This window comes from Chanos chanos, chromosome 8 (genome assembly GCF_902362185.1).
Source record: "Chanos chanos chromosome 8, fChaCha1.1, whole genome shotgun sequence".
In the NCBI taxonomy this organism is placed as follows: domain Eukaryota; kingdom Metazoa; phylum Chordata; class Actinopteri; order Gonorynchiformes; family Chanidae; genus Chanos; species Chanos chanos.
In genome coordinates, this window is record NC_044502.1 from 26,679,568 (window position 1) to 26,737,521 (window position 57,954).

A 57,954-nucleotide genomic window follows, 5' to 3' on the forward strand; every position below is an offset into this window, starting at 1 on the left:
AGAGTGGGAGAGAGCACACGGAGCGGACATCCTCACAAGGTTGGCATTCATTATCGATGGGCAAGAGGAAGTCCTCGAGAGAAGGGGGTGGATGGGGTGAGTGGGGAGTGTCTTTCTCTCTCTCTCTCTCTCTCTCTCTCTCTCTCTCTCTCAGGCTCTTGCTCTGTCTTTTTTTCTCTCTCCCTATCTCTCGGTTATCTCTCTCACTTTATTTTATTTTAGCTCTTCTCTTTTCTTCTCGATATCTCTCTCACTTTCACCTTTATGTACCCCTCCAACCAAAACATTGCACCCCTCCTCAAACAGCTGTCTGTTCAGTGTGACTGTGTCTGGCCTTCCCCTCCACCACTTCCCAGCAAAAACAACAAAACAGCACTTAGTCACAATGTGTTTGGATAGTCAAAGTCACCTCCATTAGACAAACACAGACACACACACACATACACACACATACACGTGCGCGCACAGATACGCACATACACACACACACACACACACTGACATGTTACATTCTTGAGGTCAGATGACAGATCGTTAGCCTTTCTGAAGATTCTTTGTGTAAATAAATCTTCTAAATTAGCAGGGTTAAAGTGAGAAAAAAAAAAGTATTTTAAGCTTTTCCTTGTGAACTCTGCAGTGACTCTCACAGTTGGACTGAGGGGATATGTGAGTTTGACCAAGACTTCTCTAGGAGGAAGTTTTCCGACGTCATCCAGGCATTTCAAAGTGAGAGATGAAAAACACACACCCCTCATTCCACCCCCCACCCTGAACAAACCTGGTGAACCCCCCAAAAAAGACGAACAGAGTCTGAAATAAACTGCCAAATCACATTGTCCATTCTCATTGAAACTAAAGTGTGTGTGTGTGTATATATATATATATATATATATATATATATATATATATGTATATATGTATATATATGTGTGTGTGTGTGTGTGTGTGTGTGTGTGTGTGTGTATATATATATATATATATATATATATATATATATGTATATATATATCCCTTTTAAACAATGCTTTGAAGTGGGTGTGAAACATGATAAAATGTTTTGGTTGTTTGAGATCTTTTTATTTTGTGTGATGTTTTTATTTCTTACCAGCTGAAATTGTCCTTGAGCCCCCCCTCTGTATGCACGACTGTTCTGGAACCTCATTCATCACATTAACTGTTGTTTCAGTGTGATGTTGGAAAGGTTCACCGGGCCTTCATAAATATGATTTAACTCATGTCATAAATTAGTTTATTTAAAGGACTTCTGTGAAGAATTCTGTGAAGAATTTTTCTACAGCTTTTGTCAGTGTACTACTGGCTAGTTGAATGTACCCAAATATTTTTTTTCTGTCATTTTTTATTATTACTAACAACTATGACTCTCTTTGAAACTATTTGAAACTATCTGAAGAGATTCCATAGCTATCAACAATCACCCCAACATTTTCTTGCATCATCTCTAAAACCATATGGATTCTCACACAAAATCAGGTGATCGGTGAAACTTTTCAGAAGTCTGGTCTTCAAAAATTTTTGAGCAACTACAATAAAAAAAAGGAAAGAAAGAAAGAAAGAAAGCAGAGAAACTGGGGAGTAGTAATTGTAAGACTGGGGATCTCCTAATTTAAAGAGGGAGATGGATAACCTTAACTGCTAATAATAAATAAACTTGCCTTGACTTGCCTTGCCTAAAATCTTTACATACAATACCAAACTGAAATAATTCAACTCTGGAGGGTCAGTCCAAGTTTAACCTTCAAAAGAGAATTGTGACTGGGGAAACACCAAAGATTTTTTGTTTGTTCACAACCTGATTATTGGCTTTCCATGTGGACCTCATACTAATAGCAGATTATTTAGGTTCTTTAAATTTATTGATAAAATCTGCTTTTATAAGTGAATGACTGTATTTGTTATCCATGCCTGTAAATGGTTGTTTTCAGTGGTGCTTTGTTTGAGAGGCCTTTCTTATGTAATTGATTTATGTTTAAGAGTTGAATAAAACCTGGAGCAGACCACGGTTTTCTGGCAACTTTCTAACACTTCAGACCTTGACCTGTGGGAGTGTTTTCTGAAAGAGTTCATTAGAGTACAGTTCAGAAACCAGCGCCTTGGAAAGTCCCTGGCTCTCCTGTTTGTGCCGCCACATTTATTATTCATATTAGTGTAAACATCTGCCTCACGTGGTCATTTCCATTAGAAATACTTTTAACCTGTAGACAGCCTCTCTACTCCACACTAAACTTAATTTTTGCACACGTCTTAAACTCATCCATATCATAACATTTTACTCTTTTTTTTTTCTTTTTTTAAATTATTTCTTTATTCATGTCCAGTCTTGTGTTTCTTACTTTATAATTACTGATGATTCTTCTTTGAATGGTGTCAATTAACTCTGCATCAGAGGTGCTCAAAGTTTTCCTCCCTCACTTACACAATATTTTGTCATCGATTTATTGTTGTTTTTACGAGTAATCCATCCTGAATGTTTCTAGTGTGTGGATTTGATATTTTTAGATGCATGTAAATAAAACCTATGGTGTGGAAATATATTAATATTGGATCCTAAGAGAGATACATTCCAGTTTTTGTTGTAGCAGCTGAACTGCACAGCCAAACTGATGCTTTAATAGTGCAGAAAATAAACAAAGCACTGAGCACCACAGCTGTGACCAGCTTTAAGGTAATTTTGCCCAGCTGTAAGTTAACTGTGCCCAGCTTTAAGGTAATTTTGCCCAGCTGTAAGTTAACTGTGCCCAGCTTTAAGGTAATTTTGCCCAGCTGTAAGTTAACTGTGCCCAGCTTTAAGGTAATTTTGCCCAGCTGTAAGTTAACTGTGCCCAGCTTTAAGGTAATTTTGCCCAGCTGTAAGTTAACTGTGCCCAGCTTTAAGGTAATTGTGACCAGCTGTAATTTAACTGTGCACGGCTGTATGATAACTGTGTCCAGCCATAAGATAACTATGTCCAGCCATAAGATAACTGTGTCGAGCTGTAAGGTAACTGTTGTGTAACTTGGGGGTTGACCACACTGTGCCCTGTAGTTAATCTCTGTAAGCCAACAACTCTGGAGCATTTGCCCTGTCCAAAAATAATCTCACACACGGATGTTTGAGCAGAGTTCATCCTTTCATTCTGAGGACTCTGTTCTCTTCTCTTTAGCTGAGAAGTACACACATGCCAAGAACATGTCTGCCTTTCTGAGAAACCACAAATTTATTGCCTGTGTAGGGAGGCAGGGACGGAAAGTGCTTTTTGTTAGAGTTGAGGAGAGGAGAGGAGAGGAGTACCGGAGTAAGAACAATAGTGACCAGGGTAAAATATGGCAGAGAGGGTCTCACCTATGACCCCTCCACATGGGACGGTCAGCTTATTTACGCAAACGGACCCCTGCTTTTCACTCAAGCAGCCAATCAGGAAGAGGCGTTTCAGGAAGCAGAAGCCCGGGGGTAAGACACAGGGTCAGCCTGCTGTATTAGACCCTCTCAATCATCCGATCACAGGGCAACGATAAGCATCAAACAGGGTTTTATATAGACTCCACTATAGGACAAAGTTAACGCATTATCTGATCAAACAAAAATCCCATGGCACTGTATTGTCAAAAATCTCAAAACAGTGAGGAGGGGCCAGTCCCACTGTGGGCAAAGCCCATCCACAGTCTCACTGTAAACATCAACATGTTGCTCTGGGTCTGAATACTATTCCTTACAGTGTAGGTATGCGTATTGTACTAGCTTACTCTGTGTGCCTGCGCTCACCTGATGTGTTTACTCTAAAAAAAACAAACATCATTTTTAAACCTAAACCTTTAAACTCTCCCCTCTCTTCTCTTCTCTTCTCTTCTCTTCTCTTCTCTTCTCTTCTCTTCTCTTGTCTTCTCTTCTCTTCTCTTCTCCTCTCCTCTCCTCTCCTCTCCTCTCCTCTCCTCTCCTCTCCTCTCCTCTCTTCTCTTCTCTTCTCTTCTCCTCTCCTCTCCTCTCCTCTCCTCTCCTCTCCTCTCCTCTCCTCTTCTCTTCTCTTCTCTTCTCTTCTCTTCTCTTCTCTTCTCTTCTCTTCTCTTCTCCCCCCTCACTCTATGAATGTACTGAGATGTTTTTGCTGACCAGCTGTGGGAGTTCATTGGTGTGCAGCTCTCACAGTGACCAGGCAAGACTGTTGGAGATTATCTGAGGCAGAGACAGTGGCCAGTGTGATGCACTGTTCCCCCTTTGGAAAACAATAATCATGACTAAATAACAGACCAAAGTTATCTTCCCTCATTGTTGTTTTTGGTTCTGCTTTTTTCAAAACTTCTTTCATGGTCTGACCTAGAAATCAAGTGTGGCATTTGTTTTGTTCAGTGTTTATAACATAAAAAACCTAAATATTCTACTTTGTATTGAATTGTTTTATCATATTGTTTGTATTTATTGTGTTGTTTCTATTGTTGCGTGAAATTGTGGAAGAGAGAGAGAGAGAGAGAGAGAGAGGACCACTGTATGTGATCCACTTGTGTGCTGTGCATCGCGACTGTAGAGTTTTGTCGCCTCCTGCTGGCCTATATCTGGTATGGCAGCCTTGTATCTGTGTATCTCTGTATGTAATAGAAACTCAAACTGGCATTAATTACATAAAATGTGACTAGAGAGGAGTAAATCCCCAATATATGGATACTACACACAGTCAAAAGTTTGGCCACACTTTTTTCTTTATTTTTACTATTTTTATTTTCTACACTGTAGAATAATGCTGAAATTAAAACTATGAAATAACACATATGGAATTATGTAGCAAGCAAAAAAAAGTGCAAACAAAGCACAATGTAGAAAACAGCAAACAGAATATATATGTATGTGTGTGTGTGTGTGTGTGTGTGTGTTCATCATAAATATTCTGTGTGTAGAGAGAGGTTACTGGGTGGATTGACAGATGGAGGACTGAAGGAAGAACAGTCTTTGTAATAGTGAAGTAAAGATTATAATACTTAAATGCCTAAGGGTTGAGAGGAAAGTGTTTATAAAAAAATAAAAGCATTGGTAAGGTTTTGAGAATATCAGACTTTCCTCTGCATTTTACCAGCTTGCATAGCAGTGCCACCTGGAGGCCAAACAGTTTTCACTCCGGATGAGAGAGGCGAAAAACCTTGAATTATCCAAGAGCTTCAATTTTACACAAAAAAAGGGATGAATTTTTATTAATGGAAAATGAAATATTTGTGCAAGATTGGTCTGCAGTGCACCTATTACAGAGAGGGAAAAGAAGGAAATTAATCAAATGTTATATCACCACATTTAATGTATTTTGTGGTAAAGTCAATTTTTTTAAATGTGTGAAAATGCATACAATACATTGAATCCAGAATTTAAAACATAAAATGTAATAATTACAATTTCACAACACTGTGAGAAAAAAATCCAAAATTAACCTCTGAAAAAAATCCAAAATTAACCTTTGTGAAATCCAAAATTAACCTCTGTGAACACATCCTAAGCCTACCTATTAAACCATTTTTGTCCATATATCATGGGAACTGATCATCTGAATTTATCATCATAAATACATCTCCAGAAATATACAATAAAAAAGTACAATACATTAACAAATTGAATACAATACCATGAAACAAACAATCAAATAAAAAAAAAGACCAATAAGAGCAGTTTTGGGATGATCTAAAAAGAAAACTGGGCTGTTCTGGTTCTGCAGAAGCAGAACATCACATGGATTCTGGGTTTAAGAGCAGTAAACGGCATTCCAATTTTTGTGCCTACTCATGGTGCATTGAGAAAAGTGGTTCTGGAGAGCCTTAACGGAGATATTCATCAAAGCATTCAAGCACTAATCCATTTAGATATATATAAGCAGGAAATAGATGATTTTACAGTCAACAAACTACATCAGGTCCCAGTGAAGTACACCACATTTTTTGGTGTAGTTCACATTTTTTATACTGTAAAATAATTAAATCTATCCTGAGTGAAGAAGTAAACTTCTCAGGCAACTTGATTTTGAGTCATTTTGAATGCTTCAGCATGTCATTTAACAGTGACGGTGCACATCTTATTCATACAATATTTGTCAACCAGTATGAGATTAAAAATTCCGATCAGAGTGTGAAACAATCCCAGGATTCCATAGTGGGGGATGCTTCTGTAAAGCTAAACTGTTGAGGCTTCTACGCAGTTTTATTCAGCCAATAAACCAAAACAGTATTCATTTAGTTTTAGAGAGCTGTTAGTTCACTGACTCATTGTGACGGGCAAACAACTTATGATTCGTTAAATGGCCATCAGCATCTTTGGGTAAAACTGAAACACAAGGGACTAAGGGAAGACTAAGATTGAGATTAAGGGGAGTGGACAAACAGATGGGACAAGGAGTAACAGGAAAGGAAATGAGACTGGGAGAAATGAACAAGTGCATGAGCCCATGTGGAGTGAAACTAGGGGAACTGGGTACAGGAGGAGAGTGAGGGAGTAGAGAAAACAGGCTGCATCACCATCAAACCATTACAAATCTTAATCCCATGCCAGTCTCAGACTTGGTGGGTAGCATCATCCAACAGGAGATCTGTGTTGGCACACACTGCCCTCAAGGACCAATCCTAAACCAACACACCACATCTCTGGTTCTGTTCTCACTGAACAATGCTTAACCAGCACGCATTCTGCTTCGGTTCTCACAGACCAATCCTTAACCAGCACACAATGTTCTGCTTCTGTCCTCATAAACCAATCCAAAACCATAATACATTCTGTCTCTATCCTAACATGCCAATCCAAAACCATAACACATTCTGTCTCTATCCTAACATGCCAATCCAAAACCATAACACATTCTGTCTATCCTAACATGGCAATTCAGAACCAGCACACATCCCTGTTTCTTTACATCTATACCCTGACGCATCCATTTAGAAACTAGCTATATACATCAACACAAAACCGATACACATCAGCCAGGAGGGGTTGGACCAGAAAATGATGTGGTTACACAATTCGAACTCTGCGCCAGTCCCTTTAATGGCTCTAACTGTTCCTGGTCTCTCCTCTCCCTGATACCCCTGCTCATGCATTGTGTCTTCAGCCCAGTGCAGTTAGTAATGTTTTGCCTCATCTCTCACTCTGAAGGAAGTGTCAAATTATGACGTCTGCCAGTGACCATTAATTACCTTTGGTTGTCTAATCTGGAGTGGACCTATGAAAAACTTTATGCTGAGAGCCTGCTAAATATGGTCCTTTCAGGTTACAAAATAAGGGTGGCTTCATCATCACTTTTTTTTATCAGAACTGGATCTGATTAGGCCTCTATCCATACAGCTTCCTGGAGTGCACTTAACACATGAATCCATCCAAATAAGTGACCAACAAGGCAAAATAAATGTTACTGTTTTCCAGAGAACAGTTGACTGTGGGGTTGAAAATTGTTTATGCAGCCAACAGTCCAGTTCACTCCCCATTCCTGCTGACTCGTATGAGGAGGAGGTATTTGGAGGAGAGTATGTATTTGGACAGAATGAACAAATGTAATTCCTCTCTATTTCACTATAGAAACTGTTAGCCTAAACATAACCAAGATGAGTACAATATTAGTCTTTGCAGTCAAAGAGAGTTAAAACTCAGCCTTTGTTTCTAAACTATATGGTCTTATTGAACATTGTATATGGTGTCATTGAACTAAGCCCTTAATCCAATAAGTTTTAAACAACGTATACATACAGTGGTTTACACAGTTTTCCTTGCGCTGTGTCCTTGGCGGTCATTCTAAAATGTTAGTCTTTCTCTCTAATTTAGTTTCAGCTGGTTAACTCCTGCCTGGGTAAAAAACAACAACAACAACAACAAAACACTTTTACACTTCTTGTGCTATAAACTCTGCAGGCTTCAGTTTAAATACTATCGAAGTTGAGACATGTCAGAAATTTGTTGTAAAACCCGCAACATAAATATAAAAAGCAGAAAAAAACACAGCGTGTACAATGTCTTAAAACGAACAAATTAGACCGAAGCAACAGAGGATTACATCAACATTTCCCCTTGGGTGAGGTAAAATAAGGAGAATAAGCGCCATCAGTGAAAATGTTGTTGTACTGCTAGAGTTGGGTGGGGTGTGTATTTACCAAAGCACTCAGACTCTTTATCTGCCAGCGTTGAATTTATAAGCGGATCACGTGATTTATCACGCTACGACTAGAATTTAATTCCATTAACTGCTTATTAATGCAATTTCGTATGTCTTTTTTCCGTTGATGTTCTTAGGCTGCATAATTACTGGCCCCTGTGTTTACTAATGTCAAGTAAAGGAGACCTTTAATTTCACAATCAATTTTGGCCGAGCGCCGCTCTAAGGAAGGCAGTGCTTTTGCGGTCGGTTGATGTGTCAGTCCGTGTTCCCGGAGGAAGAAGTGGCGCATCTCACATTCGCCGCTGGAATAAGGGGGTCTAGAATGTGAACGATTTTGGCCTCGTCTGTCCGCCAGCTTCTGTTCTTTACGAGACAGACAGATGCTCGGAGGGAAATTGCACAGGGAGAACTGAAAGGGAGAGCGAGGGAGAGATAATCAGTGTTATTATGAGAAACGAGGACGGCGTTTTCGCAGCCGTATTTGTTTTGCTCGTAGAGATGAGGCAGGCAGTGGACAGTAGCCTCAGAAACATTGGGCTCTGGCCAAGAATCATTCTGTTTTAGCACATATTCCGTCTCGTTGTGTTTGCATTTAATAAACGAAAATCGATTTTACATAATAATCGTTTGGACCGCGGAAAATGCAGCAGGCTTGAGGACATCCCTGATATTTGCTGACTGCTGCTGCTGCTGCTGCTGCCGCCGCTGCTGTGATGACGGGCGCAGGATTTCTCTCTTGCACGGCTTCGCCGGCAGCTGAACGGGCAGCTTGATTTGGGACGTGGTAGCAGGTGCGGAACGGCCGATGTCGGATGTCGGATGCTATCAGCAGCGGAGCTTAATAACTGTAAATATTGTTCTCGTAATTGATCTGTAATCGATTGGAATCTCAGGGAAAAAATGTCATCTCGGTCCGCATTACCATCTGCGAATGAACGGGGCACGGATCATGTAAGTGCAACGATTTCATTTGCGTAATATACTTATATGTACATTCCAGTTACACAGTTATTATTATTAGTGAGTGCTGGGAAAGGTTTGACTGTTTATTTTGCTGATGCACCTTGCATTTTGCAGCAGTGCACTGGGCCTACATTGCCTCATATTGAAATTGAGTAGAGAGGAATGGTTGTCGGAGACTAGGCTTGAGTGTGGCAGGTTTCCTGGCAAAATGGGCCGTATCCTTGAATGTGTAAATGGCAGAAGCGCCGCTATGAGGTGCACAACCGCAGACAAACCCATCCGCATACTGTAGCAATCTGTGCATCTGCGCACAAGCCTCGCAGCTTAAACGCAGAGCCATCAGCTTCCATTCTCAACGCCGTTCATATAATGATGTCACATTTCTGATCGTATGTGCCCTGCGCTCAGGCTGATATTTCGGTTGACTGGCCTATCCTTCGTCCACGCCGTCCCGAACCGCAAAAAAATCCTTTGCATACGGTCAGTTCAGTTATGCACTATGAGAGATGAAGATAGGCAATGCGTCTGTCACGAGCCGTTCGGAAACGTTGGCGAGGTCTGCCAGCGCCATCCCCGCGCGCATTATTTGAGCACCAGTCAACACGCACTGCTTACAGCAGCTGGGCCTACTCTGCGCCTTATTCAAACAATGGGGAGGGGTTTTCATCGACAAATCGATTACAAAACTGGCAGTAGACATATTAAAAAAATAAAGAAAGAAAGAAAGGAACGGGAATAAATGAGAGCAAAAGAAAAAAAACCCTCAAATGCAACGTTGCTTAAATTTCGTTTAGCTATCCAGTTTATGTGATGTGTTTTATTAAAATATAATCAGATTAAACCAAGATCATGTGACATATTTACAAATGCAAGACAGAAAAGCCGGGACTGCTTTGTGCAGCTGAGGTGTCACTGAATCTTAACTGGGCGAATACGGTGTGTGCATATGACATGATTGCTTGACATATGAATAACGGCTTAACTAGTTCGAAGAACGGGAGGATGTATTAGTCGTTTGAGTTAAGTCAACGTTATCGTCAAGACTGTTATGCTTGTATCGGCGGAATTGGGCGAAATATATGTTTGAAACAAAAAGCCGTGTGAAGACCTTTGTAATGAAAATATATTCTCTCAGTTATTGGCACTGGAATACAGTTGTTGGAGATGCATTCATTTGTGAAAAATTGACATCACTCTACTGAAAGAGAGAGAGAGAGAGTAATGCTTAAAATTTTTTCACCCAGTTTTCATCATCAGTTGCCCTGACAAAAGTACATCTGAAGCATGGGGGCCTCAAGTTGAATTGAACTGACATGAAATTAACTGAACTGAAATTAATGGAACTGAACTGAGTTTAATTGGAATTAAATTAAATGAAATGAATGGAATGGAACTGAACTGAAAGGAATAGAATTAAGTTTAAACGAACAGAACTGAAATTAATGTAACTGAATTGAATCGGATTGAACTGAGTTTAAATAAACAGAACTGAAATGAATGGAACTGAATTGAAGTGAACTGAGAAAAAGGCTAAATTAACAGTGGGCTAGGGATGGTTTCAGTGGAGTATGGGGTCATTTGAGGGGGCTGGGGAAACTGGGATATGAGAGAAAGGGAGACTGAATTGATCTCCAGCAGGATATTCAGAGTGGTGATGAGTAGGAGTGAGGCCTCTTTGCCAACACTGTAATGTGCTAAATTCACAGACACTGAAAATAACACCATTGTTAAATTTAAACATGAAAGGCATGGATGGATCATTTTAACAAATTCACAGTATTTGGCTTTAACTCTCTCTTTCTCTTGCCCTCTCTCTCTCTCTCTCTCTCTCTCTCTTCCTCTCTCTCTCTGGTCACATGACCAATAGCAGTGTTTCTCAGATGCACAGATGGCATGTTTGTAGAGAGGGGCCTTTGTTCCCTCCATCTCCTTTCACATGGTTCTCTTTAGAGCTTGTGCAAAGTTTGGACAGACCAGAGAATCATGGGAAATGTTTACCATTCGATAATGCTGGTTCAGTTCTAGGACTTCTGAAGGAAAGTGTATTTGTAGCCAAGACAATAAATGAGACTGTAACCTCAGTGGGGGTCCAAATTAATCCTGGATTTTCTAGTAGATTAGCACACATGTCTAATACACACATACACACACACAAACACACACAAGCTGATGTGTTGCTTTAGCTGAATGAGCTTTCTGTGCTTTGCAGTTTTTTTTTAATTTATTTATTTTTCTCTGCTGTAAAACCCAGCTTCTCCTCCTATGAGTCATTATGATTGCTAATCTGATCTTCATCATTTTACTGTCTATAAAGATGAACTTTGAAGTGACACATTCTCTGTGTGTATATGACTGTGTTTACACTCACCACTACCAATCGAGCATATTTCTGTTAACTCTCGATGTGTCCCATATCACAGTATAACTCAGTATACATATGTAATACATTTTTCACACATCACAATTACACTGTTTCCTTTTCACTGCGTCTATGGAGCTATTTCATCAGTGAGCTGCAGATTAAACCACCACCGTGTGTAATATATGTACGATGTTTGTATATGATGGGTGTACACTTCAGAACTCTTGGCATATTAGGGTGTGCGAAGCCAACAGGATCATTAAAGCATTTAGCAAAACAATTGACTTAACTGGCTATGTTTTTGGAGGGCTTTTTGTTTTGTTTTGTTTTTCCTTTTTTAGTGGAAACAGCAGGGCATCCATTTTTACATAATTTTTAAATATTATTTGTTCTTTACTACTTTAACTAACTTAACTAATTTGTTCTTTACTATTTTTTACTAACACTTCTTTGTTAATTCAAGCAGTGTAACCTCCTTGTGTATCCTAACTGTCATGTGGAATTACCAGGTCATTATACCAAAGAACATATAAAATCTTGAGTAAGCCCAGTCAGATAGACTTAGCTTACACTGAACCCCATGAGTCTTAATGTATTTACTTAATCAGGAGTGTAACAGTTTGCTTAAGTGATTCTTCATCTCAAAACAGTTTGTAGTATTCTTCATTAAAGTTAAGCTTATCTTTACTTATTTTTCCTCTTTTCCTCTGTTTAATTCTACTGTCCTGTTCTCTGTTATTGCATAGTGGGCCCTTACAGTCCAGTCCAATTTCTATGTATCTGGGACTACTTTAACTATATACAAATTCTGTTTGATTCTTTTCAAACTCTTTTCAATTCAATTCAGTTCAATTCAATTCAGTCCAGTTCATATGAACTCTGTTGTAATTACTGAATATGATGTCTTAACCAGTCTCTGCACATGCATATTTTGGTGTAGCTCTAGCTCTGCACAGTAATAATCATATATTGTTACATGATATTTTGCGTAGTATAATACATCTCCATCGTTTTATACACACACACACACAGAAACACACGCACACATATACATGCATACATACACACACCAGCACACAGTAAATTAGGTAATATTTAGGGCTGGGCAATATGGCCTATATATATTCTTAGGCTATATCGCGAATCACAATATATATTTAGATATTTTGAAATCTCCTCTCCTCGATTTCTGAAATCTTGATGTTCGTGATGTTGTCATTTACTACATCACATGTAGAAGAAACTTTGGTATATTGAGTATAATCGAAGTATCACCCACCCCCAGTACCATTATATTCACAGATGCTGCAGGGACGATATGAAGAGTGCAGTAATACAGTTAGCCAACACACATGTAATTGCAACTCACACACACACACACACACACACACACACACACACACACAAGGAGCTCTGTATTTCCTCAACTTCCCAGTGGCATTAATTCTTTTTTCTTTGTTTCGTGGTTTCAGATATGTTATGAATGTGTTATATGTAACTCCTCTCTGTGATTGAGAACTCTCACTCTCTATTTTTCCCAGCATGCCTCTCTGGCGGTGAGTCGCTCAGAGAAAGGGACGAGTGTGTCAAGCCGCTCTCTGGGAGCGCGATGCCGGAATTCCGTGGCATCCTTCTCGGACGAACAGCCTCACATCGGCAACTACCGGCTCCTCAAAACCATTGGCAAGGGCAACTTTGCCAAGGTGAAGCTTGCCCGTCACATCCTGACCGGCAGAGAGGTGAGTCTTACCAAAAAAACTAGAGAGGAGGAGTTGAAGGAGAAAAAAAATGTGATTGGAAGAGTAGAGGGTGTGAAAGGGGGGAAGAGAGAGAAATTGAAAGGAGGGTATAGAAATGGAGACAGAGAAAGAGAAGGGAGGAGGAAAGAAGTGGAGAGGAGAATGAAAAACATTAAAGGAAAGGAAAGGGGAGAATAAAGAAAAATAGTATATGAGAAGAGCATTAGAAGAGAAAGTGGAGTGGGAAGGGACAGAGGCAGACTGTATGACGTTGGACAAATAAGTGAGAGTGTGGAGTGGCTGGGATTAATGGGATTAAGTCGAGGTATTACGGTGACATTTGGATTGGGATGTATTGTGGGCTATGGCACAATATAGATGGGCAACTTCAACTGTGTTTGGTACTTCTAAAGTCATTTCATTGAAACTATGTTGTGTCTAGTCTCTGTCATACTCACTACTGCCGTCCTCTCCCGTCATCGTATGGGTGCCTTTGGATTCCAAGTGAGTTCCATGAATGACCGAATGTTTCTGTCTCATGTTTCAGGTTGCAATAAAAATTATCGACAAAACTCAGTTGAACCCAACCAGCCTACAGAAGGTAATATACATTGCCTATTTTTTGTTCTTTTTCTTTTAAAGCGCTTGCGTAATATGTGCTTATTTAAAAGAAAATCATGTCCGTGACCGTATCCTTGGAGTGTTTGTTCCATGCAGCGGAGGGAAACATGTGTGGAGGGGCGAGAAAAGAGGACGAACTGTAGTGAGGTGAATGATTCATTGAGGCAGTAGTAGCGTGGTGCTAAGGGAATTGGCCCAGTAAAACAGAGGCTTCTGGAGTCAATGTGTATGCCTGATGGTTCACTGTTGGCCCGCACCTGAGCACAGCGCTTTAGCCCACACATATGTGACCTGTGACAAAGAAAGTCATAATTCTAAGTTGTTCTACAGTAGAGAAAGTCAGCTGAGTGAATAAATCTAAACAGTGATTTTTTTTTTTAAGTGCTGGCAGTTTACATCTTGTTGTCATCAGTATTTCTTTTCTGTAGTAGAGCGTATTGCTCTTCTTATGTCATTTTTGCTGTGTTAGTTAAAAACTGAGGCAATGCTCAGATGAGAGCGTTCCAGGGTGATGTCATAGCATGATGTCACCCAGTTTGCTGGAGAAGGAGCTCTTGTCTGTTACACATATTTACAGTTTGAAAGGGGTGTTTTGGTAGTGAGATATAGACAAGACACTACAAGAGAAACACTTCTCAGTTATCAATTATATTTTTTAAATACATTTTAATGTTGATTTTTTTTAAATATAGGACTAAAGACTAACTGCTGCATCAGTCAATAATTTCTGTTATGCTTTTTGTGAAATTTAGAAATGATACAAAAAAGATACAGTGTAATTCATGGAAGCCAATACACCATTGTTTCTGGAGTATTTTTCAGAACAACATTACAGTGTTTTTGTTTGTTTGTTTGTTTATTTTTGCTCTGTTATCACTGAATCTGTGCTGAATCACAGGTGAATCTCTGTGTTATTTCACCTCTGAATCTCTGTGCTGAAACATCAGGGTTTCCCTGTGTTGTTTCAATTCTGAATCTCTCTGCTGAGTTAGCGTTGAATCCACCTGCTGATTCAGTATTGAGTACCTGTGCTATGTCAATGACAGATAAGTGCTGTGTTAGTGCTGTTTCTCTGTGTTGCCCCCAGTATTGAATCTTTGTGTCATCTATGTTCCCTCTGCTGTGTGCTCAGTGAGTCATCCCACTTGTCAGGTTGGGCCATTTTTAGCCTATGCAAGATTCGTCGTCTCCTCTCCCCACACATCCAGTCCTTCTCTCTCTCTCTCTCTCTCTCTCTCTCTCTCTCTCTCTCTCTCTCTCTCTCTCTCTCTGTCTCCCTCTCTCTCTCTCTCTCTCTGTCTCCCTCTCTCTCTCTCTCTCTCTCTCTCTCTCCCTCTCTCTCTCTCTGCCTCCCTCTCTCTCTCTGTCTCTCTCTGTCTCTCTCTCTGTCTCCCTCTCTCTCTCTCTCTCTCTCTGTCTCCCTCTCTCTCTCTCTCTCTCTCTCTCTGCCTCCCTCTCTCTCTCTGTCTCTCTCTCTGTCTCCCTCTCTCTCTCTCTCTCTCTCTCTGCCTCCCTCTCTCTCTCTCTGTCTCTCTCTCTGCCTCCCTCTCTCTCTCTGTCTCTCTCTCTGCCTCCCTCTCTCTCTCTCTCTCTCTCTCTGTCTCTCTCTCTGTCTCTCTGTCTGTCTGAGATGGGAGACACGTAGACCAGCCTGCTCCTGTGGCAGGGACTCAGTGAATCTAAACGTCTTGGATGTGTGCAGATGTTTCCCTCCTTCAGTGCGTCAGCAAGGATAGCCAGGCAGTGTGTTGATCTCTCTTTGTGAGGATGGTCTACTCCAGCCCTGCGGCAGGCTTCAGCAGGCCAACAGATTCACAGAGAGATGGAGGAAAGAAGGGAGCAGAGGAGTGGAGTCAGATAAGAATTGTGGAGATTGGACTCTGTGTTCCTTTTCTTAGGTAGATCCTACCTAACGTTCCCTGTAATCTGAATGTGCATTGTAGAATGCATTTTTCTGTAATCTTTCACTACTTCAGCCTAAGGAGCCATAGAGAATAAGGTACTGTTAGGCAATACAAAGAAGGAGAATGATTTGGGACAGTTTTTTGTGATGTTTATGTGATATTACATACATTGAACATTCCTCCAATATTTCAGAGTTTACAGCCATAGGGTTAGTGGAAATCCAGACACTGCTTTTAATGTGTAATCTCTCTTGTTGCTTGGTGCATTACCATAGCTAACATGGTTATTTTTAGTGTGGTGTAGTATACCCTTTGGCATGTTTTTGCCGTGTTTAGTGTGTTGTTTTAGTGTGTAGCATGTTATTTGTGTGTAGCGTCTTTGGTGTGTATTGCTGGAGAGGGGAACTAGACAGCTGCAGTCCTCCACAGGCCCAGAATGCCCCACTGTGCCTCAATCTGAGCTCTGCTGCTCGACACAGAACAATAACACACAAACCTAACACCATTTGGCCATATGTAAACTCTGCTGTGGCTAGCTTTGAGGTCAGTATAATATACTGTTCATGGATTTCTTTACACATTCTAGTCTAGAGAGTGCAGCAGACAGCAGCTTCTCTCATTCGAACTGAGAGAGTATTTGTGGCTGAAGCTGAATGTGGTTAGAGAGTCCGGGCAGTAAACTGGGCACTCCACTCCATGTTACATAAACCACTGAATTTGTTTCACTACTATAACCACATAACAGGCGTCTCAAACAGTTAAAAAGAAACGTGTGAAATGAATTTTCAGTTGTCTCTCAGTGCCCATCTGTAGGACGTCTGTTCTCTTCTGTGACGCTCTCTTCTGTTCTCTTGGCTTTCGTTTCACTCTCTGGAGAATATTTGCTGTTTCTTGGTCTATAAGCCTGATGTGGCATTTTACAGATCATCAGTTACACAAATAAAATGAAGTCTGTCCTAGCAGTCTCACTGGTCAAAGACAGTGACTAGAATGCTGTATTTGGCCAATGAGATGAGAGATGTTCTTGCTGCTGACCAAAGAAGAGCAAGGATTGGTCAGTGAGAGTGGTAGAAGCAATGCACTTAAATGGTTACTGCACCAGAAAGCAATATGATTGGCTAAGGATGAGAATAGGCCAGATAACCTAAGGCCAGAAAAAAAATCTTCTGCAGAGACGACTGGAGAGAACCCATATTAGCATAACCTGACCCTTTACGGATGAGAGAGAGAAAGAGAAACAGAAACAGGAGGGCTCTGCTGTAGAGCACAGTCCATGTTTTTCAGGTGTTTGTAAGTTACTCACTCAAACACACCACCACATGCTATAAAGCACGGATAATAAACATGTATGATATCTGCTGAAACACTGCAGAAGGAGCTTTCAAGAAGCTTTTTTATGATTGGATGTGTGATTTTGTTTAACGTGTGTACGTGTGTGTGGGAGAGAGAGAGATTTTGTTTAATGTGTGTGTGTGTGTGTGTTGTGATCAGAGGGTTTATGGATGAGCATGGAGCACACACTGACTTGCGGTCAGTCGTGCGGTCAAATTGATTGTGGTTTTTGTCCCACAGGGGACTGTTGTGTGTGTTACTGAGCCAGCTGCTGGCCTCGGCAGTGACAGTAATAATAGCATCTGTAATGAGATCCCAGGGTATGTAAAGAGACATTCAGAGAAGTAGAAGAGGTTCTTTTCTGTCGTCCCTCGCTATAATTACATATATATTATATGTATTCGAAGACACGATCTTATGAAGTACCATAGATATCATGACAGGGGTCTGCTGACCTGCTGTCTTATCTCTCAGCCTCTACCCATGGCATTGTGGGATAGAAAAAGGTATCCCATCACCCACGTAGCACATCGGGAAGAGCTTGTGGCTTCTGTACCGTGGGTTGCCATGGCAACAGGGACGTTATATTGGGTATTGCCTGAGGATGGAGAAGGGGAGAGAAAGAGAGGGAGGGATGGAGTGAGAACGGAAGAGGTACATGCTTGATCAGATTGGAACAAGCCGTGATGTGTGTGTTTGTGTGTGTGTGTGTGTGTGTGTGTGTGTGTGTGTGTGTGTGTGTGTGTGCATGTGCGCATGTGCGTGTGTGTAGGTTTGTGTTTTAGAGAGTTACTGTATCTGAAGAAAAATGCTCTTTTGCATACAGCACTGATTCATGTGTCCTCTTCTCAAGCTCCATCTCCATGGTAACAGAATGACTGACAGTTAGACATCTTGACCATGTACAGTGAGCGTTTTTAAACACAGTGTTGGCATTCTTATTTCATTTGAGGAGATTATCTAGCAGATTGTCCGCATGAACCTTCATCATCCTCAGTAAAGATGAAAAGTGTGTTTTTTGTGACCTTGCGCTGAAAAAATCAAATACATAAATATACTGTTACATGCTCTGTTACGCGAGGTGTGTGTACTGGTAATCATATTACATCATTCTCCTCTTTAAACTTTCAGCTCTTTCGAGAGGTGCGGATCATGAAAGGACTACGTCATCCAAACATAGGTAAGAGCCAGAGTGTTTAAGTGTATTATCAGTTCGGGAGGGGTCACTGATTGCTTGAACTGACTGCTGGGTTGACTGACTGATTCAGCAATGGATTCCATTTTTATTTAGAGACTGATTGATTGAGTAATTGATTGATTGATTCATTTGTTGATTTAACTGTTGCTCATGAAGAAGCGAGAGAGCAGGGCAGGTTTGCCAGTAGGTGAAAACAGATGGTATAGACTGAGAGAGCAAAGAGGTGAAAAGAGGAGCAGAGGGAGAGAGAGAGAGAGAGAGAGAATGAATTTCCTCCAGCTGTCGGAGGGATCAGCTGCTCCAGCATCACACAGCATTAGTCCGGATCCAGCTCGCTAAAGGATAAAGAAAAATATCCGGAGAGCCTGTTTATTTATTAATCTGTCTACCTCTTTATTTATTTATTTGGGCTGTATTTATGTATTGGTTTTCTCTCTGTGTGGTAAATGATATTGGGTTTCTGTATTTACAGTGCAGCTGTTTGAGGTGATTGAAACCGAAAAGACCCTTTATCTAGTTATGGAGTATGCTAGTGGAGGTAAGCACCGTCCCTGTGGAATTAGTACTGCCTATCGCAAATTTAGCATTAGCTTAAAATCTAATCCACGTCACAAATGTCCAGCTCTCCCCTAAGTATCTTAAACAATACAGTGCATGAATACACTGAAATATTAAATATATTGCTTAACTGACTCATTTTATCAGATTCTGTTATGTATTTTTGTGTCTGTAAACTGCAAACTCTATTTGTCAGACTGCCTTTTCAACCTATGAATGTGGTTAATGCAAAACCAAAGTTGTCAGCCTTTTCATACCAAAACGCAATCTTTGCTCATAAATCAATGAGCGTCAGTGTACATGCTGTCAATCAGACGGGTTGTTTTTCCCTCCCTGTCCCTCACAGGTGAAGTGTTTGACTACCTCGTATCTCATGGTAGGATGAAGGAAACAGAAGCCAGAGCCAAATTTCGGCAGGTGAGCCCTGCAGGTCACGGGGTCATACATTTAGTGTGGTACTTTAACTCCAGTGTATTGCTTCGTGCATATACTTGTAGGGTTTCAGCACATTTTATAGTTTGAGTGTTGACTGGTTCAGAACAGGATCAACAGTCTGTAGTTCAGAATACTTTGAAGACTGTTCAGTTATGTGCTTGTAAAATGACTGGAAACATAACGGTTTGTGCCATGTATGATTGAAAATGGAGCTGACTGGTGTTTCTGTATGAGGGCCAGTGTGGTTCACCTGTGTCTCTGTTTGTTCACCGCAGATCGTCTCTGCTGTTCATTACTGCCACCAGAAGAACATTGTCCACAGAGATCTGAAGGTGAGGTGGATGATGTTTCTCTCTCTCTCTCAGTCTCTCTCTCCTGCTCTCTCCATCTCTCTCTCTCTCTGTCTCTGTCTCTCTCTCTCGTTTCCTGCTTTCTTATTTAGTTCAGCGTCAGTGATAACACAAATCAACTTACTTCTCAAACTCTCCTCTTTGATAACCCCTGCCGTCTGTAGGCTGAAAACCTGCTCCTGGACGCAGATGCTAACATAAAGATAGCCGACTTTGGTTTCAGTAATGAGTTTACTCTGGGAAATAAGCTGGACACGTTCTGCGGCAGCCCCCCCTACGCTGCCCCCGAACTCTTCCAGGGGAAGAAGTACGACGGCCCGGAGGTGGACATCTGGAGCCTGGGTGTCATCCTTTACACGTTGGTCAGTGGATCGCTGCCCTTCGATGGACAAAACCTTAAGGTGAGATCCCTGTCTTCTTCCCACACAGTCCCATGTCTTACTGGGATCAGATGTCTTTTCTACACTTCTCTATACACTGTCTGTTAGCCAAGCGTCTTTTCTACACTTCTCTATACAGTGTCTGTTAGCCAAGCGTCTTTTCTACACTTCTCTATACACTGTCTGTTAGCCAAGCGTCTTTTCTACACTTCTCCATACAGTGTCTGTTAGCCAAGCGTCTTTTCTACACTTCTCCATACACTGTCTGTTAGCCAAGCGTCTTTTCTACACTTCTCTATACAGTGTCTGTTAGCCAAGCGTCTTTTCTACACTTCTCTATACAGTGTCTGTTAGCCAAGCGTCTTTTCTACACTTCTCTATACACTGTCTGTTAGCCAAGCGTCTTTTCTACACTTCTCCATACAGTGTCTGTTAGCCAAGCGTCTTTTCTACACTTCTCCATACACTGTCTGTTAGCCAAGCGTCTTTTCTACACTTCTCTATACACTGTCTGTTAGCCAAGCGTCTTTTCTACACTTCTCCATACACTGTCTGTTAGCCAAGCGTCTTTTCTACACTTCTCCATACACTGTCTGTTAGCCAAGCGTGTTTTCTACACTTCTCTATACACTGTCTGTCAGCCCAGAGTCCTTCCCACTATCATAACCTTCTGTTAACACAGTTAGTGTTCATGAAAATGGCTCTGTAGTTCACTGCAACTCAAATGTCCTGCTACCACTATATACCCCTCATTGCTATCTTATCAATGCCATGCTTTTCCTGGGGCTTCCCTCAGCCACAGTAGATATGGCTGTAGTATTCATGTAACATTTGTGCTCTGTGGGTTGTTCGATACTAGCATGTGCGTGTGGTATTTCATGCCATGAATGTGTGTGTGTATGTGTGCTTGTGTGTTTTTCAGGAGCTACGTGAGCGTGTTTTAAGGGGGAAGTATCGTGTTCCTTTCTACATGTCTACTGACTGTGAGGGAATACTGCGCAGATTCCTGGTGCTCAACCCAAGCAAACGCTGCACTCTAGAGGTGGGGAGGATCAAACACATACTTACAGTATCATACTAAAATACAGATCCATTCTCGTGTGTATGCTGAGTGATGTGGATGCTGATGTTGATGCACTCTGTTGCCTCTACAGCAAGTGATGAAGGATAAGTGGATGAATACAGGGTATGAGGGCGATGAGCTGAAGCCCCACGTTGAGCCGGCAGAGGATTACAGTGACCCCCACCGCATAGGTAAGCACATGCACAACCATGAAACTGAGAGTGTCTGCACGACCCATTATGGCTCTTCTGTAAAGCATCGAAGGGTTCTTGCTCTGTATCAGAGGCTCTCACCCCATGGGCCCCAAACCAAAATTAAAGAACAAAGACTTTTTTTTTTAACATGCTTTGTGGACTGTTCTCTCTCTCTCTTTCTCTCCCTGTCTCTCTCCTGCTTTGTGCAGAGGTGATGGTGGGCATGGGGTTCACCCCAGAGGAGATTAAAGATTCTCTGTTGAATCAAAAGTATAATGAGGTGACTGCTACCTACCTGCTTCTGGGCCTCAAGTCTGAGGTAAGTTACATACTGCAGCCACCAGAGGGCAGCAGACACTGCCACTAACAGAAAAGGTATAGACAGAGCGACACATGCCCTCCACCCCCCCCCCCCCCACACACACACACAAAACACACATAGATTACTCATGCTGATTTATAAACTCTCATTGTCACAGGTATTTAATTTACTGACAAAGTGTGTTTTTGGTTTTTCGTGGTTAAAGGACGGCGCGGAGTCGCGGTCGAGTGGCAGTATGACGTTGCCGCGAGTGCGGCCAAGCCCTATCACCAATGGAACCAACAAACACTCTTCTGCTACTGGCTCTTCCTCCTCCTCCTCTTCCTCACACAGCAAGACGCAGCGCAGCGCCTCCACATACCACCGCCAGCGACGACACAGCGACTTCTGTGAGCATGCTAAATGCTAATGCTAATACTGTAGCCGGTGAACGGTGACTGATGCTCACTGACTCATTTAATGAACCCTGAAATTAGTTACCCTGAAACAGACAACACAGTGACTGCTGTTAACACCATGTGCACACATGTGTGTCTTCTCCTTCCTCAGGCGGTCCATCCATGCCCGTGATGCACCCTAAACGTAGCCCGACCAGTGGGGGCGACAGGGAGCTGAGGGAGAGCCGCATGCCCCCCCGTAAGGCCAGCTGCAGCGTGATGGGCAGCCGCAGTCTGCCCCCCTCCAGCCCCATGGTCAGCACCGCCAACAACCCCAACAAGGCCGAGATCCCCGAACGCCGCAAAGAGATGACCGCCACCACCGTGAGTCAAGGAGGGAAACAGGGGGAATCAGAGGGTGGGGTGGAGAGGTTGGGAAAATGGAAAAGAGGAGAGGGAGGTTGGTTTGTCAGAGTGTGGAAATATTGAATTTGGATTGTGAAAAGGAAAGGTATGTGTGGATGGGGGGGGGGCTTGGGGGGTTGGTTCTGAGAAAATGACTCAATATTGTATGTGGGTAAAAAAAGAGAGAAAAAGTTCAGTAGAACATTTGTAGCTGTCCCTGGCTTATGGACAAAAACAGAGCCAAATCTGAAAATTGACATTATTTTACTTAGAGAGACAAGGATGACGAACAAACTTCTGGAACTCTATTGCAACTCAACAGATCTGAGAGTAAAAGGAATTGGTATGTCTTATTTGATAAAGCATCTGTGAGATAACCATCCTGACCTTTACAAGGAGATCAAAAGGTCAAGGTCAAAAGGTCAAGTCAGATGTGAATACCACAATAGCACACAATGATTATCCTTTTTATTTAGCTTTAGGCTTCAATCATGTCACGTAGGCTTGCTAGCTACTTTTAGTGTTTTAGCTCTTTAGCTTAACATTTTCACCTTAAAGCTCTGTGTAAGTTCTGATTTTTAATTACAGTCAAGAACTTTATCTCAAAGATGCTTGAAATTCCTTTATCAAAAATAAAATATTATGTCCTGAAAAGACCTAAATGATGCATGCATATCCTGTTATACTGGTACTCTATCAGTTTTCAGGCTCTTTCACCTGTTTACTGAGGTATTATTTCAGGAGTGATATCATGATATAAAAGCTGGTGTTGGTATCAAGGATTTTTTGGGGGGTATAAAGTAAAATAGGGGACTTTCAGTGAGGGTGTGTGTGTTCTTATAGGGCTCTGTTCTCTGTGTTCTGTTTTCTGTGTATTCTAAGAGTATTTTGTTATCTGTGTTCTAGAACAACATCCCAGGCAGTGCTATGACTCGTAGGAACACCTATGTGTGTACAGATCGCTCCAGCACTGACAGGCACTCACTGCTGCAGAACGGAAAAGAGAACAGGTTAAGATCTCTCTCTCCCTCTCTCGTTTTCTCTCTCCCTTTTTCTCTCTCTCAGTATCTGTCTCTCTTTCTCTCCCTCTCTCACACACACACACACACACACACACTCAAACATGTAAGGCACACATACACACACACATATGTACATATGTACATTCTTCCACATATTTTCATATACACCTAAGAATTAGTTATGTAAATGATTCTCTGTTGGTCTTTTCTGTCTGTTTTGCATTCTTCTCTTCATGTGCAAACTTATCATTTGCTTTTTGTACTCAACCATCCTTCAAAAAATCTCTCTCTCTCTCTCTCTCTCTCTCTCTCTCTCCCTCCCCCTCTCTGTGCAGTTCTCTCTCTCACCGACTGCCCCCCACCTCTCCCTCCACTCTGAGTATTGCGGGGGCGGGGGCTTCCTCCTCCTCCTCCTCCAGCGAGCGATGTCGTCTGACCCGTGGATCCACCATCCGTAGCACCTTCCACGGGGGCCAGCTGAGAGACCGTGGTCCACCCTCCTATGGCCCCCCGCCTACATCTCCCACCATGCCCCATGACGCAGGAGCCCTGCCCCCTCACGCTCGCACCCGCGCCACCTCTAACCTCTTTAGCAAACTCACCTCCAAACTCACCCGCAGGTATGTCTCTCTCTGTCTCTTACACACACACACACACACACACAGGCGTACTCACACACACGCACACACACACACACACACATACACATTGCATACATAAACACACACACATACACACACAGACAGGCATAATCACACACACACATGCACATTGCATATGTAAACACACACAGAGGCAAACATACACACATTGTACACACACGCACAGACATAAGCAAATCACACATGCAAGCACACACACACACACACAGAGACACACACACGCGGACACATACAGATACACATCACATCTAACACATAAGCCCACACAGATATCTTTAACCTCAATACGTCTTCTGATACTTTTGTTCATTTTTTTACTCTTGATAACTTTGAGTCTGACTCATACACACAGACGTATTTAGCCTTATAGAGATCCAGTCTGACTCATACACAGGCTTACATTTAGACTCTTATACTGTAGTTTAGATAATACTATGTAGCTTTAAACTTACTACAGTTACAGCTTGTACAGCCGTTCATATATGCACCTATACTACAGGTTTACATGGTAAACAAGTTTTAACCCAACAGAGGTCCAGGTTTATCCTCATAAAGGTTTACACACACTCTGTTTTTTAAAGATGCTGTAGGTTTTATTTATGTAGGGTAATGCAGACTGATGTAACATAAGCTGGTATGTTTGACCTCACACAGGCTCATTTGTGACAGCTTCATACTGTGTATGTGTGTGTGTGTATGTGTGTGTGCTGCTTCTGACCTATCAGCTGCTGAATCTTTCTCTTCTTCCTCTTCTTCTTCTTCTGCTTCGTCTTCTTCTTCTCTCCATTTTTACGTCACTCTTAAACATCTCTGCCTCTCACATCATGCTCTCTCTCCGTTTCCCTGTTGTTCTTTTCTGTTTCTGTCCTTCTCTCTCTCTCTCTCTCTCTCTCTCTCTCTCCCTCTCTCTCTCTCTTTCTCTCTCCCTCTCTTTCTCTCTCTGTGTTCCACTGTCACTCTTTCAGGGTCAATCTTGACCCGTCTAAACGCCAGGGCTCTAACAAATCAGTATTGGGTTGCACTCTTCCACAGGGATCCAAAACAGTTAGTAAGTCACCCTGTCTCTCTCTCCTTGCTTTTCTTGTTGGTATGGTTTCCCTCCCCTTATCCCTGTCTGCCTGCCTTTTGAGCTTAGCTTTCCGTCGCTCTGCATGCCTGTCTTTCTGCATGCCTGTCTTTCTGCATGCCTGTCTTTCTGCATGCCTGTCTGCCTGTTTGTCTGTCTCTCTCTCCTCAGTCAGGACCTGGTCAGGGCAGGACTGTACAGAGCTAATTCAGCAGAGAGAACAGACTGCCTAATCTCTGTGTCACTGTATGGAGAGATTAAGAGCCGAGAGAAGTGTCTAATCTCTGTGTCACTGCATGGAGCAATTAAGAACAGAGAGAAATGTGTAATCTCTGTGTCACCGTATGGAGAGATCAAGAACAGAAAGAAGTGTCTAATCTCTGTTTCACTGTATGGAGAGATCAAGAACAGAGAGAAGTGTATAATCTCTGTGTCACTGTATGGAGCGATTAAGAACAGAGAGAAGTGTCTAATCTCTGTGTCACTGCATGAAGACTGGTGCATCTTTGCATGGTGTTTAGGCACATGCATGTGTTTGCTCATGTTGTTTTTGGTGTAAAATGAATGAGCTTGTATGCGAACTTGACTGTAATGTCACAGAGTTTAATTATTTATTTATTTATTTATTGTGGAATGATGTTATTGTGGATGTTTTGTGAGTTTGGTGGCTCGTTCTTATACTCCCTCACAAATTACAACATCGCCTAACATTCCGTGTGTGTCTGTGTCTGTGTCCGTGTACGTGCGCGTTTGCGTGCGTGTGTGTGTTGTGTGTTCTCTCTTTCAGGGTCACAAATGAACCTGAGGGAATCTGCAGATCTTCGGTCACAAGGTCAGTGTCACCTTCATGTTCACCGTCTGGTGCCTATAGAATCATAACTGTCATACTGTATATCTGAATACATGCATCTCTCTCACTCTCTCTCTCTCTCTCTCTCTATCTCTCTCTATCTCTCTCTCTCCCTCTCTCTCCCTCAGTGGCCATTTATCTAGGGATCAGAAAGCGCCAGAGCCCTGGGCCATCGGAGGGTGGGGGGATGTGAAGCCGCCGCCCCCCCGGGCCCCAGCGGAGGTGTTGTTTGCAGTGCGGGAGGCGGCCCGTGGGTGTGGCTGCCAGGTGCATCACGCCGGCCCCTTCCTGCTCTGCTGCAGCCACAACGCGCAGGGTTCGATGGTCACCTTCCAGGCGGAGGTCTGTCAGCTTTGGTCTGGCCCCACTGAGGCCAACGGGGTGCGCTACACTCGCCTGTGGGGGGCGCCTCTTGCCTTCCGACACATTGCCACCCAAATATCCAAGGAGGTGGAGCTTTGAGACACGAAAGGGGCTGGGCAGTGGGAGGGACTAGACTGAAAGACACTCCCCCCCTCCGTTCCAGCCTGCTGTTGTCATAGTGAACTGACTTTGCCCCACCCCACCTCTGTGTTACACAGACTTAAGCATCCCTCTGCTCCCAGCTACAAACGATGCCCTGAAACTCTTCATAATCTCGCACATGCACACACACACGTGCGCACACACACACACACACACACATCCCTCATGTGGCCTGTTCATGGATCCAAAACATGCTCATGTTTCACATAATTCATCTCACACGGGAAACGTCCACATAAAAAAAAAAAAGGTACCCACAGATGCACACACACACATACATACACACATTCTAAACTAGGTGAAATCCAGTTTAGTATTTTTATTCTATTTGTGACAATTTTTAATTCTATTATTGATGTCATTCCTCTTTTTTACCACCTTTTTATATGTTTTTTTCAAAGTCTTGCCGTTGGTTGACTGGTCATCTCTGATTTTTGGATGGGTTTTTTTTGTTTGTTTTTGTTTTTGTTTTTGTGTGTTTTTACATTAGTCATTGCTAAGTCATGAACGTCATTTTGTCATGTAGAGCCATAGTCTCCAGTGGATGATATACACAAATATTAACGTCAGCAAAACTCTCAAGAGGCAACTAAACATGTCAGCTCATTTAGCCCCTCCCTCCAGGGACTTAAAAATGTGGACAAATCTGACAGGCATTTAAACCAACCAATCACAGGCTCATTTCAAAATAAGATTTTAGTATAAAATTTAGCTCGTGAAAGGAGAAGCTCTAAATAAATAGATAAATGTTTCCTTGAGTTCGCTGATAATGTACTGCTTAAATGACTGTTATTATTAATGTTTTAATATTATCAAAAAAATATATTTCATTTAGTAAAGACTATTGATTATTTTAGAGCGGTAATGCTGAATGACAGAAACTCCTCCAAAGATCAGCATTCCATAGTCCTTTGACCTCTCCAAGCAGACTCTGTGATTGGTTGGATTTCCATACTTATTCAGATTTGGATCATCCATCTAGACTAGAGGTGCTAAAGCCCAGCCCTGGAGGGCTGATACCCCACTGGATTTCATGTCAGTGGATGAGGGGGATCTCTGATTATCTGGAGAGGGCTCACACCTGTTCCCTGGTAAACACCTGGCTTCCTTTAGAAGGTGAGGCGGGGTAGGACCCAGCAGAAAGACAGCCCTCCGGGACTGGACCGGGACACCACTGATACAGACAGTGCCCCCCCCATTCACCCCATTATCCTTTGAGAAGTGTTCCTCTCACAGTCCTTTGTGCTTTACAGCTCCCCTCTCTGTTAAATGAAACAGAGCAAAGCGAAAGGCTGCAGGATGGGAGGGCGGTGACTGTGGAATGATTTTGTCCAGTATGATAATGTTTCTAATAGATGCTTTCAGAAGCTCACATGACCTCTTTTGAAGTTGATAAGGTTGGAATGTGCACAGTGTGAGGTTAATTGGTTGATTGGTTAAACAGAATGCAGTCAGGACATTCTGGCTGCTTCGATTGGTTGTATGTGTATGTTGATTATAACTGAGTGTTAAAGTAAAACATTTTGGAACCTGGACAGGGAAACTGATTGAAAGTATTTAACAATTTAGACAACTGTTCCTCAGATCTGGTTTACTGTAGTCTCTAACTGGTTGAAGAGTGCGTACAGCCAATAATGATTGGCTTGTGATGTAGAGAGGCGAGACTGGGGTGGACAACACCAGCAGTACTGTGGACTTCCAGGACCGGGTCTTAGAAGCTCGTACTTAAAGAGCGTTGAAGAGTGGCCAGAGTAGGAGAGAAAGACTCCATATTAAAGTACTGACACACAGTTTTGTGAGTAGGCATTGGTGTGGTGTGTTGGAACACGCCATATAAGAATGGAGAGGCACTTGAGTGCAGTGAAGCAGGCGGGTGTTTTTTAAACATAACCTTGACAGTATGGATACTGTTTTGGAGGAGCATAAAGAAAGGAGGGAAGGAAGGACAGAGGCTGAAAGTTCTGGAGCCTGGTCTGATAGGAAGAGCTGTAGTTTTTTCACAGCTGACCCTCAGAATGTGACGTTGGAGGAAGCAAAGGGATTTGCTTAAAATGGGCAAAAAAGAATAACTAACTAACAGAGGGTCTTATTTAGAGTTTTTCGGGCATGAGTGGACGTCTCTTTGGGTGGAAAATCATTCACAGCTCTGATGAAGTATGGAAGGAAAAGGAAGGAAAGACGCTGGTGTTTGTGTTTCGTGTCGTGCTGATAGGACACTACGTCAGACTAAGGGAACATTTTGCTGGGGGATGTACGTGCACTAGCGCTTTGTCTCTGTCTCAGATTCTGCTTTTGTAGGGATGCTGTGAAAATGCCAAAATGTAGCCCTCACTAGACTTTGTGTCCTCACTTAGATCAGGTTCAATTCGAGTCATATTTTTCACCTTTTTTTACTCCTTCGTCACAGCGCCTGTTTGGACAGAGACCTCTTTTCCCCTCTCTCCTACCAGCTGTCAAAAACCTTCACCCATTCCTTCACTCATCTACCTCTTCTTCATCTTAACATCCCTTTCATGTTTACATAATAGCATTTTTTCCATTTTGTTTGTTGTTTACCTGTTTTCCCCATGCACTCGCAGAAACACTTGTAATGCTCTCCACCGAGCCCCTGAATCACGGGAAGGTCCTCTGGAAGACTCTCCGGCGGACCAAGCCACCGTGTCGAATTTCGTGACTGGACTCCCTCACAGGAGAGAGATTTTCTGTTGTATAGGAGTTGCGTCCCCTGGACTGGCCTGAGCCGGACTGCTGAGGTTTTTCTGTCTGTTAAACATCTCCTCAGCACGCTCGTTTTAACTTGAGTCAGCTGCATCCCGTGGCTGAAGTGGGGGGTGGTAGTACCCAAGTTTGGCCACCAGAGAGCGTTAATGTCTTAAATGTGAACAATTTGTGGCTATTTGCACAGGTACTTAATTTATTTTCTAGGATAATTATCTTGGGGAGAAAATATGGTTTATATCAGTCAGGTTGTGACTGCATATAATAATTATGATGATAATAATAATATGACTATAGTATATATCTTAGAACTCCAGGTTAACCTATAGCTAGAACAGAGAAACCTCTGTTAGCTCTCCAGGCGTTTTTTGTGTGTGGTGAAGAGAAACACAGCAACCTGCAGTTTTGCATGATCCAGCAACAGAGAGAAAGAGAGAGAGAGAGAATGAGAGAAAGCTCCAATCCACTCTCTATCCTGTTGTTTTTACAGAGGGAATATTGTTCACACACAGCTTTGGTAATGGATATCTGTCCCAGCACTCCTGTGCACTAGACTGGATCTTTCACTCTGACTGATGTATACACACTAACTATATGTTACTGTAGCAGCCATAATGACTCTGGAGTTTGCTGACACCCTTTATGTGTGTATTTATGGGTGTTTGTTTCTTTGTGCGTGTGTGATGTGTGCATGTGGGTGAGCGATTGTATACATGAGCAAGTGTGTGTGTGCGTGTGTGTGTGTGTGCATGTGCGTGCATGTGTGTGAGTGTGTGTGCGTGCATTCAGAGGCCGCTGAGAGGTAATTTAAAGGAGAGGGGGAAGAATCAGAATCACCTGTCAGTGAGACACATGTAAGCTATGTTTCTTCTCCTCTCTGAGTCTGAGATTTCTGTGTATGAATAAGAGTGTTGTTTCTCCACCACTTAGTATTATAGTATAAGATGCACTGTCTGCTACACAAGCAGCACTGGGTCCTCCATAAAGCATTGATTCAATATGCAATATGAGACTGAGCGATACAGGGAAAGAGAAAATGAGAGAGAAAGAGAGAAGGAGAGAGAGAGAAAAAGGTGGACACCAACTATAAGCTCTAAGAGATTTGAGTTCAGTCCCCGAGTACGTTTGCAGAGTGAACTACATTTCCCAGAGGTCCTTGCACCACTGGTCAAACACAAATGACAAACAAAAAAGCTGGAGAGAAATAAACTTCACCGATGTTGACAAACTCCTCTCTGTGTCTTTTCTTTACGTGTGATGTAAGACATGAGTGTATAAAATATAGCTGAGCTTATTGTGGTAGCATGGTAGCATCTAGCTTTTCCCCTCTGTCATTTTAAATGAACAAGACCATGTGACGTGTGCGGATTCATAAACTCTTGGCATACAAGGTTAAACAGATTCCATGACATCCGTCAAACGACCAATCTGAAATGCCTGGAACTGAAACCAGTATTGTACCAGAAACTAGCAAATATTCGTAACACCAGTCAAGACAATGTTAACAACACGCAGACAAATGTTTTATGGGGTCGTTTTTAATGAGTTACAGTTTTGATTGAATTACTTTACAACCAAATTGAGGTGAAGCGTTTGACATCAGGCAAACCTGCGTCATTTTGCAATCTGATCCCAAGCTGTCACTGACTGAACATAGTTTGGGGGGCGGGGGGGTGTAAAACATGGCCAAAAAAAAGGAGAAGGAAAAAAAAGTGGAAGGAAAAGTGAGAGGCAGCAGAGTCAAGAGTCTCTGGTGGAGCAGCGGTTTCCTCTGCATGGTCACTGCGAGCATGGTGGGTAACAAATAAAAAAAGAAAGAGGTTGTTTTTTTTTTTTTTCCCCTCTTTACTTCTGGGCTGGGATCATGCTGTCGATGCTCTCGCCCTTCTCCAGCTTCTTCTCCATCTCAACCATCAGCTTCACACCATCAACCACGCACTGCACCTGATCCACCTCAGAGGAGCCCAGACGGTCAGAGTTGGAGATGTCAAAGACTCCACCCACAGAGGCGGTATCCACACCACCTGAGAGACGTGGAAGATGAGGAAAGGATTCATCAGTCGAGTCTAATCGAGTTACCATGAGAATTTTTTTTCTTTTCCCCCCACCACTTCTAAAATGTAGCATTGTGTTGTGCAAGTCAAGGTTAGTTTACTTGACAAAGATGAAGAGAGCTGTTCTCAGTCGTCTAAATTACCTTTGTATTGCTAAGACATTCGCGTGGGAACAAAGCAGTGTCTGTATGTGTGTGTGTGTGTACCTGTGCCACGCTTCTGCAGACGCAGTCTGGTCAGGATCTCCTCGAATTTGGGGTGCTGGCTCAGCTTGGGCAGTTTGACGTGCACACCACCACGCAGGCCGGTGCCCAGGTTAGAGGGGCAGGTCAGGATGTAACCCAGATGCTCGTTCCACATGAAGCCGTGGTTGTGTTTCTTAAAGATCTCCTCAATCTGCAGACACGGATTCAGTTCAGAACAATGACATCTTAAAGCGCGTGCTTGTGTGCGTGTGTCTTAACGCTCCGTACCTTCTGCAGACCAACGCAGAACCTCTTGAAGACCTCCTTCATGTTGCCACCCTTCTGCATGGAGATGACACGCAGGTGATCCTCCTCGTTCACCCAGACCAGGAAGGTCTTGTTGTCGTTGTGCCTGTGGTGGAGAAAGAGGGTGACAAAACATGTGATACAGAGACACCTCTCCCACATTCTAGATTATACTCTCCAGATTAAAGTCACATTCGTTCTATGGAGGTGTTAAAATATCCTCTCGATCTGCGGTTTAGGGAATTTTGTTGTCTCATGTAGTGTAATCATCAGGTGAAAATAGGGATTCTATATAAAATGTAAAAAGGTATAGGCACGAAAATATGGAATCTAACATTGTTCTAACTTCGCCATTGTAAAAAAAAAAAAAAAAAAAAAAAAAAACAGCCCTACGCTAATATCCCTCTGATGGCCTTTATTTCAGACGCATCTCCCTTTTTGATGTGAAAATCAACCCACTAGCCATAGGCATCCATCTTCCCTATGTTCCTATACCTTCCTGTTTCACACTCACCAGATGCCCCTGGCGTCAGGCCAGTCACGGGCCATACCAGCAGCCAGCAGCAGGGGGGAAACGGGCTTGTCAAACAGGAAGTGGTCAGCAATCAGCTGCTCCTGCTCGGCATCAGTCATGGACTTGAGGGGGTAGTACTTTCCCTTGAACTCACCATCCAGGCTGTTCAGAGCTAAGGAGGAGAGGAGAGAGTGCAGGGGGGAGGCCACACATTAATCTGAGGTTACCACATGTCAAACATAGTACACGCTGTCCAGAAACACACAGGTAAAGGCCAGGTTTGTCATTTCTGCATCTGTTTTAATGATGGTGGTATAGACGGTCAATCCAGAACATCCTGTCATTTAACAGCTTCCTGAGTGCTTTTTGCACAAAGGTCATGAACCACAGTGAAGGACTGGATGCACAAAACGTGCGTTTGAGATTGGCTAAAAAAAAAAAAAAAAGAGTTGAGGTCTACTGAGCCCACACTGATGTAACTGTTGTCATTTTGTTAAATGTGTTCCTTGGCATGTGTGTTACAAACAAGCACGAACACTTTTGATAAATGTGTGAGCCAGTGCGTGTATGTATGCGAGTGCGCGCGCGTGTGTGTGAGACCTTGTTTGCTCACCCTCAACGGACAGCTTCTCGACAGCTCTGCGCTCTCCACGGCTGTTGTGGGGGGGCAGGGAGTATCCCTTGATGCTGCGGCCAGTACGCACACGGCTGCTAAGAACGTAGTTAGGGTCCAGGTCATCACCACCCTTTAGGATGGAGAAAAAAAAAAAAAAAAAAAAACCCAGAATGAAACAAAACGATTACACACAATCAAACACAGAACATCCACACAGGCATTAACAACGCTTAATGTCCATTTTCAGATTCGCTCATGTTCACTTGTCCCTTCACTGCTCGTCGCTGGACGTACCTTCAGGTTCTGCCAGTTCAGGTCAGTCTTGTGCTTGTCAGTGGGCTTGTATCCACCATGACGGTCTGAGATGACTGGGTCTAACAAATCCTTGAAGACCTCATAGGACTCCTCATCACCAGCGACACAGCCCACAGTCATGATGAAGGGGTGACCTGATGGAAAAGACCAGAACTCAGCTCTCTGTGTAAGGCACAAAGACACAGCAGACAGAGCGTGTGTTTCTCCGAGCTGGGAGGTAACTGCCCAGCAGTGGAGTCAGAGGTTCCAGCACAGAAGGTTTGCCAGCGAGTCTGAGGCGAGGTGGCTCCTTTAAACACAGCGTTTATAAAGGGGACAAAACCTCACTGTAAGCTACTGGAGTTTACTGCACAATTCAGTTTTTAAAAGAAAAAAAATTTAAAGCACAGAATCTCACAATGATGAAGTATCTAAACTGACTTATTGAATCTAAATCGAATTGAGCCTTGACTGTGTGTAACTAGAGTCGGGTTGTAGCATTACGCAGATTATTGATAGTCAGTGCTTGGGCTTGATTGGCGATGAGGGTAGGAAGGGACGGGGAGGGGTGTGGCTCCGTCTGTTTGTGGGGAGGTCTTCATTACTCACCAGGGTTGTCCACACCAGTCTGGATGACGTCATCCAGGGTATAACCAGTGGGGGTCTGCTTGTCCCTCAGCTTGGCATACATTTCCTTGGTCAGCACCTTGGCCATGTGGTTGTTGTGCTTGCTGAGGTCAGGAAACTCCTCCTCAGACTTGTAGTTCAGCTTGAAGTTGTTGTGGGTGTTTCCGAAAGGCATGATTGCGTTTCTGACACTGCCATTAGGGGAACAGAAGATTGGGGGCGGGGGGGACTGTTAGTGCAGTTGTCATTTAATTACAAAGCAAGAATCAGTATTAGCAGTGAGCAATGAAAAATACAGAATGTGAACAGGGCATGAATCTCAGTCGAGATTAAAATGTGATTTGGCCCCAATCCTTGGTAAAACTATAACAATTTCTGAATGTTTTCATATTTCTGGCATGTTTAAGTCTTTCATGGTCAAATGTTTAACGACAAGGTCCCCTTTTAACAGCTGCAAAGGTTGGGCTTCTACTGGGTCCTCTGACATCCAGCTCTTGGCGGTCATATCAAATGTCCCACACAAACCGAGAGGAGGACGGACTTTCTATGCCTATATGATGGAGGATATTTTTAACAAGACACCGCCCCTTTAACTTGACACGACAGACAAGTTGGTGAAGCTCAGTAAAGCTCACACTCTATGACACTTCATTTTCAACAACAACAGTGTTACCCAGTGTTACCCTAATAATTACATAATGACTCCCTCCCTCTCCAGTAAGACTCACTGCTCATCCAAATCATCTGACTTTTACGTAAAAGATTTCGCCTCAGCTCCACTGAACATGAAGGCTGTCCACAGTCTTTTGGTAGCCATCATTACAGTGCATATTTATGACAGTGGAATACAAGACGACCTTTGCAGTGCTGAAACATGGTTTGTTCTTTGTTTTCCCTAGTAACCTAAAAACAAAATGATGTGCTGTAACAAGATGAACCCAACAGTTTGGCAACACCAAGTCACTTATCACACTCTTCGCGGTGGTAAGAGCTAGTGCCGTTTCCCTCTATGCAAAATTTCAGAGTGATGTCCTGGCTTGTGATTGGCTGGTCCGTGCGTCAATCAGTCAGCTCTGAAACCCTACTGGCTGGCTCAACCCCTTTGCATTCATGCAGTCCATGTCAGCTGTCAACTACTCATTCCAAAGCAAGGCCTAAATATAGCAGCAATGGACACCTGTCCTAAACAGAGAAGCACCAGCAGGAACAAATTGCTTCATCTCACAGTTGCGTCTGGGTAAAGCGTCAGTGCTACTGCACGTCTGCTACCGCCCATTCTGAATAAATTTATTTGGTCAGATATCTTGCTCTCCCATTCTAAAAGCAAATCAAAGAACTGCAAAATAAATAAACTCATGTCGAGACTGTTTCCCCCGTGTAAAACTCTGCACTGTACTGAACTTCCTTGCTTCCTACACATGCCCACAAACTCTCACCCATGCTTTCCAAAATACAGATACTGTATCACGTCAACTTGCTCTTCACGGAGATGCTTGATGCTTCAAGTCTTTAAGTGTCTTCAATGTCCACGTCCACAACCTAACTCCACGTTGTATGCAGCTTTACCATTAGCACAACAGGCAAATGGCCTTGACACCTTGGTTCTGCAAATGTCTCCTCTGGTAGCATGAATAAGACCTCTCCTTTAAACCCAGCATTAATTTCAACCTGTTCCGGTTTATACGCTTTGATTAACAATAAAACTAACGATTCGCAGAATAATTAACACCAATCGCATAAATAGAGTAAATGATTACCAATGTCATTTTGTGACAGAGTTACTGTTTTTTGCAAACTAGTTGAGGTCTGAGTGCTAAACTTTATTGTGCATTGCACTCAACGCTGATGCATTATGCAGATAAAAGATCCGGGTTTTTTTTTTTTTTAACCTAGAAGGTTCTTCTCAAAAATTGAGATCGATTTCAATAACGTCCGTTTTTTTAAATTTGAATTTCGTAACACACGAAAGCTACAGTGTAAAACACAATGAGGGAGTAGGTTTCCAGTACGAACTCATATTTGCCATCTTTGTTAGACAACTTCACACTGTAGCTTTCCCTGCAGTGAACAAGCTTCAGACAATCTAGTGTTTCGCGAGCATTTAAAAGGCAGAATCCTGCAAATCAGACGAGCGCACTTGACATTAATATTCCCTGACGCCTGGCAGAGAGCGAAAAGTACAATTATCCAAAAATTACAAGAACGTGTGCATATAACAATTACTACACAATTCAGTGAAGAGAAATAATACTATCGTAAAATGACACTGGTAATCATTAACTCTATTTACGCGATTGGTGTTAATTATTCTGCGAATCGTTAGTTTTATTGTTAATCAAGGCGGATTTACGGGAACAGGTTGAAATTAATGATAGATTTAAAGGGGAGGTTTGCTCCTCATCTGTTTCCAGCTCACCAGCCGCCACTCACGGAATGCATTGTAAAGTGCTAGCCACTTTTTTGACTTCAGAGGGATTTCAATTTACTTCATATTAATGAAAAATTCATGAATTTTCTTTCTCCCGATGGTCCTGATGTTAACCCAAATTTGTCACCCTTTCTGTCCTCTGAAAACTAACAAGGGTGTTGCATGAGAATTTAGAATTTTTCTTTACCTGCTCACGAGACAACAAAATCGGTAACAGTCCTTGGGATCAGATCCTGTTCACCAAAGCCAAAATAGGGGTCACCCGATGGGAAAGAGCTTGCCTCGGGCTTTTATACCTGGCAAGTCTGCAGCCATTGGCTGGCCCATTTTAGTGCCTGCTCAATTCTGATTCGCAGGGGGCTGTACCCCCTGCCCAGTTTAGTTTACAAAAGGCCTGAATGCATTTCTCAGTCATTTTAGATGGACAAGCAGCTGCCCTCCTTTGCCCCCCCTCCCCCATTAAACCTCTTGCCCCATACATAGATTTGCAGCGGGGTAGGTGGGAGCTTGGAGAGAGGGGTGGGAGGCAAGGTGGAGAATAGCCCTATCGAAAAAAGCTGAGCAACGGTTTTGCCAAGCATGCCACGGATAGCAGAGACACTCACGTCAAAGAACAAGGCTTGGAAAAGATCACATAGTAACCCTCCCATCACATGATTACTAAAGCAAGCTCACTTACTAGTATCAACTTGAGGTGTGTGTGTGTGTGTGTGTATATATGAGGATCTACTTTCAATGCTCCATGATTGTGTGACTTATGTTGACTGCTGAACCAGACCGTTGCATTTTTCTGTAACTCTGTTGAACTTTATAGGTGGATCTAGGCATTGGTTACAAGAAATCCAAGCAGTTTTCTCTGGATCTCTTTCTCGTGTTAGTTTTCAACAGTGGTGGATTGGGGTGATATCTGTTCCTCAGTGAAGTGAAGAATGAAGGGAGAAAGTGAGGGACAGAGTAAGCATTTCATGTGCTTCAGGAAGAGGGTTAAAGTCTGCAGTGAGAGGGTTTAGAGTCTGCAGTGAGAGGGTTAAAGTCTGCAGTGAGAGGGTTTAGAGTCTGCAGTGAGAGGGTTTAGAGTCTGCAGTGAGAGGGTTTAGAGTCTGCAGTGAGAGGGTTTAGAGTCTGCAGTGAGAGGGTTTAGAGTCTGCAGTGAGAGGGTTTAGTCTGCAGCGCTCTGGATCTGTCACCGGGGCACTGAAGAGGAACAAAAGAGGAGAAAAGAAGCTGGACAGCTTTGCTTCACCTTGACTTTTGAACACTGTTCTGTTTTCATTCTTTCCTCATAGGACATCTAATTTGTAGTTCCTGACTTTTTATCAAGGATTTTATTCGGATACCCAGTTATAGTGGAGCTTGTAGGTGGAGGTGGAGTACGCATAAAGATATAGAGACTTGCAGCTTTTCAGTGTGTCAGAGATGTACTGCTTTTCCCTTTGTGACTGAAAAAACTGTTCAGAATTCAGACTTCGTCTTGTCAAAGACGAGTTTCAGCCCTTTTTTTCGATTTATGTACCAAAAGCAATGATCATTTCAAGGGTTGCTGAGTTCAAAATCATCATGAAGTGAAGCAAAGCTTATGAAACTAATAATGATTTTGTTGAAGTTTATGTGAGTCATATAAGCCGTCTGTCAGCGAACTACATTTGTGTCTGTTCTTCGTCATCTGCCTTTTTTCATACGCTCTCTATCAGCTGTGTAAATGTTTTGATTAACTATAACTGGAAGAGCTCTGCCAAATCTTTAAGGGGTGATTATATAGACCAGGGTAGAATGACTTCCCTCTTGTCCTCCCCATGGCAACCTATACTGTAGTAACTGTCCTGAAGGAGATGGATATTTCCTCATGCTCTCTGATATAGACCGAGTTCTGCTGGGGAAGTTTACATTACCCAGTCTGAGTGACAGCTTCCCACTCCTCAACAGGAATACCTTCTGGACACACGCCCTCTCCCACACATACTCTCTTACACACACACACACACACACATTCAGGCACCCCCATTCTCCTCCAGGGATGCCCAAGTTCTGAGTCAACGCCCCGACCCCTCTCTCCCCTATGTTCAGCACAGCTCTGGGGACCCCTACAGCACCGTGTCCAGACGCTCTGAGCTCTAATCCGACCCCCAGTCTGACTCACTGATTACACATCTGGTTCTCTCTGTATGCTCACCCTGTCAGCTATGAGCCAAAGAACACTCAAAGTCAGATTCCTGTCTGAAATGTTGCGTGTGTGTGTGTGTGTGTGTGTGTGTGTACTCAGCAATGGGAATGGGAATGTTGGGAACGTTTATAAGCCACATGAGCTCTCATGGCGTTCCTGCACTCACACACACCTAGAGTCCACGCTCTAGTTTGGAATGCTCTCTCGTCGCTGGCACTGCCCAAGGATAATGATTGGCCAAAGATTATTCCATCCATTCAACTACTAATGACACATTAAAATGGGCTAACCCTACATACTTATAGCTATTAACAATGTATTGTAGCTATAGTTTATCGTGGTCTAAGCTGGCAGGTTTGAATTGAATTCTCCTCTCTTTTTCATGTTGTGTTGATTAACAGCAGTACTCCTGTTGTGCAGTTTTTGTGGAGCAGTCAGCATGCGCTGCAGAAGAACAGGACAAGATCCTGGCCCGCCTGCCAACAAATCGTTCAGAGAGATGAGTGTGTCAGCTGGCACCACTGGTACCGTGACAACCACAGGCCTTTCACGCACACCTGTCGCCCAACCCCCGTCAAACCCCCTCCCCCAGAGCACATGCAGGGCTAGTGCAAGACCGAGAAGAAGCTGTCTATAAGACGACATGACTGCTCCCTCACAACACTCGGCTGGATTTCCCTGTACAGTCACGCCTTGTGTGTGTAACACGTGACCGTAGCAGTGTAGAGCCAAGTGCACATTCTTCTGGTTGGTCGGTGGTATTCTGCAGGCATTTGCCTTTGTGAAAGAAGGGTTACATATTTCTTCCAAATTATCACCAAAAATGTTTAATTCTGCATTTACAAATTATAGGCATGTCTGTTATGGCTGAGTGTCACATGTAGAGATTCGAGGGTTTTGGGGTTGTGCGTAGGACTGGGGTAGAGGGTGAAGTACTGGGTGAAGGCAGGGTTTTTAGTCAGGGGGTCTGTCATCATGCCCTTGCCCCAAATCGACACCCAGTGTCTTCTTTCACAGCTGTCTGCTGCCTGTCCGGCTCAAACAGGGGGGTTACCAAATTAGTCTCTGTTCTGGCACCCGGAGTGTCACCTCCCTCTGTGTCAGAGTCATGTCACACCCCCCCACCCCCAACACTACCATCCGCCTCCATCTTGCCACTACACCCCATCCCTAAACCTCCCTCTGTCCACCACAAACACTCTAGAGTTGTAAAAAAATGTATGAAATTTTGTCATGCAACTGTAATTGCCTCATCAGTTGTCTCACTGTATAAAATATTTTGTTATATTTTGAGCTACTTCTTAAGAAATGTTGCTAGCAACTCAACTTTGAAAAACTGGCATCAGCTCACACACTCACAATAGGCTACAATCCACTGGCCATTTGTCTGAAATATAATACACAATTGAACAGTTTGAATTCAGCCCTCACATGCCAATGATAGCACAAGTGGCTGGACGTTTGCTTTGCAAATATAAATGTGTGTGTGTGTGTGTGTGTGTGTATATATATGCTTTGTGGACAATGCTGTGCCCATATGGTGTATGTTATGTAACATTAGCTAAGATAGCTGAAGTGTGAGCTGAAGACTGTGATCTGCGTAGGAGGCATTGGGAATGGGGACTGCTCCTGAATTAGCTCCCATGTTCCCCTCTTGCTGAACTGCTGGCCAGCACAAAGCAAGGACAGTTATACAACTACAGCAGAGAGAGAGGGAAAGAGAGGGGGGGGGAGTGAGAGTGAGAGAGTGTGTGTGTGTGTGTGAGAGAGAGAGAGAGAGAGAGAGAGAGAGAGAGAGAGATGGGAATGCCCAGTCAGGAGTGATTTTCTTTCCATGTGATACTGGTTCCATGCATAGTGTTTCTGCTTGGCTCCTACTGTGCTGTGTGCCATTATATTGGACCAGTTCACACTGGTCATCAGTTTGACCAGCAGAGTACGAATATTCAAGCAGGGATACATTATAACATTTGTGACCATTTATCTTGTGCTGCCAATTTGAGTCTGAACTAACCAGAATTACGCCCAGTCTCCACAGAGAGATAAGAGGCTGACAAATATATGTCTTATTCAAAATGTCTGCTGCTCTAATATTAAAACAAACAAACAAACAGACAGACATATGCAAACAATACATGTGTCCCCTGCTGAAAATTTTAAGGCTATTTGGTAAATAGCATTTTAGAATTTTATGCCATTTTATGCAAGGTTTCATTTTTAAGAGAAATTGTCTTCCTGGAAGTTGAGCAAAGTTTAAAAAAAGAAAAAAGAAATAAAATAAAGGAAGAAATAAAAGACTACACGGCAGGTTACCTTAAAATTTTAAGCCAGGGTCACATGCCTCTCTACAAAAGTGTAGCAATATAATGAGAAAAGGACAACACATTGTGAGATTTCAAAGAATACTGTGTACTGCTTTAACCCTTCCTATAAGACATCTCTGTTCTTTCCTTCATTCAGTTCTGATACTAAAGGAAACAATGTTGGCGAGTAGTGTGGACACCTTGCATGGAATTTGTCAAAAAAAGTTGACCCTGGAGAGGGAAGTCATGTTCTCAGCTGTAACCAGTGACAGAGCCACATGCTAGTGACACTGGAAGCTGAAAATACACTTGGCTTTTGGAAACTCATGAAACCTGACTCTGTGTATGAGGTTACAGACTAGGGAAGAAAGAGTGTTTGAAGAGGGGTGTGTGTGTGTGTGTGCGTGTGTGTGTGTGTGTGACTAGTGGAATCCAAAGTTAGGAATAACTTTCTTTTCATACAAAAATTGTAAATAATGTAAAGTGGAGTAAATCTTGGGTGTGAACATCATGTTTTGCTTATTTATTGTTTAAACAACTGCTGGTATTTTAACACGGTTTTTGTTCTGGGATAGAACAGTGAACAGATATGATTGTGATGTAGCAATGTCATAAAGATGTCATAAGCAAAAATCAGCTGCTCATTCGGATAGGAACAGCATTCGTTTCAGTTCTAAAGTGTCAAATAGGACTGCCTCACCTTCAAAACAGAACTGGGGGCACAAACCAGCCAGCAAAGGTGGTGCCTCTGATCTAACACCTATCAAATGTATCAAGGCTGGATGTGTCAATCAAATCACAGGGCTGTCTGATTGGTCTGTGCCAGATCTGTGAATTAACCCTGCTGTGGTGATAATAATGCTACTGATCATAGTGGAGGTACTCTGGTGAAAGATCCAGTGTGGTTGTAACAGAAAACTAAGTTGCTGCGCCATGTCCTTTTTCAGCTGCTGTTAACAGTTCATGTTTATGTGGCAGGGTTGCTTCCAGTATGCAGGGGTTAAGAGCTCTGTGTGTGTGTGTGTGTGTGTGTGTGTATTTGTGGACCTTCTTACTTAATACTTAATAGTGTGCAATGTGTGTGTCTGTGTGTTTGTGTGTGTGTGTGTGTGTGTGTGTGTGCATGCATTTATAGACTTTCTTAATTAACTGCTAAACTGTTGTATGCAGAGATGAATGCAGTGTGTGTGTGTGTGTATTTGTCTACCTTCTTACTTAATGCTAAATAGTGTGCAGTGTGTGTGTGTGTGTGTATGTGTGTGTGTGTGTGTGCGTGCGCGTGTGCATGTATGCATTCATACTTCCTTAATTAACTGCTCAAAAGCTGTATGCAGAGATGTATGCAGTGTGCGTGTGTCTGTGTGTGAGTGTGTGAGTGTGTTGCTTAACTGCTCTATAGATGTATGCAGTGTATGTGTGCATGTGTGTGTGTGTGGCGCAGAAGTGGGAACTAATTAAAATGCTGTATGGGGACTTGTAAAGAGACTCCCTCTCCTCATTGAAACAGGACCCTGTTCAGTCACGTGATCACAGAGTGCCCACAGGGTAATTATAGCCAGGCCTGCCAGTGCTCTCTTCTCTACCTATTACACTGATAGAATTGCGTTGACTCAGCTCCTGGTCTCCCGCAGACAAGTTAGCCCAGGGTATTCATCTGGATTAAGTTCATTATCAGAGGAACGCACTGATCCAGCACGGCACTGATGCACCCTGACTCTTAGGTGCAGCTGTGTTGAGTAATGTGCATTTACTGTGTCTCTGCACACTCACTGAAATGGAGAACATGGGCCTGATTGTCTCAAGTTAAGTTGTTGCTAATATATATATATGTGTGTGTGTGTGTGTGTGTGTGTGTATTCTCCAGAAACTTTGTAGTGTGCAAAGTGCAAATGTTCATGCAAAGAAGGAAGAGTGACATTAAAAACCAAAAAGACACCATCCGCCTGGTGCTTGAGTAATAGAAATCTGTGTTCTCTTTCAGGTTCCAAAAACAAAGTAAGATGCATATGCCAAAGGGACTGAATGTTACAGCTTCACAGTGACTTTTTGTTTTTTGGCACAAAGAGACTATAATGCAGTTTTTGTCAGAATACGAGCAATGACATGTTGGGTAAGATGCTGTAAATAACACAACAGAGGGTATGTGTCCTATCGTGACATGCACTCTCTATGTGCATATATTGACTATTTGAATCTCTCTCTCTCTCTCTCTCTCTCTCTCTCTCTGTCTCTTTCAGTGTGTTCCGTTGTACACATGTACACATGTTTTACATTACAGTCAGGGTACTTGGTCACAAATCTATGTACATGTGTCAATGTCTAGAGACAACCACCATGTTTTTTGGCCAGGTATGATTGTACGAGATGTACAGGCAGCTGGAAGCTATTTCTGCCTGGCCTTGTTTGATAGTGTGCATGCATGCGAGCAGGTATATTTGAGAGTACAGTATGTTCATGGCTTACATACACTTCGTACATAGAGTTCCTCATGACTACATGAATCCAGACTGTATAGCTGATATACTATTTCTGTAATGAAAGCTTGCCACATTCTCAATCTAAATCCAATGTCATATGTATTGCACACAGACAGATAGACAGGCAGACAGATAGACAGGCAAACAGACAGACAGGCACACCTAACACACATGTGGTACAGTCCCCTGCAGAGATACAGTGACATGGTACAAAATGTATTGCAGAGCTTTGCAGAGCATAAAGGGAATATTTAGCTGGCATGAAACATCTACAGGAGCAACTTCTTCTCCTATACACATCTCCTATAAAAACGACAGACGTAACTTTAACTTGCTCTATCTCATGTGTATTTCACTCCCACATTGCTTCTCTGCAGCAGCAAAAAAGTTCTGAAGCAGTAAGCAGTTGCTGGGTGTCAGTTGTGAAAGCAATTAAATACAATTTAATTTGCAAGTGGTGAACAACTGCATTGTACCAGACAGACCAGCTAACACAATACATTTTCATAATAAAGTTTTTCCATGACATGACAGTGAATTGTTATAAGGATGTTTCTGTTACTTAACTGCTGTAGTATCATTACTAGTGATAATATTCAAATACAACCCAAATGCTACTTTTGAAAGTATTGCACAAAGGTTACAAATAACGTATTACCAGTGTGCACAGTCATAAACACATAATTGGAAATATAGAAATAAAATGTTTCAAAACAACCTCAATTCAGTTTTTGAAAACACTGCACAAAATTTGAGGCATAGTCTGCATTATTGTCACAAATATAGGACACATTAAAAGTGCACTCTTCATTCAGCCCTAAGGAAAAGGTCATACAAAGATTGCAACAATTTCAGATAGATTGTTACCAATATACGACATTTCAAAAACAACTCTTAAAATACCACCGCGATATGCTTCAAAAACAGATCTTTTTCAGCTTTTCAAAGGTTGTACAAGATTTGCTATCAGCCTCCAGTACTGTTACCGTTATGAAACCTTTTAAGAACATACTTGGAATCACCAGAATAAATCATTTCAAAACAACCACAATCCAGTTTTGAAAACTGCTGTGTTAATGTACAAATATTGCAGTTTGTTACATGCTGGTGTTCAGAAAAGATTGGACCCTGCCAAATCTGTGTTTTGAATTGGGTTATTTGATTTGTCATCCTTGGTGTTATAATAAAAATAATAAATATAAAAGCAAGTGTTTTTGAAGTATTCCTGTAAGCTAAATTATGCTGCTATAAAGTTTGAGGACACGTTGAGCTCAGGTGGGCTTCTCTGGACATTCATGGAATGTCCTAGAAGAAACATTTCTAGATGTGTCTCTTCTAAGGGTGAAATTTGGATGCATTTGTTGGGAAGGTAAGGTTAGAGGCTGACATCTGACACTGACCACAAGATAACTAAGACAACCCTTTATTTAGGTAGTGCCTTCAGAGCTTAGTATTAAATTCATATATTTCTACAAGCTCTTAGCCATCAGATTTGGAGAATCACAAGTCTTAGATACACTGTTTGGTTAGCCTCCAACTAACGAATAATCCAAGTGATTGACATATTTCAGATGCTATCATAGCTGCTTAAAAATTACCTCCAGGTATTTGCATTTTTAAGTTTGAGTGATATCCTGATATCCAGTTAACTCATCAGGTGGTAAGATGTCACGAATTGGACGAGAGACTGGATGCATGTGCAGTTCCACAGGTTTTATTTAACATAGGGCAGGCCAGGAAACAGAGGCACAGCAACACAGAACAAGACTAAGAAATAGATACAGGACTCAAGATAACTCTCAGAACAACAAAATTCTGTGCAACAGGGAGGTGACATATATTTAGGTAAGGTCAGGCTGACATTTCACAAATCAAACAAAGGAAAGGTACACGTATTTATACCAAAAAAAGCAGGCTTCATTAACAAAAACTAACGATTGAATGATTCACTGATTGAACCATGGAAAACAAGGCAGGGACTAAACAATGAAGACTTCATTCAAAAGGACCACCAGAGGGGGTGAGTGAGAACCTCTGACGTGACAGCACCCAAATTTTACCATGCAGCTTCAACTGTATGACAAGACACTCTGGGGTACCTGGAGACCCTGGAAGAACTCAGGGAGACCAGGGGGACCAGTAGGCTCAGTGATCTGACTGGAGGGTCTGGAGGTCTGGATGTAGAACAGGTTGCAGGACTGAAAGGTCTGGAGGTTCTGGAGCCGGTATCCCCATGGCAACTAGATCTGAAACTATAGACTTGGATGCTGTTGCAGATATTGGAGCCTGAACAGAGACGGAGGCTTCGGTGGAGATGGGTAACAGGAAAAGGAACCAGAACCTCAGACCAAAACCTAGGCACCATGCCCAGAACCCCAGCAACAAAAATAACAGGGACTGGAAGTGAGTGCCTCCAAGGTGACTGGAGCTGACACCAACATAGTGACCAGATCCAGAGCTGGAGCCTCCTGCAGAACTGGATCTGGAGCCTCACTACAAGAGAAGCCCCTGCTACAACTGGACCCAGACCCACCACAAACAGAAACCCTCACAAGGACAGAATTGGGAGCAGGAACTGGATCTGGGATAGAGGCAGCAGGAACAGGGACCTGGATTTCTGAAGTGACATTGAATGGGCTACTGCTGAGGAGACAGAGGGCAACAGCACAGTGGGAATCAAACCCAGATCTCCCTGGGCCCAGACAAAGACTCTTCTCCCAGGCCCATCAGATGAAGCAATTCTTCCACTTCATCTCAGATTCCCCACTGTCCCGTCCAGTGGAGGGTCAAAGAAAGAGCAAAAACTGGGAAATAAACCTGTCATAGGTTAGAGACCCAGGCAAGCCAACATGTTGGAGCCCAAATGTGCCACCCTCCCCCAAATGTGCCACGTTGCTTCAGACTGGATAACTGTCTGAATGGAGTACTGAGCGCACTGGAAAGAGGCACTCCTGGTATTTCAAACGAGACCCATCATACCTCTCCAGTCCAACAGGGTAAAAACAGGGTTCCTCCATGAGCTGGGGCATGTACTAAAGCACTTAAGTAACTTTTTCCAATAAATTGTATTTATAGGAGTAGTTTTAAAAAATGTACTTATACTCTGTTACATTAGACTACACATTTCTCACTACTTTGTTTTATTAGATTATTTTAATTCACACGCGCACATGATGTCGACTGCTTTGATACACGTTTATATAAGTAGCATTATGAGCTGGAGAGAGAGCATGGAGAAAGCTAGCGTCAGCTGACTGAGCTTCGTGAAACAGAAAAGAGTGTTGCGACAGTGCTCGATTCAACGATGGAGACGAGATTTCGGACGTTGCACCAAACTTTCAGTAAGCTCTCTACCTGCATCCTCTGGTCTCTGTCTCTTGTGACAGAGTAGTAGCAACATCCTCCATTTCACATTCTGACATCCCCAAATAAAAAGCAGCGGAGAAATAAATGTAAAGTTACATAGAAAATCACTGAAAGACAAGGTGTTGCCAACTTTAGATGAGTTTGTGATGAATGTCTATTGCACTGCTGATATTTCAGTAGTACATCCAAGCACACAGTTTTACTAAGCACATAGGATAGAACGGCTCTGCTATTTGAGGCTTGTCTTCATGTTGATTCTATTTCTAATTTATGTTATTTGGTAAACATATCATTTATTACTAATATTTTTGCTCTTATTTTATTATGAATATGATTTAGCACTTGAATGAGCAGATTTTGTGTTTATTAGAGAAGCACTTTCAATTTCTATTTTGGGCATAACTGATATTCTGATACATTTGAATGTAATGCTTTATGGATGTAATAAATCATCATATGAAGTTACTACTTGAGTAGTCATTTTATGAGATTTTTTTTTTTACTCATACTGAAGTCATTATTTTAATGAGAGCTTTTACATCTACTTGAGTCTTTATTGTTATAAAGTAACAATACTTTTACTTGAGTACAGTTTTTGCTTACTATACCCACCTCTGGTTTCACAACATACACATATACACAGACACACTCACGTAAGCACACGCATGCAAGCACAGAGTCTCTGTCAGCTGGCTGAAGCTACTTTAGTAATCTAAGCTTTTTTACAGTGATATATTGTATTTCTACAATTTGAACTTTAGCAGTGACGCTACCAATCAGATTCAGCAATATCTTCAGTCAGAAAGCACAGACACTATGAGGCAGAATACAGTCTATATCAATCAGAGAGCACTGACACTATCAATCACAGCACAGACTGTCAATCAGAGAGCACAAACACTATAAGTCAAAGCACAGATAGCACAGACTTTATCAGTAAGCACATAGACTCTATCAGTCAGATTCAGAGACGCCATCATTCAGAGAGCATGGTAACTTAGTAGCTTGGTTCCATGTCTTTTTCCTTTTCTAAGCCGTCAAGTCAAAAAGTAATCAACGTAACAGCCTGAAGAGAGCCAGTTGCCCTCTCTCTCTCTCTCTCTCTCTCTCTCTCTCTATCTCTGTCTCTCCCAAGTCAAGGTTTTGTCAGTATTCTGGTTTGGACTCTGGTCTGGAGATATACACCTGTTGCCCAAAGTCAAAGAGACTCAAGCTATCCTCCTCCAGATTCTCTGTGACAGCTTCCTGCAGCCCCCTCTGTATGTGCTGTATTCCAGCAGATAATTCTCAAAAGAATTCCACACTGCATTGTTAATCATTACAAGCTTGCTTTAATTTGCATCAGAGTGGAACTTCACTGGTTTCCATGTGTGAGGTCTCTGCTGCAGTGTCGAGTTAATGTTGTCCAAGGTGTTTCCTCTGCTGTAAATAAAGGCCGCCAAAGACAAGAGACAAAAGAATCAACAGCGCCCTCCAGTTACTCTGCCTAGGAACTGTAATCTGCAAAGAAGCATGAGAGAGAGGGAGGGAGGGAGGGAGGGATGGAGAGAGAGAGAGAGAGAGAGAGAGAGAGAGAGAGAGATGGAAATATGATGTGATGATAGATATTTCATTTAATCTAACTCATAAACCAAAACCATGAAAAATCTCTCACTCCTTCAGGGATTAGAAATGTCATATTGTGTTAAGTCCCTCATTAAAAGAGACAATAAGACTCTCAATAACACCAGGAAAATAGTTTTTGTCCTGTTTTCACACTCAAGACAATTATGCTCATTTTATTTGCACTCTATTAAAAAAAGTTCCTCACAACATTCATTCTAAAATGACACAGTCAGTGCAGATTATTACTACAGTTCCTATAATGCATTGTTACATCTGGATAACCACAGAGAGATGGAGAACTTTACACTGGGGTTTAGAAGTCTGCTATATAACATGAAACTAAGTGGATAGTGGGAGGTGATAATCTGCTTCTCATGCATTTCATGACTTTAATTCTTATTCAAGATATTGAAATTGTAATTTTTTATTGAGTCTTCGAAAGACACTAATAAATTTATTAACAAACCATTTAAAAAGTCTTCTTTTCACCTGATCAGCAATCTCTTTCACCTGTTCCCCACAGTTTTCACTGCACTCCCCTTTGGAGTTTGTCCGTCTGGTTAACAGACTCCACCAAGTCTTTTGCAGTAGGTCTTTAGTTCCCCTGTAGCCTGTCACTGTTGGGAAAGTGACAAAAACAAATCACATCATACACAAGAGGTGATCAGGGTCAGAATCTTTCTACCTGTCAACATCACCTGTGAATACAACATTTGTAGTATATGTAGGTGTGCGTTCTCCTCAAGCCAATCAGAAACAAGTATTAATCAACAGAAACAAAAACCAACAGGACTATCTGTCTCACTGATCATTTATAAATGTGTGCATGTGTGTGTGTGTGTGTGTGTGTGTGCATGTGTGTGTGTGTGCATGCGTACATGTGTGTGTGTGTGAGTGAGTCTCACCTGAACTCTCAACACATGCTTCACCTCTTCGGGGTAGAGCACTCATGTATGCCTGAAACCTAGGATTTCGCTGACAGCAACAGTAGAGGCCTGTTTGTGTGTATTTGTTCGGCATCACACATGTGCACTCTCCACAGATCATGTGAGGTTGTGTGTTTCTGTACAGTTGTCCTTGTTGTTGCACATGTGTGCTGCAATCTGTGTAGTGACCATACGTATGGGGTTTAGTCTGTGTGAAATCCTCTTTATACACTCTATATGGAGCTCTCGGCCTTGGTACTGTTTTTGTAAGCGTGTGCATGCTGTCTCGGTAGAGGGCAATGACTTTTGGTTCTTCATTTGTGAGTTCGCCAGGTTGACATGGAACACAAGGTGTGTGTGCAGACAGCATATGTACTGGTTCCGTTTGGACAGGTATGTGTGTGTCTCTGTACGGGCCGGGTTCACTCAGGTGAGCTGGTGGGTGCTGGTGGTCAGTACAGGTAGAACCTGGAGGCTGTGCTTGCATCTGAGAGATGTGCTGTGGACTTCCTGATACTGATCCCTCCTGAACTCCGGTTACTGTGGAAACACACAAGAGACAAGGGATCACACACACACACACACACACAAACAAAGATAAACCCATAATGTACAGATATGTGTATCTTTGATAGTGGCCCCTCCTTTGTACATAATATTATAATATATTATTGCTTCCTGTCTGCACACGCACACACACACACACACACACACATACCGTTGTCATGTTGGATTACGGGTGCTGAGAAGGTCCTGGAGGGCACAGATGTTAGGTATGTCTGGGTGCCCACATCACGTCTGGATTGGCGCAGCTGAGGACCTGAAGGCACTGCAGTGGACAGGGGACATAACTCCGCACTTCTGTCATACACACCTGCCCTCTCACACACTCTAAACTCAGGATGTGAAGCCACACTATGTGAATGACCTGGTTTGTCAGTGTCTCCTCCAACACTCTTGGTTCTGACAGTACTGTTTCTGACCCCAGCTGTGCTTTCTCTTATGACAGCGTTGTCTGTTTTGAGCTGCTCAGCTGTTCTCGGGTCAGTCCTCAGGTTGTTAGTTCTCTGGAAATCATTGTTCCTTTGTTGTGGCTCCAGGCCACACTGGGCCAGAGTTTGGTGCTGAGGACACTGAACAAAACAATAGACTGTGAACCACCAGAAACCAACATCTGTAACTAATCCGGGAGGTCTGACAACAAAATATACAAAATACAAAATGTTATACAAAAATAATTAAGTTTCAGCATGGTTAAAAATGTAAAAAAAAAAAAAAAACTACATTTAGAAAAGGAATTTAGTTATCATATTGATTCAGACTTTACTATTCATATTTGTGTGCAAGGCATTTAACGTAGAAGTGTTTTTATTACACATTAATGAATCATAAGTCCGCGTACAATATCAGCTATTTTATCGCTATCCTTGTATTCAGCTCTTTTAAGTTAGGTTCAGCAATAACAGAGAACAATTATCACTATTAAATTACGATAACGACTTTATGGCAGGCCCCAAGTGCTCACCATGTAACAGCGATACTCTTGCAGACGCTCCCGGGCCGCTCCTTCTTTCTGGAAACTCATTCTAAAAGATCCAGAGGCGGTCCCGTCGCACCCGCCCAACACCACCTGAAAACCTGAACAGATTATGTATTTTAGCACTAATGATTTAATTGCATATAAATACGTTTTCATTTGCCTATTCACATTTTCGCGATTAAGGCGGTCAAATATAAACCTTTATTTTGGGTGGATGTTCTGCCCTGTCTCGTGACGCTGTTCTTTAGTTAAGTTAGACATTCTGTGTAACAGCCATAAACATTTTCCTGAATATGATGTCATAATCGTAAAGGAATGAGTTAGAATATAAAATAACAATCTGTAACATGTTTTTTAACCAACTATTTTCACGACTGAAGTTTGATTTTACTTATTTTTGCAGCATTTCGACAACTTTATGGTAGTGGTTTCCTTATTATTTTAATACTCAACTGTGCTCTATAGATATTTATAATGTAGAACCAGTGACAACTTGGCTATTCAAAGTAACTACTTGTAGGTTAAATTCTAACTTGAAAAGGGCATTTGAACCACGACAGTAAACTCAAGAAACGCTTGAATCTCGGCAAAATGAACTGGAAAGAAGAGCCTGAATTGTAAATGTCAGTTCTCTATCTCACCACCTTTACAGAAATACTCACAGACGTGAGAAATATAAGGGTTGTTTGTGTTCATAAAATCAACCTTAAAAAAAAAAACGATGAAGAAAAACAAATAACTGGAGTAGCAGCTGAAATCTAACGGCATTCTTTTGCTCGAGACTTTGGACTGAAAAACTGTTTCGTTGAATAAACCAAAAAGACCGAATTTGTTCAAGAACCCTGTTTCTGACGGTAGTTGCGTCATCTGAATTATTCTTAATGAAACCTAAACATTTTAAGTTGCTGTCGCACTTGAACACGTTCAGAACTGTATGGTGCACTGTGTCCTTAACGCATGATAGGAGGAAACTATTCGCTAACTTATTAAAATCGTATCATTGCATGCTCGAAATGAGTTTAAATGAGCTCACAAGAAAATGACTCGCATGCCTGTTCTGTTAATCGCTGTAGGTCCATTATGGCACTCACATAAGCGCAGTAACGCCTCTGGTGTCATTTCTGTCCCTTGAAAATTTCTCTGAATCCAGACTGTCACCTGAATTAAGATTTACTTTAGTTTGAATACTAAATGTATACTGATCGTGAGGTACCAAATTCACTGGCGGCTTTATCTAGTTAAATCCACAAGGTGACGCTATTCAAACGCAAAGAATCCTCTAAGAGTTCAGATGTGGTTAAAAAAAGTGACGTAAAGAAAATAAACGATATCTGTTGCACTGATACGATTTTAATAAGTTACCGCAAATAGATTCTTCCCATCTTACGTTAAAGTCTCGTTCGTACACCAAAGAACACAGTACACTGCGAAAGTTCTGAACCTGTGCAATGCTTTCAACCCACCCTAAACAGAGATGAGCTGAAGTAAGCAATTTGATCATGGAAGTGAGCTTGACTGAATATACAAAATGACTGCTGGTATTACATGAGTACGTCATTCAAAACGATTCAGTAATATATCTTTCTTAGCTAACTAGCAATCCTTTGTATATAACAACGCCCAGATGTGACGCATAACGTCCAGCAGCCAAAATGCGGGGTAACGGGAGAACCTTTCAGCGAAGGCCAGCCGCGACTCTATCAGCCGGGTGTTAACAGAAACGTTCTAAGGTTAATGACCGTGCTAACGCGTTGGCAACCGCAAAATTTGTTTGTTTGTCATTTAAGGTGCCACTCAAACTGTAGCCATTTATAATGGTTTCATTGAAGTTACCACGACTGATTATGCCTGGGTGGTTCGTGTGCCCTTGTTTCACGCGTCATATCCTGGATTACACGTCGTTCTAAGCGTTCTCTTAGGCTACTGTAACAAGCGATTTTTTTATTATTTTAAGGTTTTACTTAACGAACAGTGGTCCAGCACGGTAGGGCTCTTCCTTGCATATTGTAAGTGTCAACATGAGGAGGAGTTCTATAGTTCTCCTCCTCATCAGGAACATTCTATCATAGCCCCCTTAGACTTTTCTTATTGCTAGATTTGGAAAATGTATATTTTGGGCCCTCATTACCAGCTAACCTTAGAGAGACATTATTTTACAGGTGCTCCTCAAATTCTGAGTGATCAACACTGTAGTGTGTATGACCTCAGCGGACTGGCATTCTACCATCTGCATATTCATAACTTTTACAACTGTGAGTACTTACCCGCTCCAATTAAAAAAGGTTTTAGATAGAACAAAGGAATCTCGCCATATTCCCTGAACACATTAGCTGTATCTACGATATTCCTTTTAGTTCTAAACATCATATTCAGTCGAAACATTCTGGTTCTTCTTTTACGTAGTCATATTTTTTCATTCTGTGACACTTGCCATTTGTGTGTGATGTAACTAACAGAGGTGACTTTACAGGGTGGAGCACTAACTCTAAGGTGTTACTCTATGACACCAGTAGTGTCTATACAGGTGTGGTGGTCTGTCACCTGTTCATGTGATCCAGCCAGGTGTGCCGTGAGGGCAGCGAAGCATTTCTTCCATTGTCATCTATCTGACACCCAAGGCCAGTGACCGTAAATCACGTCCAGTTCTGGCACCTAGAAAAATCGCACCTTGGTTTCATGGCATTAATAATGCCAGCTGAGGGACTTTGCTAGAGTATACTGCAAAAATATGTTTTATATAAAGTCAGTCATAAGCCAGGGAGTGGCCGAGACTTATGTTGGACAATTTGTTACCTCTGCCTTTTCAGACACTGTTGTTAGTTTTGGTTTATGTTGTTGTTTAACGAGGAACTAGGCCTGACAGTTTTGTATAGTATAGGGTGATTTGTTTAAGACATAACTGGCTCGTCTTTCCGTAGTGTGGTCTGATGTAAGTGACCACATGTGTTCAGGTGGTCTCCATGGGACAGTGTATGGGGTGCCTTATAGCCAAGGGGTTGTAGGGTGAGCTGCCATATGAGAAGCTGCCACTGAGAATAACTTAATGTAACTGTCCTATAAAATTGGCAGAGAGATTGCGGTAAAAGTACTGTTGTTTACTTAATGAACAGTGGTCCAGCATGGTAGGGCTCTTCCTTGCATATTGTAAGTGTCAACATGAGGAGGAGTTCTATAGTTCTCCTCATCATCAGGATCATTCTATCATAGCCCCCTTAGACTTTTCTTATTGCTAGATTTGGAAAATGTATATTTTGGGCCCTCATTACCAGCTAACCTTAGAGAGACATTATTTTACAAGTGCTCTTCAAAGTCTGAGTGATCAGCACTCTGTAGTGTGTATGACCTCAGCGGACTGGCATTCTACCAGCATATCTACCAGCACTTACCTGCTCCAATTAAAATATGAGATCTGAAATATAGTTAAAATGTGTAGCTTTATTACCACAAACAAACGATGAACTGGGTTAAAGAAGTGTCAGATTAAAAAAACATTAATCAATCTGTCAGCTGAACGGGAACTGATTGCAAAACTATTATCGGCGAGCTCTCCTGCAGTCCCAGAGAGGAAATGGAGGAGTGTTCTCACACCTGGAATCAGGTAAAGCACATTCACAAACATATAGACACACATGTCATTCACATGAACTCTCCTGATTCACCTATCTGTATGATTCAGTCCCACACCCGACTGTATCATATAACACATGCAGCCACACACTCTGTATCACTGAAGACATGGATCATCTAGTACTATTAACATATGTATTATGTAATATGTTTCTGTGTATGTGCTTGTGGGTGGGTGCACATGCATGTGTATGTGTGTGTGTGTGTGTGTGTAGGTTTTCTTCTCAGGCTATGGGCCTGGAATGAACAACGTTCACTTCCACCACAAACTGGAGGACCAGTTCATGATCGAGTTTGTTAGCACTATGGTCATCACTGGGAGCCCTGTGATTGTCAAGGCAATCAGGTCTAGTGCTGCATGATGCAGGAGGGCTGGTGATGTCCATGAAGATGACAGGAGAAGAATATGTACATATGTCTATGACGGCAGTGGTAAATGCTCCTCGTTACCGTGCCATGCACTTAAAGTGAAGAGCTCATCCCTCACAATGCACTTAGCTTCATTTACCTGATAAATAAACATTCCTCTTTCAAACAAGCTTTTGTATAAGACTATTCATTGTGTTATACTATCAGTGTCTTTTATCAATGTCAGCCTTTTATATTAAACAGTGATGGGGAGAAATCATCAGTATAAAAACATATATTCTATGTGGTCTGTCCTCAAATCATGTATCCAACAATTCTTATTTTTGGATATTTGAACAGTTTCAGTCAACTTTCTAAATTACATCTGCGTCCTCAGGCGTTTGACAATAACATCCTAAAAGTAAGGTAAGACAGAGGGGCTTCAGATGCCCTTAGTACTGACTTGACATTTTTCCCCGCTACTATTTTGACAGTATCAGCAGGGGGCGTACAGAAATAAGTGCAGATAACTTCTCCTGTCTAGTCCGGTAAAATGGAACTCATGTCTTCTACCAAAGGAAAAATTTCGAATTGCTATTTTCTATTTAGGATAATAACAAACTCGTTCAGTCGACACTTCAAAACACAAGATACATACACGCGTTCTTTCAAAGCAGGAAAACATGAGTTTCGTTGAAATATTAATATATGTGGTTCATGAACCTGTTTTCTGTCTCATTTACAGGAGCAGTCTAATAACATTTGACCATCACTAATTACGCGCAGTCGATAGAAAATACCATTAAGTGTCGTTAAAGTAAAACAAGTGTACGATGAGACAGTATCAGTGTACCTAATGTCCACAATTGAGACGAGCCAATCGGAGTGTCGGATTTCGCTGTTGCGCAGTTGGCGAAACTATGAGTGCGTGCGTGATGCGCGGTTGTTTAGGATGCGAGTAGCAGATGAGAGAGTTTGACTGATGGTGCGACATCAAGATCAGCACGAGCGAAATTCAGTCACCATTCAGTCACCACAGATATGACTCTATCAATTCGAGGCTTGCCATAAGTAACAAGGTAAGTGGAGGATATAAACACATTGTTAAAATGGGTAAAGAAAGAGTTGAGCAGAAGTTCAGTTTATAGTTCAAGCCCACTTCGCGAGTTTCGATGTGCGCTCTGTAGTTTAACTGAGAAAAAAGTAAATTACTCTGGAATGGTTATACTGCTGTGCTTAAAAAGCCACCTCTCGCGTTTTTACGGGACAAAACATCTGGCCCATGCCAGAGATTTTCCTCAAGAACTGTAAATTTGTTGTACGGCTTTTAATTTTGAAACTCTGAAGTTATACCTCATAATTTCTCGTCATCACATCATTTAAATGTTAATGTTCTGTGACTCGCACCTGTTCAGAAGCGAGTGTTGTCTCATAACAGTTATTTGCCTTGGTTACAAATTTCGTAAGCTATATTAAGTGACCCGCTCTCAAATAATTTTTATGATTTAAATAGCCTATATGTGTATACGGGTGAGAACAGGTCGATGCGCGTCAGTTATCCCTCCCTAACGGCCAGTACACCAGAGTTCAGTCTCGCAGCAAGAGTCAACCGTCTTCCCATCATAATGGAGAAATTCTTGCCAAGATATAGTACTTATTCTAAAGTGCAATTCCGGTCAAGTACGGCCTATTGGTTACAGTCGTGTGGAAGGGCACTGGAAACAGGCTCAGTATTGATCTATGGTGAAGTGCTTTTTATTCCCTCGCCAGTGCTGGTATTGTATACTATGAGCATCGTCTACGAGTAAAGACGATGATTTTTTTCTTTCTGCTCTTTCCTTCTCACCGTCTCAAGTTTTCTGCACCTCCTCTGGTTTGGTTTTGTCATTTTCATTTAGTTTTGCAAGCGTTTGCCTGTGACTCAACGTTCCCGCCGCGAGAAATGATAACAACTGGTTAATGATCTCAGGTTTTTAAAACATTTAAAGTTTTGTATTACACAGAAGTCACGATTGTGCGGCGAGATTTATAACCAAGACTGTGCAGTTCTGATTAAAAAGTAATTTATCCAACTAGATTCGGACAAGGTGTAGGTTTTTGAAATGGAAAAAATTTCGAATACATCCACTAGACTAGTGTTTTTTAGTGCCGTACTATGTAGTTGAGCGCTTGAAATATTCTCCTTAATTGTACTTCAACGTAAAGTCCCTTTTTTGTAGAAACGTTTAGCTTTGTACTATTAGACCTGCAGTTCAGCTTGACATGTCATCCTTATTCACAGTGCGTCGTTTTACATAATATTCTGTTGAACGCATCATTCTGTCTAAAATCAACATTTTCCCCCTCTTTTTCAAAAAATAATTTTAGCTCAAAATTACAATCTCAGTTCCGGTTGGAATTCTGATGTGATGATGATGATGAGGAGGAGGAGGATCAGAGATAATTATGATGAAAGGAGACCAGGAGGGCTGATGAAGCAGTTCTTTCCAAACAGGAATTGGTGTTCAGACTCGTGCTAAGGTTGCAGTTCTGTATGTTAAGGCTTGGAATATGAAAGTCTGTTATTTCCTTTTTTTCTAAACACATATGGATGATTTTCTTTGTTTTAGTTCTTAAGCTGTAAAAGAAATGATAGACCAAGGAGAGGAATTGGGACAAATGGGATGTTTTTGCTCAGTCCTTTCATATTGTACCCCTGCTCCATTCCTATGGCCTATACACATTCCCTCACAGACCTGTCTGAGACAAACTGAGCATCGGATGTGTTGTGATGTAACAGTCCAAGTTTTAAGGATGAAGAGTGAGAGATATTGGCTTAGCATTGTGTGTAGACAAGAGGAGGTCATGGGTTTGTCTCCTTGGGAAAACATCCTCTTTTAAAGGCTCTGGATTGGATTATTCAAATGTATTTCTTTTTTTTTTCTGTCCCCGCTAAACACCTTTTTGTCTTTTCTGAATGGGAGTCAGCTGGGTAAAAACACATTTGGCATTCTGTCTTTCTGTTGTTTTTATATCCTCTGTGTGTGTGTGTGTGTGTGTGTGTGTGTGTGTGTGCGTGTATGTTTGTGTGTTTGTGTACATGTATGTGTGTATGTCGGAAATCTGAATTGTTACCACATGGTTTTGCAGATGGTCACTCCAGTTTAACTGATAACACAGACTTTGAGAACCACTTTCACCTGCTCGTCCACTTTCTTCCCCTCTCTCTCTCTCCCTCCCTCTCTCTCTCTCTCTCTCTCTCTCTCTCTCTCTCTGTGTCTCTCTCATGTGTTGTGCATATGCATGGACATACATTCACACTGACTGTACCCTTGTGTTTATACAAGAGGGAGACTCCACCCCCTTCCCTGTTCCAAACACAAAGTAACAGTTAATCTAGCTCAGGACAGGGAGAATGCAAAGGTGGTAATCTATAAGTGAAGCTCC

The 57,954-nt window shown here is 42.2% G+C and overlaps 2 protein-coding genes across 5 annotated transcripts; one reads left to right on the forward strand and one right to left on the reverse strand.

Annotated features, from left to right (window-relative positions):
• The first annotated feature begins 9,005 nt into the window (after positions 1-9,005).
• Positions 9,006-26,370, forward strand: mark4a (MAP/microtubule affinity-regulating kinase 4a). Of its 3 annotated transcripts, none has more exons than XM_030781305.1 (18): positions 9,006-9,056; positions 12,972-13,169; positions 13,717-13,770; positions 18,158-18,206; positions 18,697-18,762; positions 19,129-19,199; positions 19,493-19,549; positions 19,732-19,968; positions 20,870-20,989; positions 21,102-21,201; positions 21,414-21,523; positions 21,732-21,915; positions 22,076-22,287; positions 23,215-23,318; positions 23,666-23,950; positions 24,958-25,040; positions 25,846-25,893; positions 26,006-26,370. In XM_030781305.1, the coding sequence occupies exons 1-18, from the start codon at positions 9,006-9,008 to the stop codon at positions 26,368-26,370; spliced, it is 2,394 nt and encodes a 797-aa protein (XP_030637165.1). The 3 variants fall into 3 exon arrangements, with proteins under 3 accessions (XP_030637165.1, XP_030637164.1, XP_030637166.1); XM_030781304.1 differs by having other exon boundaries at positions 25,846-25,890; positions 25,997-26,370; XM_030781306.1 differs by lacking the exon at positions 24,958-25,040 and having other exon boundaries at positions 25,846-25,890; positions 26,037-26,370.
• A 4,626-nt stretch (positions 26,371-30,996) lies between these two features.
• On the reverse strand, positions 30,997-33,922 carry ckma (creatine kinase, muscle a). Of its 2 annotated transcripts, XM_030781077.1 has the most exons (7): positions 33,730-33,922; positions 33,121-33,275; positions 32,824-32,956; positions 32,211-32,382; positions 31,679-31,802; positions 31,412-31,601; positions 30,997-31,175 (listed from the first exon to the last, which is right to left on the reverse strand). In XM_030781077.1, the coding sequence occupies exons 1-7, from the start codon at positions 33,920-33,922 to the stop codon at positions 30,997-30,999; spliced, it is 1,146 nt and encodes a 381-aa protein (XP_030636937.1). The 2 variants fall into 2 exon arrangements, with proteins under 2 accessions (XP_030636937.1, XP_030636938.1); XM_030781078.1 differs by lacking the exons at positions 33,121-33,275; positions 33,730-33,922 and adding an exon at positions 33,040-33,047 and having other exon boundaries at positions 32,824-32,918.
• Between the last annotated feature and the right edge of the window lie 24,032 nt (positions 33,923-57,954).

What these genes read in the sequence shown, in the direction of transcription:
- ckma (XM_030781077.1), bottom strand. Translation starts at nt 33,922, where the DNA reads ATGCCTTTCGGAAACACCCACAACAACTTCAAGCTGAACTACAAGTCT. An exon ending in CCTGACGCCAGGGGCATCTG is followed by an intron (nt 31,803 to 32,210) that starts GTGAGTGTGAAA and finishes TCTCCACCACAG; the next exon opens with GCACAACGACAACAAGACCT. An exon ending in TCTGCGTTGGTCTGCAGAAG is followed by an intron (nt 31,602 to 31,678) that starts GTACGGAGCGTT and finishes CCGTGTCTGCAG; the next exon opens with ATTGAGGAGATCTTTAAGAA.
- mark4a (XM_030781304.1), top strand. Translation starts at nt 9,006, where the DNA reads ATGTCATCTCGGTCCGCATTACCATCTGCGAATGAACGGGGCACGGAT. An exon ending in ATGAACGGGGCACGGATCAT is followed by an intron (nt 9,057 to 12,971) that starts GTAAGTGCAACG and finishes TATTTTTCCCAG; the next exon opens with CATGCCTCTCTGGCGGTGAG. An exon ending in CCAGAGCCAAATTTCGGCAG is followed by an intron (nt 19,200 to 19,492) that starts GTGAGCCCTGCA and finishes TGTTCACCGCAG; the next exon opens with ATCGTCTCTGCTGTTCATTA.